Source organism: Glycine max, chromosome 20, assembly GCF_000004515.6.
Source record: "Glycine max cultivar Williams 82 chromosome 20, Glycine_max_v4.0, whole genome shotgun sequence".
NCBI lineage: Eukaryota > Viridiplantae > Streptophyta > Magnoliopsida > Fabales > Fabaceae > Glycine > Glycine max.
The window spans coordinates 7,127,087-7,199,175 of record NC_038256.2 but is presented as its reverse complement, the minus strand read 5'-3'; the positions used below and the strand labels follow the sequence as shown (position 1 = coordinate 7,199,175).

The window sequence follows — 72,089 nt, the reverse complement described above, 5'->3', positions numbered from 1 at the left end:
ACCTAAACAAGAACTTGGCAATGATTCCAAATTGCCCTTTCTTTCATTGTTTCCTTGGGTGAATCGTGCTGGAGACAAATTTCAAAGGCCATCTACTATCAACAAAGAGTTAAAAAGGCAAGCACGCCGCAGGAATGGTGTAGGAAAAGATGGTGAGGTTAACCCTTTGCGCTTCCGGCCGTATGTGTGTAAGGTTCCATGGCATACAGGGGTTAGAGCATTTCTTTCTCAGTTGTTCCCTCGATATGGACATTACTGTGGACCAAACTGGTCAAGCGGGAAAGACGGAGGATCTCTTGTTTGGGATAGGCGACCGATTGATTGGTTGGATTTCTGCTGTTACTGCCATGATATAGGGTATGATACTCACGATCAAGCGAAGCTGCTGAAGGCCGACTTAGCATTTCTCGAATGTTTGGAAAAGCACCATGGGAGTACTAAAGGAGACCCTCATGTTGCTCCTATTTATAAGACAATGTGTCTTAATGGTATGCTTCTCACTAAATACCGTTAGGAAAATACTTTGATGTGGTTTTGTAAGTGCTGTTGGTGTCATTATTCTGCAATCAAAATTGGAGTTTCACTTCAGTAACACGTGGAATAAAGGTTGACATTTAAGATCAGCATTGGTTACTGAGATGAAACTCTAGTTTTGATTGGAGAAAAGTGCCAAAGTCAGTTCAAGACTGTACCTATGTTTTATTCAGACTGTTATTCCTTTATGGGTTGGTGTGCTTAAGGAGAGGAGTAGCTTTTGAACATGTGTGCTGACTTATTTTTCCACTTTGAGTGACAGGTCTGAGGAATTTTCTGATACCATACAGAAGGAATATTGTGAATCTACAACAGTTTGGGCAACCTATGATTCAGTTTGGATGGCTAAGCAATTTGAGATGGGGAAGTTGGAACTTTCAGAAAACTCATAGATTGAGCTCAGTGGGAGGAAGTACTGTGTCATAGCTCATAAATTGTGAATTTCATCAAATTTTGAAAGTATGTGGTCCTGACCCCCCAATCTTCCGAGCTCCTTTAGTTTTAAGTTTTAACCTTCTGTTTGCTGGATCATGCTTCTTATTGACATCACTTCCACATTTTGTATAGACTTAGTGTTCATAGCTTGTTTTGTAAATTGCAACCTTTGGCGTTGTGTGACATCTTGGTGCCATAAGCAAACTTGTTATAATTTTTTTTATCAGCAAATGTTAATTGTCAGTTTATTAGTTTTTGTCAACAGGAGGGATCAAACCCTCGACCTTTCCCTCATTTTTTTTTTTTAATTTCATTATCACTCAACCAACCTTATATCTCCATGAACTTCTTATAATGAAAATCATTAGGTTGTGAATTGTGACTTGCTACTTTGCTTACTTATATTTGCAGCATATGCTTACGCCATGTGTAGTTTGGTGTCGATATTTAAAAATAGTTAGTTTTATAATAGAAAGTGTTGTTTATTGTGTGGAAAACCAATAATTTTTCAGATGAAATCGATGGTTATAAAGTTGAGCTGTGAACAATATTGCGCCGGTGTAATACGAGGAGGCTAACACACCAACGAGACTTTTGTCTAGGGGGCACAAGTGAACTATATAAGTGAATTTCAAAATTTAACATGACATCTAATTCAAAACCTTAACCATTAAATGCACGAGTTTTTCTTTATGCTATTCAATTTTGTTCAACTCTATCTAATGTGTGAGACCTTTTCATTCTTCATTTCAACACTTGTATTCTCTGAAGCATGGTACTCATGAGTATGTATACCAAAAATGTTTTTAAAAAAAGAAAAAGAAAAAAAATGGGTACTAGTTAGGTATGTATCAAGCCCAAATCTGAAGACTTCGTAAGAATTGTTGGTGGAGATGAATGAGATTCATTTAAAGGGTTGACATTCATGGAGTTGTTTTTTGTTCTTGATGAACTAGATTTAAATGGGATTCTTTTCGCTGACAATAAACTAGAAAATAATGAGATTGAAATTATATTATTGAAGTGTGATTCTTGCTTAGGTATTATATTGATGATTGAATATCATTGTAAGATTTTTGTCATATTGAATAATTTAATATTATTTTGTATAGAATAATTTAATCTTCGTATATGTTATAAATTATATTTATTTGCGTTTTTTTCATCGTTTATACAATACAATTTAGTCACGTTTATGTAAAATTTTATCACCAATGAGCGCGTGGATCAATTAGTATTATGCAACGTAGCTTGTATTAAATATCAGTATACTTTTTTATATAAAAAATGTCAGTATACTTTGCAACAGAATATGTGACATGGTGTAAGGATCAAGGTCGTAATTGCGTATCAATTTTTGTTTAGCTTATCTGTTAATCAGTTTCTGCAGACATAGCCTTCTTTGGTGTGTGGCTTACTTTTGCAGTTACTTTTTATGAGCTTTTGCCTATTTTGTGGAGGAAAATGAGCAATTTATGCCTAATGAAAAGGAATGAAGATCAAATCCTACTTCAGTTCCATTTTTTCCCTCTTAGATTGTGTTTGGATGGAGAGTTTTAGAATTTTTAAGAATTTTGAATTCTCAGAATTTCAATTCTTTCAATTGAAATTTCTTCATTTCCAATTTTTTTTGTTTGTGTATATAAAAAGAAAATTTCATTTTCAAAATCTTGTGATTGCGACATGATTTCCCCATCATTTGCAATAGCGAATCCTGCCCCTTTTGAATGGCTAAACTTGCTGATTCTTTTATCACCAACCTTGATGAACTCTTTGATAACAGTGTTAATTCTGCGACATGATAGAAGAGTATGTTGATGTAGAAAACCTCAACTACTATGATGAATTGGACAGTGTTTCCAAGTTGCAGAAACAACTTCGCGCGTCTGTTGGTCGAAGCAAACTTGCAGCAAAAGTTGCTAAAAGAATCAAGAATTATGGTAGAAGTGGTGCTGCATCTGGTTTGATATCTAGTCTTGCATTCACAGCAGTGCAGGGGATTGAGCTGACAAATCCTCAGGCTCGTCATGCACACCAACTTGGTAGCACCCACTTTCAAAGATCAAGAGGACATGAAACCATGTATAAATACAAATTTTTGTTCAGTCCCCTGATTATTCTTGGTGGATATGCCTAGAAATTGTTGATGCTGATGGATATTACTTGTTAGGTTTATAGTAGATTTTTGAGTTAATTAAGTTTTTAGTCCTTAAATTATGGGATTTTGAATTTTTGATCCCTAAATTATTTTTTAAGAAAAATTTGATCCTTAAAAAATCTGTTAATGTTATCTGTTAAATGATGAAGTGTCATCAAACAACGCAGATTAAATGTCGCGTGTATGCCACATACATGTCACATAAGTTTTATTATATTTAAATAAATAATTATAATATTATGTTATTAAAATGTAAAAGAAAAAAAAAAATCATTATTAAACCCTAACGCTCCAAGCATTCATGTACGTACAACAACCACCCATTAAGAGATCTACAACGATGAACAACAATTCATTCTCCTCATCTATAATTTATGATGATATTTGTGATCATTTAAGTAAACAACTTAACACTTAACATGAATTATTAACTGTAAGAATTATGAAAATTAAAAACTTAATTAACCCTAAATTCTTTTAACGCAGCCGTGTATGTTGTCAATACGTTCCCTTTAGTCCCTTGTATATATGACTTCCCCAGTGCCTAATATCAGGTTCCTTTTCGTAGTAACAAAGAGATGTTGATGATCAATAACCATTTGCATGGTCTAGCTTGAGAACAAAAAAACATTGTCAATGTAGAATTGTAGGCCAAGCTTTTTGTGTCAATTTAGATTTGAGACCAAGTTTATTTACGAGCTAAAAAAAAAAACTTTTATCAAGTACTTTTTTCATAAACGGAACCATTACGAATCGTATCATATAAGAAGTGACCACTGTTTCAGTTTGCATACATCAAATTGGCCAATGCCACACACAAAGGGAAAATAATGGTTTCACGGTTTCAATTTGCATTCATTTTGCATACATCAAATCGACTGCTCCAATCCCAACTCTCTCACTGTAAGAGTGTATTACAGATAAAGAAATAAAAATATCAAGTACCATATTGCTGCACTAACACCATTTGATATCACTTAAAATCATTATATTCCTATGACGAGTTGTAAACAAATGCCACCAAAACACCCCAAGTACAGAAACCTTTCCAATGATGTCGTATGAATTGGATAGTAATGTAGATGAAGTTAAAGAACTGACAACTCCGATGATCAATTGATTTTCCATAAAGCATGAGAATCAAAAAGGGACTAAAAAGGAGTTGTAAAATGAATACAAAAACCTTTTTCCTTTCCATTTTCCTTTGAATAAAATGATTATGACAATTCTATACCATCAGAATTCAGAGTTAGGTCTCCATATGAGAGTATTTTCTTTACACTGACTTACATATGCACTTGCTAGCAGCTACATGATGTTATCCACGTGTTACACAGGCACCCGTCTGCCTCTGTAGCGGTCCAATAACTGAAAAGGAAGAGTTTGATAATTTCAGCATATTATGCAAATGAATGCATAAAGACTTTCAACACCTAGCAGAGATGAAGAACTTCTATATCACATTTGAGATGTAGATCATAGATGGAACCAAAGCCCAGCAACTCATAAATGCAACAGTCTCTTGAAAGATAAATAGAACCAACTATTCTAAGACATTTATCAATGAAAACTAAGAAGCCCCAATCTACCACACCACAGCTAATAACATTTGTTTAAGACCTCCATGAACATCCTCTATTGATACGGTAACACACAAGCAGGAGTGTAAAATGACAAAATAAATAGCTTTAATAAATGGTGTGTATAAATGCTTAAGATTGTAGGGACAAGACATTTCAGCACAACTGCTTACTGATCGAACAAATGGTTGTTGAAACAACCAACCGAGAACAGGGATTTTCTGCAAGAAAACAGCCAGTGTAGGCCAGAAACCACTGCAAAATATAATTACATCATTAGCCTTAAGCACAAAACATACTTAATAGAACGGATTTTTTTTCAGTTTTTTTACTATACCTGAAGAGTACAATGAACCCATAAGACTCCACAATCATGCCCAGAATAGGCCACCCCAAGATAAGAATAAAGAATCCAATCCCAAATGAAATTGTTCCCTACAAAAACAGAAAATAGGCAGAAGGTAAAGGTCGAAAATTAACCATGAAGAGCACATGGAATGGCAAATGAAAGAGATGACAAATATATAACTAGTTTACCTTGAAATTACTACGTTTCATGAAGAACTGCATGGTGGATTTCAGTCCAATGGTCAGGGATACTCCAGACACAAAGAGGATCTGATTTGAGTGACAAAAAGCATGTTATAAAAGATCTTATTAAGTATAATCACACAGCAAGCAGAAAGATAAAAAAATCATAAGCATGAAATTTGTCATAACACTTACATTTCCCATTGCTAGCAATCCCTTGTCAAAGAAGAAGATAAGGCCAAGGAATGAGAAAAATATACCAAAGCCTGTTAATCCCAATCCAATCTCTGTTTAATGTGCCAATGAAAGCATTAATTTTCAGAAGATATTAGAATAGTTAAATAAAAAATTACACATAGGACCAGTATATGCCAGCAATATAATGTTTACATTTAATCTTCTCATCTGCTTTTGCTAGCCAAGATTACAGAACAAATATGCAAAAGCAAGGGCACTAATAAATGTTTTAAAAACAGTATGATATCAAGAAAGATTTCTTGTTCCAAGAAACTGAAGAAAATAAGTACAGGGCACTGGTATAGCTGCTATAGCATTGTGTATGACATATATTGTTACTTCTACATAATAAATTTCAAGAAAGTATTTCGATATAATATTTGTGTAAGTACTGATTATTTTAACTACATGATCAGTATATCAATATCTTATCAATAGAGTTTTCAAAATGGCCATGTCAAATATGTCTAATTTCTTGCTTAGGATGGAGATAACAGGCAAAAATTATGCTCTTTTCCTTTTCCTCTTATTTCTCCTTTTGCTTCTATGTGGGTTAAGGCCCACAATCTGCCCTGCACCATGCATAAACACAATTCACATGGCACACATTAAGGCAACATCCCCTTAAAGGAGCTTTGATAAAAATCAAGGCAATCAAGATAGGTCACAATCACGTGCACACAAACTTTAAAAACTCTAGGCATTATAAAATAGATGGAAGCATTAAGTGCATGCCAATTTGGACCTGCTAGAAGAACTTCACTAACTCAAAAAAAAAATGCACGACAAATAATCAGAAATTGGCCTTTCACAAACTGTGATTTAAATCCTCTAATCAACCATTAATAAAACCATGAAAATCAGAAATTCACAAGGTAGAAGAAAAGAAGAAACCAAGCAAATTAGCACAATCCTATATAAATCAGAATCATTTCAACCAGATAGCATATGCCCAAAATGAATGAATTCAATCAATAATTTATTTATGGAAACGGCCTCTTTACATATTCAAGGGTATGGTCTGGGTATGATGACCCTCCCCCATACCTTCGCAAAGCCAAGAGCCTTTTGGTACCGAAGTTAAAAAAAAATGGAACTATTGCAAACTCTAATGATATTGCCAGTAATAAAAAATGAAATTCCACTTACTCTTCCGATCATTCATTTCAAAGGAAACCATTTTATATATCAATGATTCAAACGTCCAAGTGTCTTGCCTTCACTGAAACAAATGATAGAAGAACATAAGTCAGTTAATAAAAATCAACGAAATGCATACAAATATTCTCCTGAACCAGTTTGACTCAAGAAGAGCACACAGCAACATCATAGCCACTATAAGTCTCGACACAGGGAAAAGTTCCAGAAGAACCAAATGTTAATATGAAAAATCATTAAATATAGATGAAAGTGCAATTTTGGTCCTCCGAAAATAGTATTGACATCAGTTTGGTCCTTAAACAAAAATTGACATCAATTTTCCATGTGGATGCCTTTCTCATCTCCCAAATCATGTTCTCTTTCTTCCTCCTTGAACCGAAGGTTATCAAATGGCAGGCACCCATAGAGAAGCCAGAAGCACACCCATTCTCCAATAGCACTTTTCATACGGAAACATATACTCCCATTTTTTCCATCCTTAGTCACTTTGAAGCACTCATACAACAGGAATAACACACACATGCATGGGTCTGAGAGAAAATTAAGAAAGCAACAAGTAATTCACTCTTTACAAGTTTCAACAGTTAGAGGTTGACAAGAACACAACCTAGAAAATCTCCCCACAGAGACCACCAAGCATTCCTCCATAATCCATAACAATGGTCAGAAAACCATAATACTTGGAACCTAAAAAAAATCACTTGACTACCCCAGTACAACAAATCATCATTCATACCAAAAATACACTGTGTAGTATACGTAGTTTAGTTTGTATTGTAATAGTTAAAAACTTAAAATAGCAGTCATCCCACTCTCCCGCTTTAACGTTTTCAGAGCTATCCATTACGCACCAGTTTCCAAGATTGGTAACTATGCTAATTTAGATCCCTATTAAGTCCTAACGACTTAAAATTAGCATTATCACTACCATTACATAAACTAAACTGCATCAATCAGCATATACTTATTTAAAGTCAATACAAATGAAATAGACGAAAAGTTGGAAAAAAAAAAAGAGCCTCTGTGCAATGGGGTACGAAGTTTTTTTTTACAAATGTAATAGACGAAAAGTTGGAAAAAAAAAAAAAAACCACAAAACTTGAGCACCAAAGATCACAATACACAATAGTCTAATCCTGATAGCAAATAATCTCATTAGCCTTCCAACTTCAATAATCAAAAACCAAAGCATCCTCAACTTACTGTAACAAACACCAGATCCATGAAACAACTTATTGTAACAAACACCAGATCCATGAAACTTTCTAATTACAGCATATAAAACATTATTCTCCAAGAACAGAATCAAATACAAAACAAACTATAGAAAACTAATGCTTCCGCGTGAATATTTACTCGCTACTGTCCCATTCTAACTAAACGAAATTCAGTAAAGAAAATAACGGTTGAGTACCAAAACAAGTAACCACATGCCACCGTTTCGCGATTCGCAGCATGAATTTCTCCGCGGAAGAAACGCAAAAACGCGAAGCACAGAAAACACGTTCACGCTAATAATAGAAGGCAAAGAAATTGATCTGAAACAATTAACGGAAAAGACCATTGACGCGTTTGGATCTCAAAACGCACCGTCGTTTCGGCGAAAGAAAGAAAGGGATCCAACAACAGGAACAGCAAGATATTAAGATTCACAGAAAAGTGTGTGTGTGTGTGTTTGTGTGAGAGAAAGAGTGTGTTACCGGTTGTCGTAGCGGCGGTGATCGGCGGCGGTGATGGTGGTGGAAGCTGTGATTCGGCGAAGATGGAAGTTATGGAGAGGTGCGTAAGGTACAGGGTGATGATGGTTTTCACTGTTTTTCAGTTTCTCATTGTTGATTTTGCTTTGTTCGTTGATTCGTTTTTTTATTACTATATTGCAAAATCAGAATTGGATCGATGTTGTTCAGCCAATAGAATGAGATGGATTTTTGGTCTTCTCACTTATGAAATGAGCTTAGTTTATTTGTGTAGAGACAAAGGAGACGCGGGTTGAATTAGATAAATTATGTTTGATTTTTCTTACTGGGGTTTAAGTCTTACGTGTAAAAGAGTTAATTTTATTGGTTTTTTTTAACCTTGCTAGAGAATAATGATTTTCTTTAAGGATCGAAGAAATTAAAAATTTTAATTTCGAGATATTAATCATTTATATACAATTACTCAATTAATTTGACTTTATTTTTTTTACCGAATTAACTGTATTTAGATATTCATAATTTAAACAAAATTTTCTATTACAAAATATAAATACAAAAATTGAATTAAAATAAAGATTTAAATATAATTTTAATCTTCTATTTTCTTTAATATCTAGCTTTGATCTTCTTAATTTAAAATAAAGAGAGACATTTGATTTTCCTATTTTAAAAATTTTATAATTTTGGTAAAAATTTTAAATTTATCTACATTCAATTTTTTTCTTTAATTTTTAGTTTGAAAGTAAACTTATTTTGAAAATTGTCTATCTTATTAAAACTAGTTTAATGTGTGTGGTGATAATGATGACAAACACCGACAACAACAAAAATGAGGTGTCAAACTCAATAATGGTGGTAGGTAACGACGATATCAACATTGACAATGGTGGTGACGATAGTCCATATAGACAATAATGGTAATAGTGGCACTAGTGTCGGTGGTGGTGGGGGAGGCGAGGTGATGGTAGCCATGTCCATTATGGTGACAAAAGCAAAAATAGTCATTGTCATATGTAAGAAGAATGTGTATTTTAAAACAAAATCAAATTCACATTATTTTTTCTTAATTTTGAAAATGAACGTAAATTTTTTTTGAAATTGAGTTAAAATAATTTATACTTCATTTTTGTCAAATGTGTTTTTTTTTTAATTATGTTTGAAAATAAAAGACTTGCAACAATCCCGAGCATACCTCTTTTATGAGCTATATGCAACAAATATCTATAATGAACAAGGTAAATATTTACATGATATGCAAGGCCGAACCTGACATTTTGTTGGCCCAAGGCAAAACAATTGATAAATACCCTTCATAAACAAGTATTATGAAAACTTAAATATGCTTTTTATCCCTTAAATTTAGGTTATTGTTGCTTTTGGTCCTTTAGACTTACTAAATTTGTTTTTTTTGTAGTCCCATACAAAATTTGAAGGATCAAATACATATTAAGCCTATTGCAAATTATAGGCTTACATACAAATTTGGTCCTCTTATTTTATCAAATATCCAATTTTGGTTATCTTATTTTAAAATAAAAACATTTGATCTTCCTATTTTAAAAATTTTACAATTTTGGTCATATCCTCAATTTTGCTATGTGTACTTTTTTTATTTATCAATTTTACTAAAATTCAAGCATATGTTCCATTAAAAAATAAGCAAACAGTTTTATTAAAATGATACATATTTTATTACATACAAAATATTTTCTCTCCCAAAAATGTCTATAAATACAAAATATTACATGAAAAAAATGTTTAATTCTTTTTTTGTATGGTGTCTAGATAATTATAAATTAATAGTTATTTTTTAAAAGGATGACAAGATTAAGCTATTGTCAAAAGAATTGAAAAGAAATTATTCCTCACATTAATTTATTTTGGGGTTCCTTTTAATCATGAGGCCCATTAAGATAGTCCCCTTGGACAACCCTCAGGGTTAAACCTAGTATAGGTGATTAACATGATTGAATCGTTTGATGAAAAAAAATCTATGATTTGACAAATTACAATTTATATTTTTATTGAAAAAGTACTCACATTTAATATCTGATCATGCTTCAAACAAAAATTAATCAATTTCATGTTTCATAAAAAACTTTATAGCAAAAAATATTATTTACATTAACTATATTTTTTGGAAAAACCTGGCTAATCATGTTCTAAAAATATATTAAATCATAATGAATTAGATTACATTGCCTATTCTCTTTTACAAAAATAATAGTTAAAAAAAAGTGTCAACCACATTTTTTCATCTGTAAACTTTTTTTAAACTAGTTTTTTAGTCCTTCAACAAAAATTTGACCATTAAGCTCCCTAAACATTTTGAAAATGTTGTCTTTAGTCCCTAAAACCCCAATAAATAAATAAATGAGATTCAAACTTTTGTCCAGTTCCAGTTGACATTAGTTGATGTTGTTTTTAGTCGACCCCAACCTGAATTCGGTAGACTTTGGCCTCGGACATTTTTTACTGGCTTCAGCAAAGGTTGCTTTTGGTTGACCTTAGCCTACACTTTTTTATCTGGCCTTGATAGGGACAATTCTCAATTAACATTAGTCAAGACTATTTTTGATTGGCCAAGGCCAAAGTTGTTTTTGTCTTACCTTGATTGAGGTTGTTTTCACCCGACTTCTCCTTCATTATTAGAAAAATAGGTCAAAATATTAAAACTTAAGGCCCATGAGTTGGCCCTAACCCACAAGGCTTTGTTGGAATTTCTGAAAGTGGTTTTTGGCCCTTGCACATGTGGGTCAAGCCAAATTGACAACTCTACTCTTCAAGAAGTGTTTTTTTGCTACAGGAGTGAAAAATAAAAAGATAGAAAAAAGAAACAAAAAGAGAACTAAGACATAATAGCTAGATCTCTAAGGAACAATGTTATCAAACTCGGCTTAGGTAGGTCAGTCCAACCAAATGATCTGGAAGTTGATCACCTGACGTGTATGATCTTGTTGTTCGATCAATTGTGTATTTAAAATTGTGAAAATCGGTTTAACTAGGTAAGTTTTTAGCAAAATAAGTGACTTGTTGATTTTTTTGAGAATCAATTTTTAAGCTTCCCAATTCCCATGCTCATGTTTGCTATTGTTTCATGCTTTCCTATGCCTCTAGGCACATTTTTCTCTTTCCTTATGTTGTTGTACCACGCTTCCCTATTCCCTCTTCTCTCCATTGTAGGTGTTAGTGTTCTCCATGTTTCCTTCAATATTTAAAATTCAAACTTGGTCCATTGCTAAACTTTAATCAACAACCAAGTGGGCTAAAGTCAAAAAAGCCTACAATAACAAAATGCTCACAAAGCCTTATGGGCTAGGGATGACCCATGGGCCTCATATTTTTTAGGCTAGGTTGGATGACTAAAAAAACAAGATGACCAAAGTCATAGATTATAAATTATAAGGGCCAAAATTATAATTTAGCCATTTTTTTAATACTTAGGGCGAGGTTGGGTGAAACAATCTCGATTGAGGTAGGCCTAAAATAGTCTTGATCGAGGTCAATAAAAAATAGCTTGGGCTTACATTCGTAAAAAATGACCTCAATCGAGGTCAGACAAAAATAGTGTGGGTCAAGGTTGACCAAACACAGCCTTGGTTGACATTAGTAAAAATCGATAGGGGTCGAGGTTAACCAAAAATAGTCCCAATTGAAAACAATTTCACTCAAAGAAAGTCTAAGCAAAGGATGATTGAAGACAACTCAAGCTAAGATCGATCAAAGTCAGCCCAAATGAGGTGAAAATAACATTGTTCAAGATCAACCAAAAACAACCCTGTTCAAGATTAGGCATCAACCATATTACTATCTAGTGTACTACTCATCCACAAACCCACTCGATGCGTAATATTGCCTTAAGGTGGATTTTTCAAATGCTTACACACCCATCTTAATATTTCTTGATGATAGAGTTGGAAAAATCCTTATACCATATCCTCTTGCCTTTTTCCTTTGCCGATAGTCCACATCATGTAGAGCATTTCATCATCCTACTTTTTTTTGCCTCATCATCTTTTCATCGTTATTTGTCATGGATTCTTTTGTAATGTTGGGTATAATTGGACTTTGTTTTGACTTGGTTCCTATTTCTTGGCCCTTACTAAGATTTTTAATAGTTAACTTCAATGACGGATCTAGAAATTGATTGAAGGGGGATTAAGCTTTTTTTTCTCTTTATTTATATTTATTTAAATATTTAACTTTTTATAAATAATGTTTTAAAATATGTATTATTTTATTAGTACTTAATGTCATAAATATTGTTTTTATATTTTATTTGAATTTTAAAAAATATTTAAATCTCAAATTCTAAAAAAGTTGCAATAATTGTTTTAATTAGTTAAAAAATTAAAACATTTAACTTTAAAATAATTATAATTATAATGAGATTTATAATTAATTCTTTTAAAACATAAAGTACATCAACAAATAAATTTACGTTCAATTATATTATAATTATCTACTTTTATTTAGCCAAATTTTCATTGGGTCGATGCTTTAGTTTAGGTATAATAAGAAAGGGCTTGGTGGACTTTTAGTTATAAAAAAACAAAGGTTGGAAGAATTGGGGTGATGCTTCAAAATGTAAGAAGCAATAAACACATTATCTTTTGATACTATCTGAACTGGCCTTTTAATTCAGACAAAGGAGTACCTGATTTCTGGCTAACTACAATGAAGACTAATGAAGCACTAGTTGAAGGTGAATAATCTTTGTATTCAAACCTTATAATGTATGAAGAAGTGTTGAGGGAGGGAGGGCTAAAGCCCTTGTTAGCCCCATCTAGATCTGTTGTTAGATAACTTTTCCTCCTAATAACATGATTATTTTCATGCGGTTTGAATGATTTGCCACACATAGCCACTGCCTTCTCTTTAACTTGATGCATATTACTCAAATTGGTAATAATTTCCTTGAATCCCATTGACTCCTCATTAATATATTGGTCTTATTTCTTCCTATCTTCATTTTTCGTTATAATCTCTATATTTATTCCACCTTCCAAACCTCCCCATGACTGTCATAAATCAAGACAGAGTAGCATGATCCTGTATATATTTTTCTTATTTTAGGAGCACTATTTATACGAGATTTGTCACTAATGACTTTAATTGCTCTCAAAATAACAATTTTATTTTTGTTATGATTTATTTTTTCAACTAGCATCCAAGGCCATATATCTCACACACATTACAATTCTTTTCTTAATTTTTTGTCTTGTTATTCCTTAAGGGCATCTACAATGCATAATTGCTTATCATAATTTTGTGGGTCTTACAATTTCATATAGATTCAAGCATTTTAAACAAAAATTCACACCAATGTTAAGATTGCTAAAGTGAGTGCTTAAGTTAATTTTGTAGATCCTACAATACTTGAAAAAATGTTATTTATGGTATAATGTTGTTAAGCAATGGTTGCTTATATAAGCAATGATGCTTATATAAGAAACTTCATGTTATATGTTCCTGTGGAAAAAATAACTCATAAGCAACGATGCTTACATAAGCAACTTCATGTCATATGCTCCCGTGAAAATAAAAACCCTTAAGCAACGCTGCTTAAAGTTAAACAACTTATGTAAGCACTCTCATTGAAGATGCTCTAAGTCAACAAACACAAATTCAGTCAGTGGGACCCTTTCCTTCTTAGGCTCCTCATGTGGTGGCTCTACCCTCATTGGATCACTATTATCTTTATCTCCTACTACTATGTTTGAACTACCCTAGAAGGTGAACGTGACCTATTTTTGTGATACATTTCTCATCAATGATCATATTTATTGCACGTAAAGTAGACAATATGTGGCCATAATAACATGATTATTTGCATGTGGTTTGAATGATATGTCATGCATAACCATCAATTTCTCCTTAGCCTGATGCACACTACTCAAATCGGTAACAATTACCTTGGGGCCTACAGTCTCATTAATATCTTACTCTTTTTGTTCCCATCATCATTTTTCGTTACAATCTCCATATTGATTCCACCTTCCAAAACCTCCCCATAATCTCCGTAAATCAAGGAAAAATAACTAGATACCGTATTTTCCTTATTTATAGGAACTATATTAAAGTTATATCTATCAGCAATTATTTAATCTGCTGTCAAAATAACAACTTGGTTCTTCTTATCATTTATTTTTTTAACTAGCATCTAAGGTTCTTATATCTCAGATACATTACAATTTTTTCTTAATTTTTTTCCTATTATCCCCTTAGTCAACAAACACAAATTTAGTGAATGGGACCCCTTCCTTCCTTAATTCCATAGGTTGCAGCTCTATGTTGTTCGCACTCCGAAATACTACTTATTTGTGTGGATGCGAAATCTACCGGCAAATGCACCGGGTCGTCAAGTAAATAATTAAAATGGTGTGAACCGAGTATCGAACTCAGGGAACTTGTTCATTTGGTAAAGGTTTGTTCAATAAGCAAGCATTTGCAAACAGAAATCATGATTGTGAATGAAAATAAAAGTATGTTCTAGTCTAATTACAAAGTAATAAACGTGAGCAAGTAAGTGTGAAAACAGATATCTAAAGGCGTTGGGTCCTCTTACTGAGCAAATTGATGCAATTAAGGATGTTTCTCTAATTAAAGATGTCTCTGTGTTCTATGCTGAAGGCTCAAGTACTAAACACCGATGTCTTGTGAGTTTAGCCTAATTCTAATTAAACTTCGTTCGCAGATGTCTCTTGTTGAACTTAGCTTAATTGAACAGCTTTATGATCACAACATAATAAAAACTAAATTACCGCACTCTGTGTCCATACATACGGTAACCTAATCCTGCTCTATCAAGTTCTAAGGAGAAAATACATCTTTCAATGCTAAAGCCCCTAACAGTACACACATATGGGTGATCAAGCCACAAGCATACAATAATAAAGTGTTGATAGAAACAATGAACACATAAAACAACCTTAATTAGATAGGAAAAGAGTTTACATCAATTACTCAGTAAGAATCCCCAACTGAGGATTTAGCCTTCCATAGCAAGGAAGCTCCTTTTACAATGAAGATAAGGAATTAAGAGAAATTGCTTGCTTACAAAGGAGTGAGGATGTCTTCTCCACCTCTAGGAATCTCACAATCACTCAAAAACTCACAAATCTTCCTAAAAGATCAAAACTTGGCTTCTTTGCTCTGTTCTTTGCCTCTGTGTATTTCAGTCTTCAAGCTTTTACGGCTATTCAGCGCTCTATCTCTCTCTTTTCTGTTATTCCAGGCTTAAAAAGGGCTCACTGACCTCGACATCACGCTTAGCGGAGTAAGTGAATTTTCGCTTAACACCAAACTCTCGCTAAACCTAGAAGGTGACAAACAACTCGCTGAGCGAGCTGATGACGCGCTGAGCGCGTGCCTGCGTGACAGATTCCCTTCCAGATTTCTCCTATCCGCTAAGCACGTTGATGCCTTGCTTAGTGGATGACACTCGCTAAGCGCATTGAACTCGCTTAGCGAGACATCAACTTTAACACTTCTTCAAAATAACTCATTTTTGCCTGAAATTGAAGAGAAATTGACATTAATTCCATACACAAGGCTTCTACTGAGCACAAATAAAAACAAAGCAAAATTTATTTACAATCCTACAAAAGGAACCATAAATTGGGAAAAATATATACATTTTGTAAAAATTTTCTATACAAAAGTTAGTCATATAATATGACTAACACTCTACCCTTATTTCCTCCTCCTACCTTCATCTCCTACCATGATGTTTGCATCGTCAAAAGGTAAATGTGGCATGTTTTTGTAACATATTTCTTATTAATGGTCACATTTACAACATCTATAGCAAAGAAGATATGACCCTTCATATTTGAGAGGCATAGTAATCCCATAAAATTTAATGGATGGTATCAACTTCTTTGTCAAATCCATCTCCATACAAAATCTTGCATAATGACCTCTAGAATGGATTGAAGTCAATATGTGAATTTTAAGTAGGATACTCAACTCTCTATAAAAATGTATCATTATATATTTCTAATGGAAGTTTAGGGATACAAACCTAAATTGTGACTATTCGCTCCTCCACAACATTTGCAAGAAAAAGTACATCTATAAACAAGAAGGTAATGATCTACAATCATCCATGATCTATCATACAATACATGCTTGCAGTCTTTAGGCGATGTGGATTGTACCACATAAGATGAATAATGCATATTTTATCATCTTCTTTATGCAACTTTCCTTCTAATGACTTGAAGTTCTATTTCCTAAAATGTTCACAATGAGTGCATTTTTTTCATAAGGAACTCTAGTTACCAAGTTCTTCATTTGACACACTTATCTCGGGATATGAATTGTACTCACTCCCTTGATTAACATCTTGCTTTGATAGGTTTTTGAACCATATGTTCTCAAGTAAATCTTCCTTGGCAAAAGCTTTTGTTTGGTTTCCTATTCTAGCATTGTATTCGTTGAATGTATAGGTAAGGAATTTTTATATGACGAACTACTAACAACTTCATCTGAATATCATCTCCTTCTCAAAAGATTATTGACCTTATTTGAACTTCACTTTTTGGTACAATGGTCCATTGCATTGTTATTAAAAACCCTAGCACCAGCGCCTTACACCTCCATCCTTACCCTAACAATTGTACAAAACAATTTATACTATGATATAAGGTTATAGTAGTTTATCTAAAAAAAAAAGATTATTGTAGCTATGTAAATTTTATTTTAAAAATTCAATTTAGAAATAAAAACAAAAATAATAGATTTCTTTCATCTTTATTTTTATATTTGATTTTCTTTACCACTTTATCTTTTTCAATCTATTATTTGTATATTTGTTTCTAAATTGAATTCCAATTTTTCTTAAAATATCCTTACATCACAATGTAAATTGTTTATTTAAAACTAAAATATAATTTATATGGTTAGATATACCAACAATAGTCATGTATCATGAACGAAATTAGTCTGAGATCGAGTGGATTGAAGACATGCACTAATAGTCTATGACCCAAGACAAAAAAAAATATATTTATTATAAAATTTAAATATTAAAAATAGAGTAAACTATGTTTTTGGTCCTCAAAGTTTTTCACTTTTATGATTTTGATCCTTTAACTTTTCAAAGGCTGGTTTTCATTCCCATACTTTATTTGGTCTAGTATTTTGGTCATTTCCGTCCAAATCTACCATTAACTGCCTATGTGTCACTATTTATATTAATATATTATTTTCTGACATTTTTAGTGGTAAAAAAACAGTTAAAAATTGGTACCCTCAACATAAAAAAATAAGCTCCATATCCTCCAAAATCATTCCCAATAACAAAATATATATAGTTAATAGATCCAAAATCAAAATTAATGGAGTCACATTTTCTTCAAATTTTGTTAATCATTTATAGAGTTCAAGACTGAAGAAACCCCCTTCTCTCTCCCTTATCTCCTTTGATTTTTTTTATCTTTACATCGACACAAATAAAAAATAATTCAGAGTTCAAACACATCCACACAAACTCCACCATTATGACGGAACTAACACCAGCCACAACGTCAACCACTACTACTGTTGTTGTCTCTGGTACCATCTAGATCTCCCATGGTGGCTAGATCTTTGGCTACAATTCCAGTCTCACCCACGCCACCACATCCCTTCAAACCCTTAGCCTCTTCCTCTCTCTACAAATGACCCTCGTAGCCCCCATCTCTCAATGCTTCCCTTGGCCATGTGACACCCTTTTCCCAGTCAAGACCTTGACGACCGCCATGTAAAAAAGGTCACCTTCATTACCACCGACACCATATGATGTAACACCCTTAATTCTATAAAGGACTTTTAGGTCTTTTTTTAAAAAAATTAACAAGAAAATTAAAAGCTTGAATCATAAAAAATATCCTTCAAAGTACATGATAATACATTTTACTTTTTAAAAGTTCCACATGTAGCCACATCGCATAAACTTTCTAAAAGACTCATCATCTTTAACTCATCTAAATTTCTTTTTAATAAAACATCCATATGATTAATCAAATACTTAGTTCAAAACTACTTGCTTAATCAAACCTTTGGTTCTCGTGAAAAGTATTACAACTTAATAAAACCTTAGATATGCATTTCCCAAATCCTTCATTAGACAAAGATATTCACAAATAAAGAAACATCTCATTTTATACAATGTTTGATTTTCATTAATACAAATAAACAACCAAAGGTTTTCTTTAAACCTCAATTTCCTTATTAAAACAATATGCTTTACAAGTACATATAAATGGTTAGATATTTGAAAAGAATACATAAACACACTCGAGTCACATCCAAAAGGATCATCATAAAGTAAAAGCCTAGTTTACCCTTTTTGTTCAAGGAAGACCAAAACTCAGAACAATGACTCGACAACAACACAACCCTCATATACCCACTCCAAGCTCTAAAGGCCTTGTTGGGAAACAATTCAAATTTGTAATTTCAAATCTCTAGGATATTGTTTAGATTTTAAAAAATGATATTGTCTTATTTCTGAGATACTCTTTAGAATTAAAGATATGTTCTATAAATTAGATATTTGTTTTCTTTTTTAAGATGATGATGCTAGGTCTATATATATAGATCCTTAATATGAGAAAAACTATCAAGCCTGGATAGGGGTCATCACTCTAGGTGAGAAAGGGGGGTTCATGTTGAAGGAATATTTATAAGTTTATCTAGTTTGTCCTAAAAACCTGTTGTGAAGAGATCGTGGATGTAGGGATAAGGGTCTAAACCATGTAAAACAAATTGCCACTGAAGTTGTGGATGTAAGAGTGAGGGCCCAAACAACGTTAAACAAAATTGTGATCCTTTTCTATTTCATTTATGATGGTATCTCTTGTTTTTGGTTGTGTGATTTTGAGTAACTAGTTTAGTACCTGTGCATATGCATGGGAAAGCTGTGAAAATTGAACATATACTTATATTCGTATGGCTATAACACTAGATAGTATTATGAAGTATTCAACTGAAAACTAAGTAAATGAGAACAAAAATGAATATGACTCAAAAAATTTATGATCAACATGTGTAAACTGAATTGAAGGTCTACCATAATAAAACAAATATTATATAAGAAACAGTCAATTAACAAAGTAATAATGTTAGAGACATTATTTGTAGGAAAAGCATGCCCACAAAATAAAGTATCAATTTACAAATATTTATAAAATTCAGAATAACATTGTACTTAACTTATAAACATGGGCAAAATAAAATATAGTTAACGGTTGGATTAGGGAATTTGAAGACAATTTCCAAGTCAGGTTCAAAAGATTATGTTTCACAAAAAGTTTTCCATCCAACTCTTATTTTAGTTATCTTTCTCCTATGATTGTAAACAATGCGACATTCCGCAATGTCTTCCAAATTCAAATGAATGAACCCTTTGTCTTTCATAAAACAATACATCTTGCTTGGAAGGTCTTGATACTAACAATAACTTTACGTGAGAAATAGAAGAAATAAAAAACTTGGTAGATAAAGATTGGCTGAATGATTAAGTAAATTACTAAGTAACTTACCAAGCTGTGGCAGGTAATTTTGTATTGATCCAAAAGCACGTTGAAAGTGATCGAATTTGGCACTTAATGGTGTAATGAGTGCCATTTTGGGAATGATTTTGGATGGTTACTGGTTTTGAATATGGTATGTAAGAATAGACTCTGACCATAATGGGTTAACGTCACTTGATGATCTCCGATCAGCTGATAGAAATCCCTTAACATTGTCTACCATGATATAATGGTTGGGTCGTCCAAATCTTTTTTATAGACAACGGTATGCATATTTTCATTTTTGTCAACCAAATGTCAGTAACATTTAAGCACGTCCTTCCACCTCATGGCAAATGACCTACTAACTTCACAGTAAGTCTACATTTGAAATAGGTGTAACATTAGAATGAGAATATTTGGTTGGTCAGTTGTACAAAATAATTGAAAAAATTATATGTTAAATAAAAATGAAAATGACAACAATATCATAATAAACGGTTGACTTGATCCTTCGCATGAACGGTGTTTAAAATCTCCTCTGATGTTCTTGTGATCTACAACATGATGTTGGCCATTTCATAACACTTTCTATGGTCTTCGTTCATCAATTCTGAACTTCATATAGAGTTAAAAAGTTGGCATGATTAAATGTTGACACATAAATAACCATTTAAGCTAATTATTATACAATGATATAACAAAATTGACATTAATCTTGTGTCATGATGAAAGCCAGTTCCTTCTTAGCCTCACATAAAGATGTACATCACACACCTATTTTCCATGTTCAATGTGCCTAAAGTTATGCATATTATGAATTGAAACAAAACAACCAATCAATAGATAAGTGTAATGAGATGGATAAAACTGCAACACTCATTATACAATGATATAACAAAATTGACATTAATCTTGTGTCATGATGAAAGCTAGTTCCTTTTTAGCCTCACATAAAGATGTACATCACACACCTATTTTCCATGTTCAATGTGCCCAAAGTTATGCATATTATGAATTGAAATAAAATAACCAATCAATAGATAAGTGTAATGAGATGGATAAAACTGCAACACTCATAATTTGTTGAAAAGACAATCTCAAAAGGTAACAGAACAATGTGTCCAGTTCTCTATTTTTTGTTCTATAGTGTTATGATTATCAAAAAAATGATATATTATGTTAACAAAGAAAGAGATGATGAAAGCTCCTTCATACAATGTACACAATGTTCATATAAATTAAATGGGTAAAATAGAAATCATTTTCTGACAAACATTTATTTTATAATAACAATTAGGCCATTCAATTAGCATGCTTAACATAATCTACGTTTGGCCACTCATAATGCTTTTTTCCTAAATTCAAACTAAATGTGCATGTTTGTGTGTCACTGTTCACAGTGTTTTGATAATCAAAATATAGTATCCTTCGATAACCAAACAAAACGCATGCATAGAACATTAAGGCTAACATGATGTTGGGTTTGGGAGTGACAATACAAAATCATTCAATGCGGCGTAGGAGTTTGAACATTCTTATCAGGCGCAATGACTTGACATGTGACTTGTGGCTGGTTGAGGGAGCCAAACAATGATGGTGGTGGAGCAAAGCATTATGGTTACGCATTAGACAGACCGACTTTGTCTTCCAACCCTGTGTCGATCTTCATCTTTGCTAGAAATGTGTGCATTCTTCACTGGTTAGTGTAGGAGATCTCTCTGGCTTTGGAAACGAAGAGAAGCAAATGAAATCGTGTATGGAGTTTGTGATTTTAAGAACAAAACATTCATCACAACACCAAATTTTCTTCTTGCACCCACCAATATATTTGGATGCCCATGCCATTTTAGATAATTATAAAATTGTCCTTTGCTGAATCTAATACATATTATGAATTTGTAAAGTCATTATGGATTTTCAATTCGTATGGGTCGATGGCAATTTTTGTATTGATTGCACATTATTTGAGTGTGTAAAAAATTAATTTGTGAAAATTAATTTGTACATAAGTTTGGGCCAATATAGGACATTAATATGACATTATTACATAACTTCTTATTTATTTGAAAAACTTCTTAATTAAAGACTTTTATATTTAAAAATAAAAGTTACAATTTATTTCAAGTGGTTATAGAAAAAACATGGCTCGAGGTAGCATGAAGGTATGAAAATTATAGTATATGTATTAGTTCTTTCTTTATAAATCAATCAATTTTGTACTTGAAAGTGTATTGATATCAGCACAAATGGTCATTATATACGTAACAGAGGTAAAAGCATGTTAATTTACTGGGTTACATGAAGTTTGCCATTTTTAAAATATCACAATTGCAAATTGATGATACCTTGCAAATAATAGCCTCAGAAGTTGATTATCATGACTCAAAATAAAAACCTACACCATTACAATGCCATAACATTTAACTATAAGAGAGGATTTAATACAAAGCCACACTAACTTTGACTTACACCGCACGTGCTTAAGACAATAAGTATAAACATTGCATGAAGTATACATGCATTCAGTGTAAAGCTGAAACCTCGTGGTTGAATGATCTTGCTGCATCAAAACATCAGTTGATTTTAATTAGTCATACAATAGTGATGTTATAATTCAATGAGTAGCAACAAACTGTTACACTGGCAATACAATATTGCACACAGTAATTAACAAGCACATGTAGTCTTAAACTAAAACCAAGTAAATAAATCATATCTAAAGAACTCATGTTGCAAGCTTAGGATAATGAAGTTGTTACAAATTTTATCTTGAATGAAACTGTGCCAAAAATAGATGTCATGAAGTTGTTACAATATATAATGCACTTAATAACCTTGCAAATAAACTTCAGATAATCTTAATCTTTGGAAATGTATTGATATTAGGACAAATGGTCATCACATATGCAACAAACATATAGCCATCCTAATTTACTCAGTTACATGAAGCTTGTTATGTTCAAAATATCACACATGCAAATTGATGACACCTTATAGATAATAGCCTTAGAAGTTGATTATCATGACTCAAAATTAAGGGTTTCACCATTACACTATCATATCATTTAACCACAACAGAGAATTTAATACAAAGTCACACTAAACTTGAGTTACATCACATCTACTTATGGCACTAAGTATAAACATTGCATGAAGTATACATGCATTCGATGTAAAATTGAAACCTCGAGGTTGATAAGCATTGATGCATCAAAATATCAGTTGAATTTACTTAGTCATATAATTTATTCAATGAGTAACATCAAACTCTTACACTGTTAATATAATTTTGCGCACAATAACTAACAAACACATGTAGTCTTAAACTGAAGTTGCAGTAAATAAACCATATCTAAACCACTCATGTTGCAAGCTTAGCAAGATAAAACTGAGGTGAATTTTTTTATGGATGAAATTATGCAAAAAGTAGATGTCGTGAAACTATTACAACTTGCAGATTTGTTAATAACGTTGCAGTTAACTACAAATGATCTTAATCTGATTGCTTTGGAAATGTATTAACATCAACACAATTGGTCATCATATACGCAGGAGAGGTATAGCCATGCTAATTTACTGGGTTACATGAAGCTTGTCATGTTCAAAATATCACATATGCAAATTGATGATGTGTTATAGATAATAGCCTCAGAAGTTGATTATCATGACTCAAAATTAAAAGTTGCACCATTACACTGTCATACCATTTAACCACAAGAAAGGATTTAATACAAAGTCACACTAAACTTGACTTACACCACATCTTCTTAAGACACTAAATATAAACATTGCATGAAGTATACATACATTCAACATAAAACTGAAACCTGATGGCTGATAAGCATTACTGCATCCAAATATCAGTTGAATTTACTTAGGAATACAACAATGACATTTTTATTAAATGAGTAACACCAAACTTTTACACTGTCAATACAATATTGCACACAGTAACTAACAAACACATGTAGTCTTAAATTAAAACCAAATAAATAAACCATATCTATAAAACTCATGTTACAAGCTTAGGAGGATTAAGCTAAGGTGAATGTTGTCTTGGTGAAATTGTGCAAAAAGTAGATGTCATGAAGTTGTTACAACTTATAATACATCATGCATTTAACTAAAGATTTTGTAGTACTTCCTTGAAAACCTCATTGATTGTTGTATTTAGTGGTTTTCCTTCTTTATCATGAATAAGAATTTTCAAACCATTTTTGCTCTGAACTCTTGAGAATGCCACATAAAGCCGGCCATGACTAAAAACTGGTTGAAGAAGATATAATCCAACACATTGAAGAGATTGGCCTTGAGATTTATTGATTGTCATGGCATATGATACAATAAATGGGAATTGTCTTCTAGTCAGCTTGAAAGGCCAAGGAGATTAAGATGGTGATAATAACATTCATGGAATATATACCAAAATTTCTACATTTTTTTCCAGAAATTATGCGTGCCTCAATAACATGGTTTGTCATTCTAGAGATAATTAGCCTTGTCTCGTTGCATAGGCCTTCAGCTTGATCTAAATTTCGAATCAACATAACAGGTGTGCTTATTTTCAGCCTAATTTTATGATTAGGTATTCCTAATGTCTTCAATGAATGCAGAAAATCTGGTGTAACTGCTTCAAAACATTCAGTTGCTGCAGCATATGTCATGTCAATTAAGTCAGAGTTGAATTATTTTTTCTCTTCACATGGGATGATGTTTAATATATAGTCGTTAATTTGGTCCACCACCTCATTTGTTGCAGCAAGTATAACTCTAGATTTGAGAAATTCCTCATCTTTATACTTCTCCATATCTGGGTAGGTATGACCGACAATTGCTTCAATAGGATTGGTGAAATTTGTTATTAAAAGATCTGGTGGAATTTCTATCTCATAACACCCATCATCACCTTTCTAACATATTTATATATTTTAATTATAGAAGAACTCAGGTACCTTAAATTAGTGAAATTAAAGAGATCTCCTATTATGTCATGAATGAAATATGATGAAACCAAAATAAAGTCAACATTGACAATGTATTTGTATACAATGTAGTGCTCAATGAAATACATGATAATGGTAATGAGGATCAAGAGTAAGTCAATAAAAGATTGTAGAAAAAAAAATGATTGACCAGAATAGAAAGACTCTATTGAGGTAAAATTAGACATGTTTCCCAAAGCAAATGATTTTTGGACCTGTGGTCTATACATCAGTAGATGTAAAACATAGGTAGGTTTTTGGACATGTAGTCCATACACCTGAAAATGAAAAACTAGTTAGATTTTTGGAGCTGCAGTCAGTATACTTGAAGATGTAAAATCAATCAAGTTTTTTGACTCATAGATTATACGCTTGAAGGTGTAAAAACAACTAAGTTTTTGGACTCATAGGTTATACACTTGAAGATGTAAAATTAGTTGGATGTAAATAGATTTTTGTGCAAAAAAAGAATGATTACATTGTGAGACGTAAAACATGACTTGTTGCTCAAGAATTTTCACAAAGACCTAACATTAACTTTGAATACACGCATATTCACTTGTAGTGGATATGAATCTTAATCAGTCTACTTACATATAATGAATGTTGTTACAACCTATTTGTATCGGTCTATTGATAATGACATTTGTATGGAACTTATAGAAGGATATAATTTTCCCAGTAGTGCAAATTACGGAGAAAATTATCCTATCAAATTGATCAAGTCTCTCTATGGACTAAAACAATCTAGACTATGAAAAACTCCTATAGGATTTAATCTTGTTAATGATATTTGATAAAAGGACATAAAATCATCTCATTTGTCCATGTATTTTTACTAAAAATAGAGAAATGAATTTGACGTAATTGTTATTTATAAAGATGACATAAATACTTTTTGGAACTCCCTAAGAACTTTCAAAACTAAAGATTGATTAAACAAAGAGTTTGAGATGAAGGACACAAGAAACACAATTGATTGAGAAATTGGATACTCGAAGAATAAATTTTTTGTGCATCAAGAAGCTTTTATAATAAAGGTGCTTAAAAGGTGTTATATGGAAAAATCTCATTCATTGTACACTTCAATGATTGCAATGTCTTTAGATATATCCTTTTAGATATTGAGAAAAGAATGAAGTACTTGGTCCTAAAGTACCATATCTTAGTGTTATCGAAACACTAATATGTCTTACTATGCATACATGACCTTATATATCATTTCTCACTTATTCACTAGTAAAATAATTTTTCATCAATATGAAAATAATTAAAGATATATTTCATTATTTTAGAGGTTATTTGTCAGATTCTCTTAACGATATGCCATAAGTTTAGGTGATACAACAATTTCATGTAATAAGTTTCTTAGTAAGATTTTAATGAGACACATTCTCAGATAATGGACATTCAAGGAGAGTGTTATGAATAATCTTGTGTGGATGTCATTATCTTCCTGTATCTTTGTTTATATTTATCTCTATTTGTATTTATTTTTTATAATGCTTTAGTTACATTTTATATCCATAAATAGGTTATTCCTCTCTTAGAATGAATATACACATTTATCATTATCTCTAAACTCTCTTCTTCTCTACTTTCTCTCTATTATTCTTCTCATAGTCATATTATATTTTATAATATTTAGATAAAATTTCTTAGAAAAATAAAATTTGTATTGATTTTATAATTAAAAAAATTAGGTGATAAAAATAGATTATATACTAACTAAATTTTGATAAAATATAATATTGAGATAAGATTTCTTAAAAAAAAGTAAAATTACTATTGATTTTATAATTTAGAAAAGTTGAGAGATAAAGACTAATTTTATGATAATTACAATTTAATAAAGCATAATATATAGTTTTAGATATGATTTTCTTCTAAAAAATATAGAATAAATTATTAATTTTTCAATTTGAAAAAAAAAATCAACAAGGCCTCCCTACAACGCGAGTTCTCCCCTAGGCATGAGTGTATATTTGCATAATAAAATTGATGATTATGATTATAAATGACGTTGATTATGATTTTGAATAATTGACGTATATAATATAAAAATATTATATATATATATATATATATATATATATATATTTATCTATTATATAATATAAAAATGTTATTTCATTTGTCAATCCTCAACTTTTGTTTGATCCATCTTTTAATTTGGGTCATAAGTATTGCGATGAGAGATGTTGAAAAATATGTACCAAAATTTATTATGGATTAAAAATAGATAGCTTAATCAGTATATGTATTTAATGACAAAATAAATTAATTTTTACTCTACTTGTATTGAAAGGACATGGATAGATAATAATAAAAACTTATGGGTACTGTAATTAAGAATTACTTAAATAACTTTAATTATATATAAGTTAAGTTGTTATAAATATATAAATTAGGAAATATTATATATATATATATATATTGTAAAACTATTCATTTTAGTATAACCATATGCTTCAGATTTATTTGTTTTTAATTTGATTTATTTTTTTGCTTAATTTTTTTAAATAAATACCTATAAGTATAGTTGAAAGCATGTGTATGTTCATCTAAGGATAAGGATATATATATATAATAAAAAGAAATTACAATATGATTATAATAATATAAGTATTCATAAATGATAAACGTATAACCATGTGCGTGTTATTACACTAGTAATACTAAAAGGAGAAGAGGAAGGATATTGAAAATGTGAGAAAATAAGTTTAATAGATAAAAGTAAATCATACTTGATACACACTTAGTAATAAAAAATAAAAAGAATTATACAAAATATTTATTACATTAAAAGTATAATTTTTTTTATATTTATTTTAAATAATAGTAAAATTTGTTTAATATTGTATACCATATTAAATAAATATGGAAATTGTGTAACACCCTAAAATATTACTAATTATAAATCGATGTTTAATTGTATTTATTGTGTTATTTGACTATATGGTTGACTTGAATGAGTTCAGGTATGGTTTGAATTAGTCATGTGTGAATTTCTTGATGTGCATGTTGAGTTATGTGGAGTTTTGTTGAGCTAAGTTGAAATTATGAGATTTCAAATTTTTGCCTAAACCTATTTTAGTAAAATTGCAATTTCGGATTCATTAACCGTTGGATCGTCTTAAGATTTTTTGGGGGATTCCTAAGACAATTATCCACATTCTGACCGTTGGGATTTACAATATAACATCTTGAGTATGAGATATGATATTTTTTTTATCGAAACAGAAAAATTGGAGCTGGATCTGCTCGCCCAGGCGAGCGAAACTCGCTTGGACGAGTGTTGCAGGCTTCAAAATACTTCCAACAGTGTAAAAAAATCATCTTCTTCCTCCTTCTCTTCCCCTAAACCCTCCCCCAACACCCCCAAGCTCCTCCTCCACTACCACTGACCACCACAAGCCATTTTTGCTTGTCGTCGGATCACCGCACGGAGAAGAACAGTTTGATCAAAGCAGAATCTTCAAAACTCAACTCGAGGATTCGGTAGAGAACGAAGCCTCCAATCCTTCCTTCGCGGTTTCTTCGAGGTAACCGTGATTCTAAGCCTTCTCATTATTAGTTTGAGTCTATCTTTGTATCTCTTCTGACTTGGGAACTATTATTGGATGTTTTTACATTTCCTTTGAAAAACCCTTTAAAATGAGACATGGTAAAAATTATCTTTTTATAACATTGATGTTATTTTTGTGACCTTCACTGAACCCTGGTCACATTGGCGTGATTGGAATTTTAAAATGATGTCTCCTTTTAGTAGAATCCGAAACACCCCTTAGCCCTTTATGTTTTGACAGGGGTATTTGACCCCGAATGTTGTCATTAACCTTGTTTCTGAAATCTATACTAAATTTCCTTCAATTTGGTATATAGAACCTTGCATTTGGACTGACGAACGTGAACGAGAGGGGTCTCTACGCGACGCAAAGAGAAACTGACGTAGAGTTCACGATAGGTGAGGAGAGTTTATTATTGTTTACCGTTTTTAATACCATAATTGGGGTCAGAGAACCTTACTATGGGGATGTATGCCTGAATGCTGGTTTTCAAGAAAAACTATGTTTTTAACTAATGAGATGTGATATATTTGTTATTGATGTGCATGCTGATTTTCAAGAAAAATTGTGTTTTTAACTAATGGGATGTGATAGGTTTGTTATTGATGATAGAAATTGTCAATGATGTTGTTGTTGTATTGATTGGAATTTTTGGGAAAAGTCTTAAATATAGAGGAGACTCTGCCCAAAATTTTATATTTGTTCTTCTATTTGCTTCTTTATTAAATTTTAAATGGGCATAAGAGTTTGTTTGAATACTATAGTTTTTCTCTTTAATTTATAATTTTCCTTAAAAAAATATAAGTCTCATGGTATTATAGATTGTTGTTGTATGAGGTTTATGTTGCTTGAAGACCTGAGGAATGTGAATCCTGGGCATGAATTTATGTGTATGTATATGGAATGTGATTGCTTGTGATGTTGATGATGACATTGAGATGAAATGTTGATGATGTTGAAAATGCACTATGATGATGTTATGTTGTGTATGTACATGAGGGTGTAGTGACCTTGTTGGATATCCCTGGTGGGGGAAATTGAGTGGTTAAAGAGTTTTAAGCATCTCTAGAGAGGGATGACTTTGAATCTTTAATTATCCATGGTCAGTACATTGATGGTGGCCATGTTTCATACGTTGTATGTTGTGTATGTACGTGGGGGGTGCATTGACCTTGTTGGATATCCTTGGTGGGAGAAATATAGTAGTTAAAAAGTTTTATGCATCTTTGGAGAGGGATGACTTAGAATATTTAATTATCCACAGTTAGTGCATTGATGGTGCCCATGTTTCATACTTCATATTGCATGGAAATAGTACAAAATCTGTTAGTAAGTACTCGTAGTTTTTCATGAGGAAAAATACTTGTACTTGGGGGCATGTCACTCCGTTTGGAACTCCCTTGAGACTCAGGCTGGTCACTGTGGGGGGTAGTTGCCTGTGCACGACAGGGTGACCTCGACACTCCTAGTTTTCCTAAGTGAGAGTGTCGTGTGGATACGCTTAGACTATTTCCTTGGGGATGATACCACATTGCATTTGAGAGTTGAGGTCAGGTGCATGCATCATACTGAACATGATTGATTGGAACTATGGATGGACGATGACTATTTGTTGAGTGTGTGTTGGACTAATGAATGTTTGTCTAAACTTATGATATTTGTTAATGTTTTCTTACTAATTGTGGTTATTTGATTTTTTTTTTGTATTAATTTCTTTTATAATAATCTCACCCCTCGCAATTTTGAACCGTGTGGTTGGTACCTGTGATGATCACAAACCTTTGTTGGTGGGAGCAGAATGACAGCAGTAGAGTACGATAAGTGAGATTCTTTTGTGGACCCGCTGAGTCGACGTGACGATGTTGGGATTATTTTGGGAGAGTTGTGTTTTGTTAATCAACTCTTCCATAGCTGGTTTCATAATTCTTTTTGCTGAATTGAAGATGTAAATCACAAATTTAATTATATGTATGAACAAATTTATTTTTCATTATGTGAATGATATGTACTGAGTTACTATTCCTATATATATATATATGTATTCACTTAAGTAATGACGTGTTGTTTGGTGAATGTATATCGAAAAAAAAAATTACTTTCATTTTTCATAAGTAAATTAACAGTTTTCATTTAAAAATTGATATTTCTTGCGATTTAAAGTTGTGATATTGAGACGGGTTGTTACAAATTGAAAATTGAAAACATATTTTTTTTATTATGGCATTAATACGAAATATTCATTATAAAAAGGAGTGACTAATTTTTGTAAGAAACTAGAAGTACACACAAAATTATTATTTTCCTCTAATATGATTTATTCTATAAACAATGCTAAAATTTAAAACTAAACAATTCAGTTAAAATGCTCATATTGTTACCATTTGTGTTGATCATTATTGGTGATTGAAAACTCTTTAAAACACATTACAAAAAAAGTCATATTGAAATTATTTAATTTTTTTTTACATGAGAAATCTAATTATTAAATATGTTCACAACATATATCCATAGAGGCACACGATAAAAATTAAAAACTCGTTAAATACATGCAAAAAAATGAAAGTAGTAAAATATGAAAGGTTTCCTTTATAGAAAATAAAAAAATATTTTCATTACAATAAAAGTATAATTTCTTTTTTACATTTTTATTTAAAGTAAACATTTTAAAATATTAATAAAGTTTATCTAATACATTCAGAACTTCTTAAAAAAATATCCTTATAAACATACGACGAAAGTTGGAAACTTTTTAAATACACACATACAAGGGGAAAAAAAAAGAAGAAAAAAGAAAAAAGGAAAATGGAAGGGAGGGTCAATTAAAAGTAGCAGTAGAAGAATAGGAAAGGGGTTCCTTTAAACGCCGTCGTTGGCATGCCGCCTGCAAAGAAAAAAAAAAAAACCACACCGCAACAAGATAGATAGAGAGAGAAATAAACTAAGAAAAGAGAGAGAAACAAAAGAAACAAACACGTTGAATTGAATTTTCTAATCTCATCTCTTTTTCGACCCCAACTACACAAACAAACCCTCTCTCTCTTTGTCTCCCATTCGTTCTTTCTCTCTCTAACGAAACCCTATCCCTGACCCTCTTTCTCCATTCTCCCTCCGATTTCAATCCCATGCTCCGATCCCTTCCCACATAGGTCAGTTTTATTTTTTTTTTCTATTTTTTTATTCTATTTAATCAATTTTTATTTTTTACCTTCGCGAAGCTTCGATTCTTGTTCTTCTTTTTCTTTTTTGCTATAAAATCTTTGACCTGATTGGTTCTAATATGATGTATCGGTGATGGATTTTGCAGATCTGGTATTGCCTTCGTTTTTCTCTGGCATTTTTTTTCGTTTTTTTATTTGTCGATTTTATTAAATTTCTCCGCGAGTGGGAGGTTTTGACATTTGAATTTGTACAAATCTTATTATTGGAGTTTGTGAAATTATTAGAGTTTATGAAATTTAGGTCTATGATTTGTTTTGTTGGGTCTGAATGCTATTGAGGGTTTTCCGATCATCGTTCTTGTTGTTGATATTGTTTCTGTTTTTCTTTTTGTTGCTTTTTTTCATTCTCTGATCGTGGATTGTGCTGATTCATATGAATATTTACGATTTGTGCTGTGTATCAGTTTGTTTGTGTGGGTTCAGTTTTTGATGCCTGAGATTTTTCATCTGAGACAACCTTCTTCGTTAAGAAGTCGAATTAGTCGGTGTGTTTTACTGGAATTTTGTTTGAGTTTGAGTTTGACTTTCATAGGGTTCTGTTATAGTCATGTTTGTATCGGAGTTTTGTGCTGTATCTTATTTAACATGGCTTTGTTTGTTTCAATCAAGTCAATTGTCGTTTTTAAAGTTGGATGGTTCTGTATGTTCTGCTAGAATTCAGTTTTCAGTTTTACTTTCAAAGGGTATGGATATAATGATATATTAATTTGATGGGAGGCCAGGGTAGTATGTGATCGGTTTACTTGCTAACTATTCAGTGAATCATTGAAGGGAGCAATTTGCAATTGTATAATTTATAGTTTGTTTTTGCAGGTTTTATGTGATTTGAGTTTGGTTAGTCAAGAAATAATTGATGGATCATGATAGTAGAAATGGATAAAATGTCTGCTCCTTCATCAAGGGAGCGTGCACAACGCCTCTATGATAAGGTATTCTTTTCCCCTTCTTTTTTTGGTCATTCACTGTGCTGGAAACCTTGAAAAATTTATGAACAAGCAACCGTTTTTTGGTGTAGTTTCTTATGATCTTTAAATGTGGCTGGAATCTGGTTAATTTTAGTTGATTATAATCTCTGTTGGTATTGTGGTGTGTCAAGATTTTCAATTTGATCCTTTAATTGCTATATTATTTAATGCTATTCCTTCTCTGATATTTTTTTAATGATTTTAGATTTTTATGAAGTTACTTACTGAATCAGTAAATCTCTTTTTTGCAAAAAATTCTCTAGATAAAAGTGACCATGACCATATGAAAGACACCATAATAAATTGGCACTAAGTTAGAAAATGACAATACTTTGTCACCAATCAGTGAATTGAACTGTCACTCTGGATACTTTTTATTCCAAAGCTCAAGTACTTCATTGTTAAACTCAAATGAATAAATATATTTATTGAGGATTCTTAATGTTCTTGGACTGTCACTTGCTAAACACAAAAAAAGAATGACTATACATTCAAATGAAAAATTTAAAAGAACTTTTAACTTGCTGTTGTTTTCCATGGTTTTCTTGTTTTTAGATTTTAATATTGATCTGCATGAGGTATTTTTGGTGATATGAATACTAGAGATCTGTTTGGTAACATTACAATTATTTGTTACTTAGAACCTTGAATTGGAGAGTAAGCGTCGGAGGTCGGCTAAGGCGCGTGTCCCATCAGATCCTAATGCTTGGCAACAGATACGTGAGAATTATGAAGCAATAATTCTTGAGGATCATGCTTTCTCTGAGCAGCACAATATTGAATATGCTCTTTGGCAGTTGCATTATAAGCGGATTGAGGAGTTTAGGGCATACTTCAGTGCTGCTCTTTCTTCTACAAATGCAAACTCATCTCAGGGAGGGAAAGGTCCCGCGCGACCTGATCGGATTACTAAAATAAGGCTACAATTTAAGACTTTCCTTTCAGAAGCAACTGGATTTTACCATGATCTTATTACGAAAATCAGAGCTAAGTATGGTCTTCCTCTTGGTTACTTTGAGGATTCAGAGAAAGATGGAAAGAAATCTGCTGAGATGAAGAAAGGTTTAGTAGCTTGTCATCGTTGTCTGATATACTTGGGTGATCTTGCTCGTTATAAAGGAATGTATGGTGAAGGTGACTCAATTAACCGGGAGTTCACCGCAGCTTCTAGTTATTACTTGCAAGCTGCATCACTTTGGCCTTCTAGTGGGAACCCCCATCATCAGGTTTTGGCAATCCTGCATCCATTTTTATTTTTTATGGTTGCTTTATATTTTTTTTACTTATCTTTCATAGATTTTTATATTCCATTTTATTGAGTCTGTTTTTTTCAGCTTGCTTTGTTGGCTTCATATTCTGGGGATGAACTGGTGGCTATTTATCGATATTTTCGTAGTCTGGCAGTAGATAGTCCATTTACAACTGCCAGAGAAAACTTGATAGTTGCATTTGAGAAGGTAATGTGACCATGGCCCCATGGATTTGCTCTTGTCATTGTTTAAGTAGTTTCTGTTTTATTCTTTGATTTGACTTGTTATTCAGCCGTTATCTTCTTTATATCTTGATTGTTGCTTGCATACTTATAGTATTATTATGAGGATGAGATTCAGTCATTCTTACTTAGTGTTTGATGCTGAAAATTAAGTGCTTTAAAAAAAAAAGAGAGGTTATAAATTTAAGATCTGTTGTGAGTTAGTAAAGCCATGTTTTCTGTACACATCTTAGGTGAGTTCATGCATGTATTTTGAGTACTTAATTACATTAATTTGGTGGGTAAAATAGCTTTAAAGAAACATGCTGTGAAAGCTAGTCTGTCTATTTGACCTGGACACTTTGGGCTTTAAAGAATATGCCGCTGAAATCGATTCTGTTTATTTTCATATTGTAGTCTGTGGTGTGTTAAATTTTACCACCTGTTTTCACCCTTCTGTGTCATTTATTGTCTGTGATCCTTTTGAGGCATTATATTATAATTATTCTAACTAGCTATTGTTTTAATCCATGATAGAATCGTCAAAGTTTTTCTCAGCTTTCTGGTGATGTTAAAGCTCTTGCAGTCAAGGAATCTTCTGTGCGATCAACTGGCAAAGGAAGAGGAAAAGGGGAAGCAAAACTTGCAACAAGGGGTACTGGTGTTGATGCCAGTCCTAGAACAGGAGCATCCAGTATACAGGAAACATATAAATACTTCTGCACGCGCTTTGTCCGTCTAAATGGAATCTTGTTTACACGCACAAGGTGTATTTTCTTAACATTTTCTTTGTACTCGCACTGATGATTCATGTGTTTTTCTGACATTTCCCCATTGTTTCTCAAATAACTTGATAGCATTGAGACTTTTGCTGAAGTTCTTGCTGTTGTAAGCACTGGCCTGCGTGAGCTTCTGTCTTCCGGTCAAGATGAAGAGCTGAATTTTGGGACAGACACTCCTGAGAATGCACTTGTCATCGTCAGAATTGTCTGCATTCTAGTATTCACAGTTTATAATGTGAACAAGGAATCTGAAGGTCAAACTTATTCAGAAATTGTACAGCGTGCTGTTCTGCTTCAGAATGCATTTACAGCAGCTTTTGAATTGATGGGTTACCTAATAGAGAGATGTGCACAGCTGCGTGATCCTTCTTCTAGTTATCTTTTGCCAGGCATTTTGGTTTTTGTTGAGTGGTTGGCTTTTTATCCAGATCTTGCTGCAGGCAATGATGTGGATGAAAATCAGGCAAATTTGAGATCAGAATTTTGGAATCGTTGTGTATCCTTCTTGAATAAGCTGCTTTCAGTTGGGCCTATGTCTATTGATGATGACGAAGAGGAGACTTGCTTTAATAACATGAGCAGGTATGAGGAAGGGGAAACTGAAAACCGACATGCTTTGTGGGAGGACTCCGAGTTAAGGGGATTTATTCCACTTCTTCCTGCACAAACCATCCTGGATTTTTCAAGGAAGCATTCCATTGTAAGTGATGGTGATAAGGAAAGAAAAGCTCGGATCAAAAGGATTTTAGCTGCTGGGAAGGCTTTAGCAAATGTTGTTAAGGTTGATAAACAAATGATCTATTTTGATTCAAAGGTGAAGAAATTTGTAATTGGTGTTGAGCCTCAAACTGCAGATGATTTTGGTTTTTCCACCTATTCAGGCATGTCGAATGCAAAAGAGTTAGTGCAAGAAAATCCTGCACAGAAATCGAAGATGGAAATTGTTCAGTCAAACCAACACCAGCATATGGAAGGAGATGATGACGATGAGGTTATTGTTTTCAAACCTGTAGTGGCTGAGACACGAGCTGATGTGATTGCCTCATCATGGGCACCCCATGTGGGTTTGGAACCTTTTCCAAAAGCATCTGGAGGGGATTTAATATTTCATGTTAATTCTACTTCTAATCCTCTAAGTAACCTAAGTCATCAAACTTTATCTGTTCCTGGTGGTGGTATGGTGCCTCAACACCTGCAACCAGTTCAGCCACATACATCAAGGTGGTTAGAGGAGGAAATTTCTCTTGCTAACAATTTAAAAGGTCTTGGGTTATTTGAGAATGGACATGTGATGAAACCTGGTCTACAAGAAGCGGTTGGCTTCTCCAACCATGTTTCACTTCCTTTTCCTATCCAACAATCTATAGGTGCTGATACTAATGGCATGTTTTATGGTTTCTCAAAAGCTTTGGAGTCTGCAGTACCATCCAAAGTTGATACCATTGCATCTTCTGGAGTAGTTACTGATAATTTAGCTGTAAAAACGTCAGCTTTGCCAGTTGGTTCAAGAAAAGCCCCAGTCAGTCGACCTACTAGGCACCTTGGACCTCCTCCTGGTTTCAGTCATGTTCCTCCCAAACAAGGTATTGAATCCACCGTTTCAGATTCAATTAGTGGGAACCCAATTATGGATGATTATAGTTGGTTGGATGGCTATCATTTGCATTCATCAACAAAAGGATTAGGCTCCAATGGTCCTCTTAACTACTCTCAGTCAAATTCTCAGCAAGTCAGTAACAACGGCTTGAGTCCTACTGCCAGCTTTCCCTTTCCTGGAAAACAAGTTCCTCCTGTGCCTCTTCAAGTGGAGAAACAGAATGGTTGGCAAGATTATCAAACTTATGATCTTTTAAAATCACATCATGGTCAGCAGCTTCAGCCACAACAGCTCACAACTGGAAACCAGCAGTTTTCTCCTCTGCCCGAGCAATTTCAAGGACAGTCAATGTGGACAGGTCGTTACTTTGTGTGATGTCAGTATGAGAGTATAGATGGTATGCTTCTGGGACGGATTTATTTATTGCCACTGCTTGTTTGTTGTTTTTTTTTTGGTTATGGATTGCTAACACAACTATGTGTTTGAGGTCCTTGTAGGCATATTGCGAATGTGCTGCATCCTTTTGCTACTCAATCAAACTCCAGCTTAGCTGCCTCGTCATTGAATGTTGTTGGAGTTTCTTTGGCCTTGGCTTGTTGCAGGCACTTGCTACTACAAAAGGTGAGTGTACCAATTTCTTCAATTTGTTGATATTTGCCACTTTGTACAAATGAGGATGTAAGTCCCACCTATATTTTCACTAAATTTAGTGTTTATTTCTTAATATTTCTGTTTTGGTCTGGTCTCCATTACTAGCTTTCAAAAATTGTTGCGAAGTCTTGAGGAACTATGTCTGCTTCCACTTATTTGTATAACTTCTTTTTTTTTTGACAAATCATTACAGATTTATGGTGAGCTTGTCAGCTCGGACAAAGGAAGATAAACATGCATCTTTACCGTTCAAAGTTCGTATGAAGTAAATGCCTTGTCTGGTTGGTTGGGGTGGATAGGTGGTGATAAATAAAATGACTATTCAGTTGTCTTGGAGCTTATATCTTCTGGGATTGGTGGTGTCACAATGGTTTGTTCACACTTCTCTAGTGGAAATGTCATAATGATGCACCTGTAAAAATTGTTGTTACTATCATTTGGTTGCAAGTGATACATAGTGCTAGCCCTTTTTTATGCTGCAATGCTTCAGACTATATATAGTTGGGAAAGGTTGGTAAAGATAAGAAGTGGGTGTCAAAGTTGGATAATGGGGTATGAAATTATTGACGTTATGGGGCTCACTTGTTGAGCACATGTGTTTAGTTGTTGCGTCTTCGTTAAGGTTCTTATCTTATTATATGTTGTGTATGACGAGTGGTATATGTGGTTTATTTTCTAATTTTTCTAAGTCGAGGGGTTGACTCGAACTTCAAAATAAATTGGTGGATTGTTGAATGCAAATCCATCTTGGTCTGTATGAGTACAATGATTTATCTACCCATAATCGGATTTACCATATTTTTTGCTTGTTTGTTAGAGTTTTATTGCTTTCAGTAGTGTTTAGAGGGTAATTAAATTGTGAATGATTTTCATATTCTTTTGAGGATAAGAATTCTACTTTAAGCAAGCGTTTCCCGTGTTTGATAGTTTGTCAAAATGAAGTAATTACTAAGGTTTACGCAATGTTCGCTTCAAAGGAAGTGAACGAAGAGGAAAATGAAGAAAGACAAAATGTCTTTATTTTTTTTTTTTTTGGTTTGGTTTGATGCAAAGGCTGTCTTAGGTGAATTCTTTATTTATTCATTTTCATTAATTTATTATTTCATTAGAAGTCGTTTATCATTGTGATTTTGATTATTACAAGAATTTGGTTATCTTTTATTCTTTTGCTATTTTTTTATGAAGGTAAATTTGTCCTTTTAAGCTTTCCAGTTTAGTTTTTTTTTTCCTTTTAATTAAACTTGGCCTTTTTATGTTTTTCTTGTGTTGTTTTTTTTTCTTTTTATTAATATCTTTTTTTCTCTCTTCATGTTAATGATTTTTCTTCTGTTATAATGTCTCAATGAAATTTCCTCGTATGATGTTTGACGTAGTTACATAAATACGAAACGACTGAAGGAGAGGTTTTTTTTTCATCTTTTTCAATGCCGGTGGCATTCCCTTCTCTTATTGATAACTTTTTTTCTTTCTTTTTTCACGACCTTCGTACATGACCAAGCTATGAGATGGGAAGGAAAGCTGGCATGGCTTGGTATTCGACGCTTTGAATGGATGAAAGGGGAATGTGATGAACTGATGTTGGAGGTTGGGATGGGGACTGATCATGCCTTGGTTATGATCATTTATTGCCAGTAGGGTCCTATCGTATTGTTGGTTTAGGAGGATTAGCTTTTGCTAATTCAAATTTCAAAGAAAGTTTAGGGGCTTAATGTGGATTTGGATTCATGATGATGATGATTAACAAAGATATGAAAATAGGTCAAGGTTTTACAATGATTGTAACTGTAGAATAAAGGAAGGGGGGCTAAATAAGGAGAATTTGTAGGTGCTTACTAAGGTTTTTGTTATGGTTTTAGAGTTTTGATGGTAGTGTGAGAATGAAGTGAATAGGAAGAGAAAACTTAGTCACAAACACCATCCTTTTGGAAACAATAAAAAAAAGCTAACTGTTCTGTGTGATTGTGAGTTTCTAATTTACATGTTTTAAATATAATTAAAAAAAAACGTGTTTGATAAAAATAGAGTTGAATTGATTTTTAATTCAACTCAAAATAATTTTACTCACTTTGTCCCTAATTATAATGCTTCTTAAGAAAAATAGTTAGTTTATTTAATTATATTAAAATTATCAATTGTTTATACTACATTTTAAAATTATTCTTTTCTTATCTCTTCATTCACTTAATTTTTTTTTTTTAATGTTTGGGGATAGAATAATTAGGTAACATTGCGAAGTGCGTGAGATGGTGGTGGGGTGATTTGGGAGTGACCAATTTCAGGGCTAATGAATTATTATCGGTTGTCTCATTTCTGTTGATAAAATTTAGAACAACTATTTTTAGCTTGTGGACTGTCTTATTTCCGTTTGATTTGATGAAGAAGATGAAAGGGGTTGTGCAAGAGTTTTCAATTTCTTGCTTTTTTTTTTTGTTCAGAGTGTGCTTTGAGTGTTTGTATGTGCTTGGAATAGTTGTTGTTGGAACAGTTTTGTATCCATTGTCAAATCTGAAAAATGACCAAGGAGGCTTAAAAGAGGTTTTGCTTTTGGTTCTTTGATTGTGAGTGTGATCCGACTTCGACGTTCAGGGTCGGAAGATTGAAGCTTTTGCTTCTTGATGATGTGAAAGTTTCAAAGAAGAAAATTCTAAAATTATGAAAAATGTCTTATAATTAGGGACAAATAAAATCAAGAAAAAATATTTTGTGAATTTGATTTTAAGTTCTAAAAAACACATTCTAATCACCATCACCATTACTATAATCATACCATCACCACCATTGGTCCTGTTATTGCCCCCACCACACCGATGCTGCTGCCACCACCATTATCGCCTCCACCATTCCACTACAAGTCTGCAACTATCACCACCATCACCACACCTTGCCTTTGGTGCCTCCACCACTACCACACTATTGCACCACTACCACCATTCCACCACTATTGCCTCCACTATTTCGCCTCGCCATAGTTGTTTTCTTTATTACTACCATTTCGCTGTTGCCATTGCCACCATTCTTCTGTCACCACCACTGCTACTACTGTCACTATGCCACCTATCATCACCTATAATTTTAAAAACTGAATTGATGATTGACCTGATTAAGGCATTGGATCACTTGCTCAATGGTCGAACAAGTGGGTTACTAATTGACCCTCATGACCCACCTTTATTAAAAATAGAAATATATCAATCGTCATTGACTCGCATGACTCAACACATTCCTTCCTTTGAGTGTGATCCAACCTAGGCTAGTGGATCACCGGTTTAACCACAAACCTGATCGGGTTGCATCAGGTTTAATGCATCGTCAATCTGATAGACAATTTGACCCAACCAGACCTATAGGTTGCGGTCGAATGGTTCGACCAACTGGGTTGGTCTAGGTTTTAAAACACACTCATCATTGTTTCACCACTACTATCGTTACCATCACCACTTCCACCATCGTCGCCACCACTATTCCAACCACACCACCACTATCACCACCATCGTCAGTGTCACTACTCCCACCCGCTATCTTTGCCAAAATTAACATTTCATAGTAGAGTAGGATAACATAAAATAATTGAATCATTTTATTTATCTTCAATTTGTAATATTTTTTTAAAAACTAAAAATTAAGAATAAACCAAAACTCAAAAATCAAAACTAAAATTGATTTTGATTTTTAAAATTTTCAAAACAAAAAAATGAGAAATCACCCCAAATAGGACTGATGCTTGTTTAGATCATTTTCTGTTTTAATTTTAACTAAAAATAGAAAATAAGTGAGGAAATATGTTTAGTTTGACATTTTTATTTTCAAATTTAGAAAAGAGACTCAATGTTTTTCAAAAATATTGAAAACAATAAATTATCATTTTCTGTGTTTATAGTAAAATGAAAATGAAGAGTAAAAACACGGTGACACTCATATAATTTTAAACACATCATTTTTTTGGGCTCCTCTTCTCATGCATTTTTCCCAATCATGCAACCACTGCGAGAATTGTACCCACCTCCTCTATTGTGCATCATCTACCCCGCCCCCATGCCATGGTTATTTGGCAATGATGAATACTACCACCTCTTCCGGGGTCGGCTCAAGGATAAAACAAATAAAGTTTATGCTTTAGGCCCATTAGCAAAAAAAATTTGCTATTAGTATTTATAAAGTAAAAAAAATCCTATATTGATAAAAATGCTACATATGTTAATAAAAAGATTCAATATATTAAAGAAAAAATTTCTTGTAAAATTTAGTTTAGGTCTTGTTTATCATTGGGTTGGTCTTGACCTTCCTAATTTCGAAGTTCATTACAAATGTTTTTAATTTTAAAATTTTAAATTGGATTAATGTTTTATCTTTTTATGCAAAATTGGATTAAGGTGTTTTTGTTAGGAAAAAACTGGATTAAGGTTATTACAATATATTAATTATTTTAACATCAATTTATATTTGTTTTTTTTATGTTGATAATAATTAACTTACTAACGTAAATTAATCTTTATAGCTTTGTATTAGAAATAATTTATAAACTTATTTTTTATATTAAAAATGGTTAAACCAAACGTATTGTTAATGTTTTTATTCTTAAAAAATATAAAATAAAAACTCAAAACAACATTTTCATGTAGAAAAGTTTCACGAGAGACACGGTAAAGTTAGAGGAAAATGTTAATACGAAAAAGTAAAATTAAAAAAATTAAATTAAATAGAATAAATTAGAGAGAAAAATTAGTCCAAAAGAAAATTTTAGAAAATTCAATTGAATAAAAAATTAGAAGACTATACCAAAAATTAAATTGAACTGAAATTAAAATTACAATTTTGCGTAGTTTGCATAATGAGAGTTATAAATTATATATTTTCTTTTTATAAGAGAATATTCATTTTAAGATTTTTGTGTTTATTATGACTAACATAATAGAATGTTTAAATTTATTATATTCAATTACAAAATTTATAATTTATTATTAAATTTAGGTTTAATTAAGTTTTTAGTCCTCAATGGAGTTTTGAATTTTTGGTTCTTAAATTATTTTTTTATTTTAAAAATTGGTCCCTAAAGAATTTTTTATTATTATAAATAGTCCTTACGGTTAAGTGATGAAATGTCATAAAACAAGGCTGATTAAATGTCACGTGTATACCACATATATGACAGTTTTATTATATTTAGATAAATAATTATAATATTATGTTATTAAAATCCAAAAGAGAGAGAATAACCATTGTTGAATCCTAACTCTTTCAATACCCATGAATATACAACAACCATTCATTACGAGATTTACCAACATTAATTCATCTTTCTCTTCTATAATTTATGGTGATATTTGTAACCACTTAAGTAAACAATTTAATGCTTAACATAGATTATTAACTATATAAATTATTTATAATAATAAAATATCCTTTAGGGACTATTTTTTTTAAAAATAGTTAGGGACCAAAAATTCTAAATTCCCATAGTTTAAAGACTAAAAAATTAATTAATCCTTAAATTTACATATTAAGATCAAATTTAGCATCAGGATCAAAATAAAATATTTCTAAAATGTAGAGATTCAAATGCCATGAAATAACTTTCAAATTTTAAGGGACCAAATTTAATACGAATATATTTTTGGAAAACTAAAAATATATTTAATCTTCATTTTATTTTATAGGTCGTCATAATTAATGAGAGAATAATAAAAAATATCATTCCCACAAATACAATGGAGTCTATGGACATTACTCATATATGTCCAATTTATAAAACGTAGAGACTCATCCATCATTATTTGTATTTTGTACAGTACATAATGATATAAACTTTTCATTTTAGTTATTAGAAAATACAATATGTAATATTTTTATACTATTATCCAATTACAATTTTTTAAGCAATCTAATTACAAATTTTTATTTATTTGCTGAGTTTACTTTAATAATAACTACTTAAAAAGTTATACTAAATATGATTTAGCATAAAAAATATTAAATATGATTTGTAATTAGTTAATAATGTAAATTTTTTATATTGACAATGTATACCATTTAAACTAGTTTTTCATTTTAAGTGATCACAATCTAGATAAAATCATTATAAATGATAAAATTTTACTTTCAAGTATTTAATACAGTTATGGATGAAAATAAGGTAGGTCAAGTTAAACTTTGCTTTAAAAAACCTAACCTGTTTAAAAATTCAAGGCCTAAAGCCTGACTTGTTACTGGTCATAGACCTTATTTTTGGACCCGACCTATTTGAAATCCTAACTTAACGTATTACCATATTTAAAAGTCTATTTCATATGACAACTGTTGTATATGTCTAACTTTTCTTTGCATGATTCAATAGACTAATAAATTATTGAGAAAAAAACTATATAAAACAAATATAACTTCAAAAAAGAAAAAAATGTTTAAATAAATATGATCTAACTTTTATAACAGTCAAATTTAACATGTTTATATGATATAAGTTTATTATATTTATCACAACTTAATTAAAAAAGTCTATTTTCTTATAAATCATGTGCACAAAGTATAAATTTATCATTTAATAAACTTGTATGGTTGACTCTTTTATGTAAGTCAACATACTTGATATTTTCATAAGGTAAATAAATATATAATTTTGATACATTATAATAATTTTAATATAATAATACTAAAAAAACTTATATTTTATATTTTCTCAAATAGACTAACCCATTAAATCTAAAAGGTTTTTTTAAATAATCTAAGTCTAATCTTTTTAATTAAATAAGCTTTTATAAAACTTCAAATCTAACTTATCTTTAAAAGGACCTGAGTTGGACTTAAGCCTAAAATAGGTTCGTTTCCATGTTCTTTTTAATCGATTTAATCTGTTTTCACCCCTAAATGTGATTTGACCTATTTACTTTAATTAAAAAAATAAACCCTTTTTTCGGTAAGAAAAAATAAATAAACTAAAATCACATGCTTAATTTAAAAGTATATAAAAATCAAAATAGAACAATCCAAATTGTAAGTTTTTTTTACATACCAAAATTATAAAAGATTAAAATTATATAAATGCAATAGTATGAAGATAAAAACGTAATTAAACTACGAAGATATACAAAAATAACAGACTACAATGACAGCACTGAAGAAAGGCATTACAGCACAACCACTCAATATGAAATAATCAAAGCTTTGGGCAAAAGCATAATTGTTAAGCAAACAGAAATTTCTAATGTGACAATAATATACATTTCCAACGAATTGAACTAACAACACTGCAAACAAAACACCAGCGATCCCATTTATTGCTCGGCAATCAAACAACTCCAAACTACATTGCTACGGTACGTTACGTAACATACGTAGTTTCCTTAATCCAAAACGCAACCAAATAATGCTCGCAAGTAATTTAAACTTTGGTTATTTCGCCAATTTGATTACTGAAATTTTATTTTCATAAATTTTATCATCTAAATATTTAATTTTTGCAAATTTTACCATTTTGCTAATTTTCTGTTTAATGTCTAACGAAATAATGATGAACCATGCATGAGTTGGAGTCTGGGTGCCACGTCGGAATACTGTAAATTATAAATTATAATTGTTTTATTTTATAAAAAAACAATGAAAATATAATTTAAAAAACTGAAAATTATAAATTATAATTATTTTTGTTTTATAAACCTGGAAATGCGCGTCTGAATTTGGAACAAAAGCATTTGCAGGAAAAAACTTGAAAAACATAGAAGTTGGATTAATTCATTGACAAAATACTTGGGCGCTAACTCATTCACAAGGTATCATTATTCCGTTAAACATTAAACAAAAGATTAGCCAAATGGTAAAATTTGTGAAAATTAAATAGTTGAATGGTACAATTTGTAAAAAAAAAATTTGGGGGTAAAATTCACGAAATAATTAGAACATAGTGGTAAAATGCATAATTAAGTCTTTAGCTTTTACTTTAAAGTATATTTGATAAAATTAGTTGAAATTTAAAAAATAATTTGAAAGCTAAAAAAATAACTTATTAGATTGAAAGTGTTCGATAGAATGAATAATTGAAATAGCTGAAAGATTTAAAGAGATATAAAAAATAATATAATCATGATTTATTTAAAGATATAATAAGAAGATCTGATAAATACATTAAGAATAAAAATAAAAGAAAATATAAAAAAAATAAAAACTAAAAATTAATGTGTTAAAATATGCTATTTCAAGTAACATTTAAAATTGTTAAAAAAATTAAAAATAAATAAATTTTTCAATTATAAAAAGTTAAAAGCTAATTAAAATGCATTGTAAAACACAACTTTAAAGTTTTTTCTTATTCCCAAATGATAATTTTTGTTAACAAGAAAATTCAAGCATATTACTTCTTTCCTTTTCCCTTTACCATCACTAGACAAATTTTTATCTCCAATTTAAACTTTAAAGTATTCACGCATAACTGTTCGATCTTATATATTTTTTAATAAATAAAATCTAAAAATTGAAATAACCATTTAAAATTGAGTTTAATTTCTATGTAAACTTTACACTCCTTACGAATTGAAAATTATGATTGGTATTTTGATTACATTATGAGTAGTATAATTTTTTTCATATTATTAACTAATAAAAAAATATGTTAGATATCACTTAAGATAAGAGTAATTATTTAAAAATTAATAAACTTAAAAATATGATATTTTTTTTAGTGAAACTTAAAAAATATGACATGAGTGAATGCTTTTAGTTACAATGGTAAATAGTTAAGCAAACCATAACTTTGGTAAAAAATGTAACACATAATTGCATTAGTTATTAAAATTAAGAAAATTTTCATTAGGTTTATGAAATCTTTAAGTTGGTTCATCTAAGTTTTGTCTCAAAACACATATTAATATTATCATTTAAGTCATACTTTTTCTTAATTGGTTTTTGTGCCAGTGTAATACACTTTTTAATTTCAAATACTAAGGTTATAATATTATCAGCTAATTTATAATATTTTTTATTAGTTAAAAAATTTATTTTACTGTTTGGTAAAAAAAAAAACCTTTTTAATAACTTTTATTATTTGTTTAAAATGTTACCTGAATTAACATCTTTTTTAAATGATAATTTTTAATTTTTTATATTTTTTTCCACTTATATCACGATATATTTATTTATTTCCTTGTTACTTTTTATATTTTAAAATTATAAGTATATACAGAAATTAATCTCTTTAGATGAAAATCATTGAATTATCCCGTGAAATGAGCAAGATTGTTGAACCTCACTCCCCCACCTCTCCCTTTCAGTAATTTCATTCTGTCTATATATATATACACTGATGATCTTCCTCTTTCCCAAAAAAATAAATAAATAAGAAACCCAAATCCCAAAACTAAAAACCTCACCCTCATCTTTCTCTCAACTCCCTTAACCAAAACCAAAACAATGGCCACCCAAAGAAGCCATCATTCCCCTATCTTATTTTCGTCCCTCATCTTAACCCTTTTCGTTCTCTACTTCCCAAGATGCCACCACGCCATTCCCAACAACCCCATCAAAACCGTCGTCGTTTTGGTAATGGAAAATCGCTCCTTCGACCACATGCTGGGCTGGATGAAGAGACTAAACCCGGCCATCGATGGCGTGACCGGGTCGGAGTCCAATCCGCTGTCCGTGTCCGACCCAGACTCGAAGCGGTTCTTCTTCAGGGACCGGGCCCATTTCGTGGACCCGGACCCTGGTCACTCGTTCCAGGCCATCCGGGAACAGATTTTCGGATCGAACGATTCCTCGCTCGACCCGCCTCCCATGAATGGGTTCGTCCAGCAGGCCTATTCTATGGACAATACCTCCCACATGTCCGAGAATGTGATGAACGGGTTCGACCCTGACTTGGTGGCTGTGTACAAGACACTCGTTTCTGAGTTTGCCGTGTTTGATAGGTGAGAAATTAAACCATGTTCCTCTCTAAACATTGTCTCAATTTTGTCATCTTCCATGCTCTATGTTTTGGTTTGATTAATTTAATTAATGACTACGTGTTTTTCTTAATAATTGTTGGTTGGTTTTATGTACAAAATGTTTCTTTCTATAAATTTCGTTAGTGCTTAGTATGTTTTAAATCGTGTCTATCCATTGCTACGCCATTCCAATAAGAGTTTAATGGTTTAATCATGATTTGTTATTTCACAAAGAGTGTAAAATTGCTTTGCTTTATACTGGTAAGTGGTAACCAATTTAAAGGCTGTGAATATTTTCAATTATGATTAATTTTAGTTGAACTGAACTGACTATGATAGGCACTTGGCCACGTAAGAGAGTCTCTTTAATGTTTCATCTTAGATGTAGTCACATAAATTTGGGTCTAAAAGTAGAGAGAGAGAAACCTTAGATTTCTCTATCAACTGTTTTTTCCTTTATAAAATATCTAGAGACAGCTACTTTAGGTGTCATATTCACGCGTATGATCCTGTTGATCAGCATGCTGTTTTGTTTTAAAAAAACCATTGGACTGCTTTCCCTTTCAAATATTCCATTTAAAAACGAGATAACGGATGTCGTGCTATTTTTTTTTTCCGGAATAAGGATGTAGTGTTATTTGTTAATTGTAATTTACGCCGTAAAGTTATTTTACTTTGCCATTGTGCATGAAAATATCATCATTTGCCTCATAAACTTTTGGATAATAGCTTTTAGGTTTAGTAGAAAAATATATTTGCATTTAGCCATATTATCTCATAACAGTTCAATATTACTGAAACGAAGTGGAGAAAAAAGACTATTAGTTTTATGCTAAAATAGTAATTCTACTCCTCCTAATTTTTTTAAATTGATGAGGATTCTTCTAATTCTTAATTGTAATATTTCATCATCTAATTTTATAAATTGATAATTTTAATTCATCTGTTAGGTTATTAATTAATAATTATGATTAGTAAAATTAACGAGTTAATTATAAATAAATAAAAAAAATTAATTATTAAAAACTTAATTTATAATTACTTAATAATTAACCTTAGACAATATAATTTGCAAAAATGTTTAACTGACACCCACAGTTATGAGACGCTGGGAAGAGAAGAAAAAGAAAAAGAAAATATAAATATAATAAAATTGATGATATGATACAAAAATAGATAAAAAGAAATAGAAGGTATTAATAGGTGTTTAAGGTGTTTGTGTCCTCATATAATTTTTATATTACTAGTGAGTTTATCTAAATTGATCGAGGAAGATAGTGTGAGTGTTGTAAACTTTTTGATGTAGCTCCAACTCTTAGGATAAAAAAAAAATTTTCATGTTCTTATCAGGTGGTTTGCCTCCGTGCCGGCCTCCACCCAGCCCAACCGCCTATTCGTGCACTCTGCCACCTCCGGTGGCGCCACGAGCAACGTGGCGGCCAAGCTCACGGCGGGCTACCCGCAACAAACCATCTTCGACAGCCTCCACGACGCCGGCCACGACTTCGGCATCTACTACCAGAACATCCCGGCCACCCTCTTCTACCGCAACCTCAGAAAACTAAAGTACGTGCTCAAGTTCCACATCTACGACGTGTCGTTCAAGCAACACGCCAAAGAAGGGAAGCTCCCAAGCTACACTGTGGTGGAGCAGCGGTACATGGACACTAAGCTGCTCCCCGCGAACGACGACCACCCATCGCATGATGTTTACGAGGGGCAGGTGTTCGTGAAGGAGGTGTACGAGACGCTGAGGGCGAGCCCGCAGTGGAACGAAACCCTGTTTTTGATCACGTACGATGAGCATGGAGGGTTTTATGACCACGTGCCCACGCCCGCGCGTGGGGTTCCGAGCCCTGATGGGATTGTGGGCCCCGAGCCTTTTAACTTCACGTTTAATAGGTTGGGAGTGAGGGTTCCCACTATTGCTATCTCTCCTTGGATTGAAAAGGGTACAGGTAAGTAAAAGTACTACTACTATCTCTTTTCACATTGTTTCTGTTATTTGTTTTAGACTTGTTGATTAGTAGTGTGTGGATTACATTTTATATAATTAGAAATCATAACGAATTAATGGGTCGGTTTGTTTAAGTTTTTTTTTTTTTTTTTTTTTTTTTTTTTTTTTTTTAAATAAATGCTTTGTAAGCCAGAATAGTTAATATGATTTGCTTCTTAAAATAAATAAAAAATATTTTTTAAAATAGAAATAGTTTAAACAAACATATTAAAAAATAAAAATGATTTATTTTAACAAATAAATTTAAATAAACTGATCCAAATTTAAACAAACTAGTCCAATGTTGTGTTGAATATTGATGTGTCCAGATCAATTTGAGCTCATATGGTCAAATTGTAAAGATAAATACCACGAGTATTGATCACGGGGATCCCGGTCGATATATAATGAGTTAATGTTTTTAAATATATAAAATGTTTTATAATTAAAACTTGTGATAAATAAATATATTTAAATAAAAATTTAAGTTGAGGTATAACATTATTTTTAATATTTTAAAAAATTATTGAAATTTAATTTAAAAATAAAAATAAAATTATATATTAAAAGAACTAGACAATTAAGAAGATCTAGTATAAAAAAGATTGTTTGATCTGCTATTTTTTTTCTTGTCTTTTTGGGTAACCATGTTAATATGGTGCGGAGTATTAATTGTTTTACCGATAATTAGTGTCTGTCGAGATATCTGATCGACTGTTATGTTATTTCCTATTTTTTTTAACTATTAATATAAAGTCTTTATTTTCTTATGATTTTAGAATTGTGAAAGAAAGGATAAAATATTTTGTTTGATTTTTTTTCACCTAATAAACAAGACAATATTTTTTTAACATGAGAACAATCACTTTAACTAAAAAGAAAATAATCTGATATTAAATGATTAAATAAGTAGCATGCATATAAAATTTGTATTAAAATCCATTAATAACTGATAAATTTTGTGGTATATATATATATTGTTTTTGATGAGTTGTGGTGTATATATATATATATATATAATATACTAGAATAATATTTTATTTTAATATAATATAAATATTATATGCATTATTATTTTTAGATTTGCACATGAATTATGTTTTGTTGGTTTATTCATTTCATTAATAAGAAATTGAATGACATATGTAGTACTTATCAATGTCATATCTTGTTTACATGTTGAGTTCTTTTTTGACATGTTTGGATTCTACTTTTTCTGTGTTGTGTTATCTTGTGCACAAAATTGACGAGGGTCATTTTTATGCAAGATATAATAATTGCATTTCAGCATGAACAATTTATGGGCTTTTCCCTATAATACACCTAATACCTTATCATCTAGGGCATTCCCCCACCTCACTAAATGTTTACAGTTACACAGCACTATTAATATGATGATTTATTGCTCAACCAAATTGTGGTGAGAGAAGAATACTAAAATACTCAGAGTCTCTTATCACACTTTCCATGCACAACAACACCTCATCGGACTTCACATATTTGTGCCTTCATGATCTTAATAAAATACTAACTTGCTTTAAGTTAGGCACGACTCACCAATCACAGGCTCACACGTAAAATAATCATTTTCACACAAACTCTGGAAACAGACAATGCACATAAAGTGTGATGCGGTGCTGTGTGGGACCCTATGCTTTTTTTTCGTCTCTATCTTCAGTTGTCAAAGAGCACAGTGTGAAACTTCATTGCTATGGATATTTCCTAACAATGACAAATCACACACCCACAAGAAAAGAAACTGACCTTTGATTTTTTGCTAGTTCAAAGTGTGCAAGCAAACTAGTTGCTACATGTCTTAAAGCAAAACAACTAAGGGAGCAATAATGCAGGGAAATTATGGATTCGTTGGCTTATTGATTAAGGCTCAGAAATGGGCGATCTAAGGTGTTTTGGGTGGATTAATATACGACTGGTGACGCACTCATAGTATAAATCAATTTTATATTATCATTTGATTATAATTTATCATTGATTATTAAAATAATTATTATAAAAATCAATAAATTTATCATACATGATGATTTGTGATTGAATGATAAAAAATTATTTTTCGGTGCATAATCTTTTTTCTCTTAATATATCACTCATGAAAATATATATTTTCATAGATCACCATGTGCGGTATGTCATAATTGAAAAAATAAATTAAACAAAAGCTTCAAGTGGGTAATTTGTTTCCTAGTGTTGAAAAGATAGCATAAGGGGGTGATCAATTGATAAAAAGGTACTATGGCTAGTGCAGGGGAAACAAAATTAATATTTTAGGTAGAATATATAATGAAGCTGAAAGCCAAAATGTGATGGAAAGGCTTTTGATTTTTGGTGTCTGGCTGGAAATGAATTATCTATAGTTGGTTATGGACTTGTTGTGAGGAAGGAAACTTCTGGGCTCTATCACGAGTCCAGGACAAATAGGACTAGAAAAGTTGAATGAAAAGATTCTCTCTCCCAGTTAATTATATGATGGATTAATGAGTTAGATTGTAATTGCTTAAATTATCTTGAAGTAAATTTTTTGTTCAAGCCAAATTTAATTTATATTTTATTTATTTATTTATTTATTTATTCATACATAATAGAGGAAAAGTCAAGAAATTAAAATTAAAGAATTAATGAAACAAGTGAGTAAACAATTAACAGTGTATGTAGCATTTTACTTTAAATTAACATTATATTGAACACATTTTAAAAAAAAGAACAACATTATACTGAACAATTTTTGTGTCCACTTGATTGGAACCAATGAATTCCATTTCTGTCCTATTATGCAAAGCTATAGCTTATTTATAACGATACAAGGTTTTCTGATTTGTTATGGTGAATTGGTGATACAGTTGTTCATGGGCCAAATGGGTCACCATCTCCTACATCAGAATATGAACACTCATCCATTCCAGCTACAGTGAAAAAGCTCTTCAATTTGCCTTCATTTCTGACCAATAGAGATGCTTGGGCAGGAACCTTCGAGGGCATTGTTCAGACCAGGACAGAACCCAGGACTGATTGCCCGGGTTAGTATCCTTCATCGACTAATTGGACTATGATCTCATTTATATAAGCAACAAAATCCCCATTGTAGGTTATTGAACAAATACTAATCACATATCATGCATACATCCATATGTATGCAATCAAAAAGTTTTATACCTACATGGTCACATGACAATGTTAGGAAGTCTCACATCTTTTGTCTCAATTCTTGGGGTATAACTTATATATCTGTTAGATAACTTTACTTAGTATTAATTGATTTTAAACTGAAATCTAATATGATATACAAATGTGTATTTTAACAAGGATTTGAATAAATTTGCATTAGGTTGAACAGTGGATCTAATGAGCTTGGACATTTACCTTTTTTAACCTTTATGATCTATGTATATAAGTATATGAATTATGATAAGAGTTGCTAATGTTGAACTATTTGGTCCTCTTACTTCTAGTAAACACTAGTTACCAATGTTGAACTTCTAGTTCTGACTAATTGATTACAATTCACATGGCTCTTGCACTTTGTTCTTTTATTCTATAACCTTTGAATGCTCACAAGTTATATTAAGTAGATGCAAACAACATTCGTCAGTACATATTTTTTACACTTTGTTGATTCCTGCCGGTGTTATTTCGGTGCAGAGAAACTTCCAACTCCTGAAAAGATTAGGAAGGGAGAGCCTAATGAAGATGCCAAGCTCAGTGAATTTCAGCAGGAGTTGATCCAACTCGCAGCGGTGATTAAAGGAGATAATATCCTCACTAGTTTCCCAGGTACAATAGGGAAGGACATGACTGTTAAGCAAGGGAAATATTACATGGATGATGCAGTTAGAAGTTTCTTTGAAGCAGGTCGTTATGCAAGGAAAATGGGAGTGAATGAAGAACATATAGTTCAGATGAAGCCTTCTTTGACTACGAGATCATCCAAATCTCCAAACACAAACCCTTAGAAAAATAATAAACCATGTAGCATGAAATAGAGAATGTAATGGAAACAATAATTCTAATGCAAATACAAACATCTATACATAGCTGGAAAAGAGCTACATATGTTTTCTATAGAAATGTTGGCAACTTATATGGTATCCTAGGGATTTCATTTATTTCCCAGATTCTCTCTCTCTCTCTCTTCTTTTCTGAGGTATGGTAGAGATCTCCACTGATTTATATCTAAATCATCTGAAGTTGGAGTATATTAGTTGAGAATAATTATAACTTTTAAAGAGTCCATGTATAAATGGTTTAGTGACTTGTACTTTTACCACAGAACTTTTGAAGTCTTATTTTTTTTCACTTCTATCAAAGGATCACATTTGACTTTCTCAAGTTCCCTCCATTAAATTTTAATCAACAACTGATTTATTAAATTTTCTTAAAACATGCTCAAAGGAAATAACTACCACTTTGAAATGATTTGTATAATGCACAAATATACTATCAATCAATTCAAAACTTTGGGTGGTTACTTTCATTTTCCCTTTTCACTGGATATTTGATACGTTGAACTGTAGACATAACAATCTGACAAGATGTTTCCATTGATTTCCCTCTGACAAAAATCTTTTGGAAAATGTTGTCTGATCAACTGTCATTGTTTTTATATGTTTCAATACCAACAATTTACTTGCTAAAAAAAAAACTATTTTCAGAGCTAGCACAAAAACATATTTCTGTGTTCATCATAGTTCTTCTCTGGGTTAAACTGGTCTATTTTCATGTAATCAGAATTGTTGTTTCTCATCTAGTAGCCACTAGCATGAGGGGCCTTAGACCTTGCACTTTATTTTCTTTTCCTTAGCTTCTATTTAAAGAATCCCATTTAGGTATGTTAGCAGTAGCCTCATTGATCATCTTTACAAGCTGCACCTGCAAATAGCCATCACAGTATCTATTAGCTTTCAAAACTAGAAACCACAGAATGACCAAAGTATAAATGAAGCTTCAGTTAAAACAATTGCAATTTTATAGTTTAAAGAAAAACTTTACAGTATCTGCTCAAAACTCTATCAAAAACTTATTAAATCTGACAAACACAGCCAGAGTTTGTCATTCAATTGATTTTCCAATGCCTTAGATACTTAGACAAGAAAATATTATTTCTTTTATATAAGTTAAATGCACACAATTTGAGGCAATATCAAATTGCCAGGATGCAAATTCAACCACTTAGATATTGAGTTTTTATTTTGCAAACAAAACGGATATTCTAAAAGCTAATTTTAGTTATATTAAGTATATGTATTTATTTGATCATGGAAAGTTGATTCCCTCTTCCTATTATGAGTTTAATGTTCAACATGTTTGAACTGCAAAAGGCTTTATCAAAACAGAACAACCTTTGTTACCTCAATGATGTGGCTCTTCATGTTAGCTAATTAATGTCTAAAAGTATATTACAATGAAGAAAACCAAATGTAAGATAAATATTTAATGAGTCTTTGAACTAATTCCTCTTTCCTATTGTCTAGTTTTAGGAATTAACGACTTGTATTAGACCAAATATTTATTGATAAATAAAATTTGAAGACACAGCTCACTTCATTCTTAAAGAATTCAAAAGTTCTGGACAAGTTTACATGTATATTTTAAAAGTTATATTAAAAAGCAACAAGTTTAAATCAGAGGTTGAAATAAATGGTTAGAAGAATACAAGTACAGATAACTCCAAAACCCCTTCTATATTGTGAAGGTTAGGAAATGCAAATGACAAGAAAAATGAGACTTCTGTTACAGACAAGGAAGACCTTTTCTAAAGATTACACAAATTTGGGGCCAAGTTTAGCTAATAACATGGTTGATCCATCAAAATTTGTGATCATGGCTAAACATCCTATAGTTTGATTTTATTATTATATATGTTGATAACTTTTTTTTCACAAAAATGAAGATCAAAGGTGAAAAGCAATTAAAACTGTTTGGGAAAGGAACTAGCAACTTTCCAATTCACCAACTCTTTCTCTAGCTGGGTTTGATTAGTAATTTCCAAAGCAGAAAATTGGAAGACAAGAACTTACCACACTTTCAGGAACTCCAGGAGGGGGTAAGGAAAGGTTTTTGGGTGGAGGACCTGATAGATAAAATCTCTTGTTAAAACGCCATTCTCCAATCTTCCCATATGTTAGTTCCCCCTGAATATATAAGTAGTAGGAGTAGTTGACTTATGCAACAAGCAAAGATAGACATGCAAGACCCTAATTTTGCACAAGGGCAGACATAAAAGCAAAGGGAATATTAATCAAGGAACCACACTCTTGTTACCTTACTTTAATATACAATTTAAAGTAAGAAGAAATAAACTAACCTTTAAATTGTAGTCACATGCATAAGTATAATGGATTATAAAATTGTTCTCAACATCAAAGTCCCAAGGTGGCTGCAACATTCCAATGATGCTTATCATTAACTTAAATATTACCTCCTCAAGTAAAGATGCAATTCCCATTCACATATAAACAAACCTGGAGCATGAAGTTATCATGAAGAATATGCCGTACACCGTGCAAAGCTGATGCCACAGCGTACGCATACCTTAATTCAACAAAAGAATTACAGAAGAAAGTTAGAACTTTCAGTATTGACAAGTGTCAGGAACAGTTATAAACAAAATGAACATCACATAATTAGTAATTATCGATTTGATTAGAAATAGGATTTAGAAAATTCACGTAGTACTACTCACATTTCAAGTACCCATCCAAAAGTTTCGTCAGTTGCCGGATCATCTTTCATTTGCAAGGAAATATTCACCCATGTGGGAGCTATTTCCTCTAGCAAGGACTGATGATAAAGAAAAACCAAAGTCTCAATGGAAGGCTATTATGCTTTATAATATAACAGTTAGAATATTAGTAAAAAAATCAATCTGGCAACATGTGTATGTTGAAAATTGACCTTCTGAATGATTACAGGAGAATTGCCAATGGGATCAATAGCAGTAATAGGACCATTCGCCTTAGGGTAGAATTTCCTAAGTATTTTTTCATGTTTAACTGGTTTTATATAGAAAAATGGATACCCTGCTGGTTGGTTTCCATTAGTCAAATTTGGCAAAGGATTTACAAATATGTGGTCAGGTTCTGCCATCAAAATATATCTGCATCAATCAGAAAATGCACTGCCTCTTAGGTTTTGTTACTGGAGAGCATAACATCCAAGAAAACCAGAATAAAGAAATTTACTCTTCCTCAATGTCTGCTTTCTCCAGCCACTGAACAAAAGCCCATGGTCTATTCATGACAACATAACCCTGACCAAAAATAAAAAAAGAAATTTTTTTAAGACGTCAATTCATCAGCAAGGAATAATAAAGAAATATAACAAATAATGAAATTGATGATAAACTTTTCAGTGGAGTTAAATGATCCATGTATCTGAGTATTTGGTTGTTACTATAATTTGCAAAAGAATTTATAAAATAATTCAGTGCATAGAAACATGAGTCAAGACTGCTACTAGAGAGTAATTGAGCTAAATGAAGTTCTTTTATTTTGAAATGAGATCATTTAACTAAGCAAATGTCCCAGTCTATCTGTGCGTCAAATATGAATTCAAATGAAGATTGGCCAAACTCGGTTGCACAAAGCATCATATTTAGTGTTGAGGCTTTTAATCTGGTGTTTTAATGTGTCACCTTGGGGTGAAAAACTTCAATATCTGCTAGGGATTGACACTTTGGAAAAATTCATGGTAAATATGCATAAAATGGGAAGATGCTTTGTTCGTCCAACTTTAGCTAAAAATATATCAGTAACCAGGTAAAAGAGATAGATTAAACTTGCAAACTTTTTAATGAAGGATAAAACAGAATTACTGCGTACGTGGGACACATCTCTTTAGATTATTTCAGTGAACAAAGCAACATAGCTAGCTAGAGTAGTTCTTATCTACTTCATCTCCACTTTCTTTCATTCCCCATATTTGCACGAATCACCGTTGTACTCAATACCATATATAAGGCAAATGATATGTGGATTCTACCATGGTAAAATGTAAATACAATGTTATAAGGTGACATAAATCATACAGCAGTCTTAGGTAGATATGCTTGAAACCAAGATTATGTGACTTGTGCTGAAACAAAAGTGTTAGAGAAATTGGAGTGTTTTTTTGGCAGCACATTGATCTGGCTGGTACTTGGTGATACTGATCTATCTTTACCTGTCAGAATATTTAATTTCCTCTTTTCTATGAATCCTTCCAGACAGCTGAAATTTCTATATACATGTATATTACTTAACACAAACATAGTAAGAGATTGAAATTCACTATTTTAACCAAACAAAGAACTATCCTATAAAATGGCGATTAACAAATAACAACAATAATAAAAAAGTTAGGTTTATGTGAATTGATCCATATGGTTGTTTCTATGTTAAGTTTTAGTCCCTGTATGAGAAAACCGAAGTTTTAGTCCCTACACAAGTTTTTATAGCGATTTGCTACAGCCAAAAAGTTTTCATAGCGGTTTTATGCCACCAAAAAGTCTTCTCTGGTATTAGCCAGAGGTTCCAAAACTTAACAAACATGCATATGTAGAGACCAAAACTTACAATTCTCTCGTATAGGGACTAAAACCAAAAATAGGAATAACTATAAGGATCAAGTGAATAGTATAACTTAGTTAAAAGTTACATAGGTTAAAAAGATATGAATTCTGTCAGAAGAAGCAGAAAATTTTGTACCCTATCCAAGCCTTCAGGAAGTGGATCAACCACAAAAGTAGGAATCTCATCCATCAACTGATCTTGCCTTCCTGAGTGCACTATTCTGGTGAACTTTCCCATGTCTGATCCAGGCATATCTTTAACCTTCTTATACCAATAGTACATAATCCGGCATTGCCATTGGCTGTAAGCCGCATCGGTTGCGGTCACTGCAACATGAAATTTTGAATTGGAATTTGCTAATGCCATCACCTTTCCAGGCATGCTGATCACAGGATCAAGAAACCTCAACTCTTCTGCTACCCAAGTTCCACCCATATGGTGTTTGATTATAAACACCAAATTATAAGTGACAAAGAGAAAAGCAAGAACCATAACAAAAAGCATAAGTAGTGACCTTGCACTTGGCTTGTTTTTCCTCACAATCATATTCTTTACTTATTTTGTTATTCTAATATGGATTCTCTAAATCTCCAAAACTCAAACCAACTAAATTCTACCTATAACAGCTGTTAAATAAACCCCATTCAGCCCTACTAAAGCTAACCACAATCATAGGTTCTGTTCATAAAAATGTACTCAATTGAGATCACTCCTTGCTTCAAATGTTGCCATTAGTGATTTGTGCAGAAAAAAATCCTAGAAACTGAAATCCATGTAAAAATAAGAACACCAGCCCATACTTGAACTAGAATAAAATTTCACATAAAAAACTGATGTTCTACACAATTCAAGGTACCCCCATAGGAAAAGTTCAAACTTTGAGTCAGAAAAAAAGACAGAAGGAAAATTTAGACAAAAAAAGAAGAATAGTTTGAAGCATAGAAATGCAGGGAAAATGAATAAGATGCAAACTAGAACCAAAAAGGGAAGTTTTGAACTTTGAAGAGGTGGCTATATCTAGCTTTGTGGACTCCAAAAACTGAATACTATATTACATGCATGCACTGAGAGAAAGTGGAGTTGGCAGTGAATGAAGAAGATGGTACATTAAGTGGGTGGTCACTGTTGAATGTGGAGCATGAAAGGTAATGACACCCCAAAAGTAAGAAAAAAAAGATCATAGGTTTTTGATTGGAACTGACTGGACTCAAATCTTGGTCATAAACATTCCATTTTGTCTGCATCAGAATCAAAGTAAATTATTGTGAATATATACAAAATTCCACTTCAGGTGCAAGTGGATTGCAATTGCCATTCATAGGTGTAACTGTGTACCAACGCAAAGTCCTGTAGTTGTTGTCTTTTGGCTCAACTTGCAACTTTTTTGCCAGGTTGTTACTTGTCATCATTAAGTTTAAAATAATCTTGTTTACTTTCTTAATTAGAAAAGAGGACATTATATTAATATATTTTCTAATATATTTTTTTAATATTTTTTGTTATTAGTTAAAATTTATTGAAAATTATAAGATTGAGTGTGAGGTTCACTAAACAAAATTGAAAGATTAGTAGTGTGTAAGCTTTCTATGACAATAACAGTTATTAAAAATTGGAAGTGGTGAGCTGATTCACGACTTTTATTTGATATTAGAAAAAACAATATAGAGTCAATAAGGAAAGTTAACAAGTGAAAATTAGAGTGAATGTGTATTTCTCATGCTGAATTTGAGGTATATATTAGTTTAGTTTGGCAACCTATTATTAGGTTGGAAACCTATTAGGTGATTAGAAACTGCACCTAGCTGGATTGACTTTTGGGTCAAGTTCTATGGGCTGAGCCTAGTTCAGAACAAGAACATTTTAGGATGAATTGATAATTTTGTAAAAAAAATAAAAAGAATTGAATTATTATACTTGTATCAATCTAAAAAGTTGCAAAATCATAATAATTTATTGATAAATAAAATGAATTTTATGTTTGAGATTCCATCATGTGGAAAACAAACTAATTATTAACTTTGGTGACTTTGGTTGGAAAATATCAGCAGAATTCTAAGCTAAATAACAATGAAAAAAAGGGTAGGCGAGGGGCATCTCAATATAATGAGAAGGTAGGTTTATGGGATGTAAATTGCATTAAACTTGGTTATATAGTTCAATATTTGGTTGGTCTTCCCTGGAATTAATGTACCCAAAACTTTTCCAAATGACTTCATCTAATATTCTCATGTTCTCTCTAGTAGGGTTGTTTTCCAATCAATCAAGTTATTCTAGTTAGGTTTAACATATTTACTAGTTTTTACAAATATAATATTAATTTACTTTCGACAAAAAATTCATAGTTTTAATTTTTATATATTTTGAAAGTTTCAATTATCATTTATTGGTCACAAGATATATATCTAGACTTGTCACATCACATGTTATCTCCACATAATTGTTACATAATATGTTTAGATTTATATCATATATTATTAGTAAATGAATAATTGTTACATAAGTCTAGATTTATATCATATTATTAGTAAATATGTTAAAAACCATTTAGAAAATAAATAAGTCTATGAAGACCAAAACTAAGAAATTATTTATGAAAAATTAAAACCAAAATTTACTTGGAAATGTAAGGATGGTAAACATATTAAAACCTTTTAGTTATTTTCATCCTTTACATTTCAAGAGACAGAGGAAAGAGGACAACTATAATGAGATTATGAGAGATGACAAGACTTATATTTGTATATTAATTCCTTGAATAAATTTGTAGCATAGCATTTCATCATATATATCATAAAACTAATAGCCCTTGAAACTTGAAAGAGATTGGTTTGATTTGAAGCCTATGAACTCTTGTTATAGTGTTGTCTTGGAGGCCTTTCGTGCAAGTATTATCCAACAAAGAACACGATACAACACAAAGAATCCCAACATTATTCCCACATTCATCCACCTGTTATCCCTTTCAAGTCCTCTACTCTTCAACACATCAAACCCAGTGATCAAGCACTGTGATCCCTCTATTTGATGTGAGAAACACTCACTTCTAACATTCCAATACTCATTTGTGAGGAGCGCATCCAAAGGGTACCTATAGAGAGACACATAGTACATGAAAATCCAATACTTTGGAATGCTCTCCTTTGGGATGAAGTATCCAGAGAAGAGGAAGAAGGCTCCAAGAACTGTGCAGATGAGAGAGTTCCCTGAAATGAAATCAGGAGAGACAGCACTCAAGAAGAGTACCAAAGAACTTGCCATGAGCACAATGAGCCACACCACAAAAGTGAAGAAGGTGAAGGCAGAAAGGGAAGGGTTTAGTCCTACAAGCCAATACACAGGAACAGCAAAAAGTATAGACACTACAAACAAGAATGGAAGAAAGACAAAAGTGTTGGCTATCATGTAAGAGGAAATCCTATAGGCTCCCCTTGAGGCTTCTTTCATCAGAACACTCCTCTCTTGAAGGTATATTGGAAGTGCTTCAACTGTAGAAGAGAGGAGAAAACTAAGACTAAATGCAAATAGACCTAATCTTTCAGCAACTCCTCCTTCATCCCTTCTTATCTTTATGTAAACACTTCCTAGCCCAAAGCCACCAACTATTGCTTGCATTGTTCTGGCCAAGAAAAGCTGCTTTGTTCTATAAATGATTTTCCAAAATCTTGAGCAGAGAAACAATATCTCAATCAAGTTTGCATAGAAAAGACTGCCAAAACTTCCCTTGTTACATTGCGATTGGACAATTTGGACTTCACAGTTTTCTTCCTCTGGCCACATGAGGTTTGGAATTGGCTCCATTTCCTCAATGCTGCAAGTGTCATATTTGGAACTGGAATCTTCCAACCCGCGTATAATTTCCATGGAGAATTCTAAAGCATTCAGTTGTGTTGGAATTTGAAATCCCAATTTACTTATGGTTTCCTCTAGCTGTTCTAGGCTACCATTGTGAACAACTGAACCATGAGAAAGGATCAAGAACTTGGAAATATACTGCAATATTCTATAGCTGGGTTGGTGTATTGAAAGAACCACTGTCCTTTGCTTTGCTTTAACAATTGATGAGAGAAGCTCTATGACTTGCAAAGCTGAAGTGCTGTCTAGACCTGATGTTGGTTCATCTAGAAGCAAAATTGGTGGATTGTGAATCATGTCAACTCCAATTGACACCCTTTTCCTCTCCCCACCTGATATCCCTCTATTCTCTTCATCTCCAACAAAACTATCAGCAACATGAAAAAGGCCAAGCTCTTGCAACAAGCTTTCTACTCTCAATTCCCTATCCTTTGGTGTCATTTCTTTTAGCCTAAACTTGGCACTAAACAACAAAGTTTCTTTCACAGTTAGCATGGGAAGCAAATTGTCCTCTTGTGCCACAAAGCCACATATCTTCCTCAACTGAACTGGAGTAGTCATAGGCTGATCATTGATTGAGACACTTTTAGGATTAAAACCTTCATCTTTTACCCTTCCGGCGATGATTCGCAGAAGGGTGGACTTTCCTGTGCCACTAGGACCAACAACAGCAACAATCTCAGAACTTCTGGCAATAAAAGAGACTGACTTGAGTATGTTTACTGGCTTTGGTTTTTGAGTCAGGTGACAAAATGAAAAGGGAGTGGTCTTATGAGGGTGCAAAGTGTAGCAGAGATTTCTCACAGAAAGTTTGTTTTCAGTTCTGAATTGATATAGTGATGGTGGTGGTGAATGGTAGAAAGAGGAAGAAGAAGGACTGTTGGACTCTTCAGGAGAATTAGAAGTTGAATAGAGTATCACAGAGTCATCTTCGGTGCTAGATAGCCTAGGTGGATTCAAGCATGCTGCCATTGTGTTGATTTGGTTATTCCGTGGGAGAAAAGTGAAACTAAGAAGGCTACATTTTATGGGAGAATGTTCAAGTTGAAAAGAAATGGAAGTTGCAACAACCAAGTTGACACTTATGTAGTTGTGGTTGCTGACATGTTTGGTAGAGGTAGGTTATCTGAGACATTTAACTCATCAAGTGAAGCATTTGGACAATTTTTAGTTACATTCCTATGACATATTTCATTAACTAATTAACCAATTTCCTTGCTAGGTTGGAATTTCTATCAAATCTGAACTTTGAACAGAGAAAACAAAAGAACTTATGTAAACTTGAAGTGTAATAATCAGTTATTGATTTATTGATATATATCATATTGGTTGTTTGATTAGGACATCTAGTTGGTTTTGTTAGGTGAAGCCATTGTAGAAGATCATTACTATAGGGACAAGTTTTTGGACTAAGTTAAATAAGCAGAATTATGATGCAAATGCAAAGTTCTAGAACTTCTAACAGCAATAAAGTAATATCATTAATTATATTTTTCAACATTTAGAAGACATAATTTATCTGTTAAAAAACAAAAGGCAAAAATCATGAACTAGGAATCATAGTCATCCTTTTTTAAAGGCAGTAATATTATTGTTATCACTTACGACTAATTAAAATCACAGAATCCTATCGCTCTATCGTTGTACCTGACTGAAAATGAGCCTCGGTATTTGAATTATTTAAAATATCTTTTAACAGCGTTTTGAAAGAATATTTTTTTAAAAAATAATTATTTCTTATAATTTATTTTTTTTCCAACACGTTAGCCTGGTGCTTTACTTAGGTCAATTTTAGGTATCAATTTGATCTCAATTTTGGCTTCAATTTGGGATTTTGCTTACATCTTGTGACCCATTTGATTGACAGTTAAAACCAAAAAATTGTTTTCTGCATCATTTTCTCCGGATTGGCAAATCCAAAAAGTAAAAATAAAATATGAAGAGGTGTGACATTGGAGAAGGTTTTTTAGGGTGTACAAATGATGATGTAGTGAAACATGAAAGGAAAAGGAAAACGAGGGTTCAACGCCTCGTTAATTCTTAAGAATTCCGAGTGTTGAGAATTAAGAAAATCTCAAATTTTATTGAATTAGAATCTTTAATCATAAGGAGGGTTAGGTACATATAAATAGAAAAACATTAATGTGCCGGAAACACTAATGCAAGAAACAATAAAATGATAAATAATCACTTTTGTTCTTAAATGTGTAATTCATTGATAAATGTGTCCTTGAAAGATGTAAATATAAAATTTAATCTTCGAAAGTATAAAAAGTATGAAAAATATATCCGGCTGTCAGCTTCTGTCTATCACCGTTAAAAAAGTTGTCTGAGGCACAAATAAACAAATCTGTCACTGAAAAGATTGTCAACGTGACACCGAGGGACATATTTGTCATATAACATTTTACTGACTTTTGATATTCCTACACTCTGGAATAGGAATATTTGTGACATTAATAATTTCAAATAAAAATTCATTGTTCATGCTTGCTTATGCCTCTTTTTCTTCTGGCTTTCTTTCCCAAACGTTTTTTTTTTCTTTTGGCTTCCCCAAGGTGCTTCCTTTTTTTAACGATGGCTCTTGTTCTTCTTCTCATGCTTCCTTTTTTTAGTAAATAAATAAATAAATATAGAGCTGAGTACCCAAGGTATAAATAGTTATGTTAAGTCAGGTGTCTCCTTTTCCCCTTATTTTCGTTTTTCTCTTTTCTCCACTCAAAACCCTTTCTTTTTCCCGTAGTCCACCAAACCTGTCTTAGAAAAACAACGATCTCGGACTCATTTACCGTTGGATCGTCGTGAAACTTTAGAATCACGTTAGCAATCTAATTCCAAACATTCTCACCGTTGGGAATTTCAAAATCATGTCTGAGATTAGAGGAAAACCCTTCGAATTGTAACCTTTTATTTTCCCGCAGAAACCCAAAACTGTCTCGGTAAAACTACGATCCCGGTTTTGTTAACCGTTGGATTTTCATGACATTTGGATATGTTGTTTGAAATGCAATTGTGAACAGTTTCACCGTTGGGATTTGCTAGTTAATATTTTTGGAGGGAGAAAAAGGAATCTCATGAAGACAGTACAAGTGGAGGCTTCAATCTCTTCTCCGTGTCTCTGACGTTTGAGAATTCTATCGAAGCAGTCGGAGGAAAAACTGGAGGAATCTCAGGGAACTGCTAGAGATATCGCTATCATTGTCGGAAGACACGTGAGTCCGCTTAGAGGTAAGAGATGAGTTATTCACAATTGAGGATTAGTGAGAACATGTGTAGGGATCCTTAGAGATATCAATTGAAATGAGTTTTGAGGTATTTTTGCAATTTTCATTTTATCCTTTTAATTATTACAGTAAATTATATATGTTTGATGAATCAGTTGATGTCCCAATGAGAAATTGCTATGAAATTGATGTGTTTTTGTGTTGAGTGTGAACCCCTTAGAAAAATTAAGCTCTTTTTATTAACAGTGTGAACCCCTTAGAAAAATTAAGCTCTTTCTATTAACGTAAATTATATTTTAAATAATATTATTCAATGACTTATTTAATATAAATTATTATCTTGTTCTAATTTTTCTACGACGATGATCAACATGTTATGTGTATATAATTATTGTAATACTAGAATAATAAATTAAAGAAAATTGTAAGGTTAATATCTAGTAGTAATTTCTTTTGATGTAATATTAAACTAATTGTTATAAAAATCCTTTGATTAAAAACAATGCAGTTTAATTTACTATATACATATACATATATATGTTTTGTATCATGCAAATATCATTATTGTGTGATGTGTATGAGTTATAAGGTGTAATAAGTTATTATAATGGTATTATAATATTATAGTGAAGATTGAGTAGTACAAAGTTGAATGTGTCAATTTGCGAGATACATGTAAAAATGAGATGATTGATGTGATATTATGAGATGTTAAATTGTGGGCATGATATTTGATTGTGAATAAGTGTGTGTGTTTGATACTTGATGTGACAATAATTATATTGTGAGCTATGAATTATACAATAACCCGACCAGTGTTATTTTGAGAAAAGCGTTGATGCGCAGTGTTTTAGAGAAAATGTAGGTGTCCTATTCAGGAACTAGTGTTAAATTGTAGCGCAATGTGTTAAACGTGTTTGAAACACGAGTGTGAGGTTGGGGGTATTGTATAATTCATGAGCAGTGCTTATAAATGAAATATGTGATGAATTGTGGAATAATATGTTGCCTTGAGATTATAATATTGTTATTGAGATTGAGTAAAAGTGTAAAGTAGAACATGTGTTGAATTGTGAGATACGTGAAAACATGAGATGGTGGATTGTGACATTATGAGATGTGAAATTGTGAATGAGTTTTGGTTGTAAATAAGTGTGTGATTAACTCTTGATGTGACATTATTTGTGTTGTAAGCTGTGAATTGTACAATAACCCGACCAGTGTTATCTTGAGAAAAGTGTAAATGCGCAGTGTTAAAGAGAAAGTGTAGGTTTCCTATTTAGGAACCAGTGTTAAAGACAAAGTGTAGGTTTCCTATTTAGGAACCAGTGTTAAATTATAGCGCAATATGTTGTACGTGTTTAAAACACGAGTGTGAAGTCATTGGTATTGTGTAATTCACAAGCAGTGTCTGTGTGCTAAAATGATTTTAGGGGTTGGACTTGAATCAGGAGGGAGAGGCCCTGACGGAATCTTCGGAGTGTAGGCCTTGGGGGTCACCGGGTTTGAGTGCTCCTTTAAGCCTATGCTGATCCCATATGGTTGGAGCATTCTCGTAAAACATCGTGACCCTGACTGGTCTCCCTATGATTTTACTTAGTGAGAGTGACCTGACAAACCCAATGTGTAGTGTGTCTTGTTATGTACTCCTAAGCGCCCCAGGGTGGTTTTTCACTGACATGGTACCACATTGCATATAGGCTTGAGTCTTAGCATAAGTGTCTCATGCGCTTGCTAATTGTTTATTATGAAATTGAGGTGTTATTATGTCTTGATCAGAGTGTGTGATTCTTGTGTAATGTGATTGATGATTGAAAAGTGTAATTGATGAATGAAAAATGAACTTTGCATGACAGTGGTGGAATTACGTGAATTACGTGTAAGTAAGTTTTATTTGGTTTATATGATATGTATATCTAGTTGTCTTGTTTCTCTATTAGTTAGGAATGTGATAACTCACTTCCGGTTTGTTGTTTGTGTTTGGATCCTGTGATGATCTTGAACTCTGTGTTCGGGGGAGCAGATGACTAGGTGAACTGCTTTAAGGAATATTGTGCTGAAGGACGTCGAGACACAACGCTCTGATAGGATGTGACATTGGGGTATAGGGTTTTATATTAATTGTATGAAGTCTCAAACGGCCTTGTTTGAGCCGATGACTTTATTACTTATTTGGACAAGTTTGAATATAATGTAGAAGAAAGTGATTGTGAACCTTTGATCCCTTTGAAAGACTTGTATTTAAAAATATTTTAAAAAAATACTTTTAATTAATATTTGAATTTTTATTCTTTTGTTAGTATATATGTGAGGGGTAGAGGGTGTCACAGTTCTTCTTCTTCACACTTACCCAGGTTTGCATTCTTCACATTAACTATTCCATTTTCCCGTTGTTCTCATTCGTGCTTTTCTTCAATTTTTTCTTGTACGCGTATGTCATTTTGGTTGGCCGTAACAGCACCGTCACTGTTGTCGGCGTTCGTCGTTGGCGTAATGGTGCTGTTGCCATTGCGTTTTGGCTGTGTGAGTTTGCTTGCACTGTATATATTTGGAACCCCTTTGACTCTTTGGTTTGGAACCTTCTGCTTCCATTGTCGGGAAGAGAAGGACAAAACTTGTGTAGATAAAATTTATTTTTTCCTTCCCTTCACAACTGTCTTTGCTTTTTGAAATTTACACATGATAATGAGCGTTTTGTTTCATTGCTTTGATAACCTCATTTAATCTCTAATTACATTTTGGAGTTAATAGAGAAAATATGTTGTCCACTATTATATAAATTTGAAGTTTTTTTTTCCTTTTTTTGGTTAATGACCTTCTTGTTCAACTGATTTGACACCATGTAATTAACTGGCAGAAGCCTTTTGATTTTTTTTTTGCTAAGGAAGCCTTTTGGTTTGAGTCTTGCTTGTAACTTCTTTGCTGTTGCTCAATTCTGAAAATTATTTCTATGTTGAATGCTGAATTCTTTGTGCTAAACACATATCAACACTGTTGTTTGTCCCCTTTTTTGTGGACATATCGAAGCTTCAACACTCACATGTTTAAATTAATTTTGGAGAGTTCATTACTTGCCGCTCTTGTTAATTTTTATGTTACGTATTTGTAGGATGAGATTAATTGTTCTCAATCTACTCCACTAGTTGAACAACCTTCAACTAATTTGGAAATTACTCAAACACCTAATACTGAAAGTGCTCCAGCTCAAAGTGTTCCAACTCCAAGTCATCAGAGTGATTTTTACATTTAATTGATTAGTTAATGTTAAATTATGTTATACATAACTAATCATTATTTATTATTGCTGTAGGAAACAATCTTCATACCTCCACCAATGTCAATTGTGTTTAGACCACCTTTAGTTAGGTCTCCTGCACCAATTCGAATTATAATCCCAGATGGAGTATCTCATAACAAGAACCAATCGAATTACATGAGCTTCATACCCAACCAGGACTACCTAGCCACCAAGATTCGAAGAAGTGAAATATGAGATAGACTTATCTTTTATTTATACTAGATTCTGACTAATTATTATAATTTGGATAAATTTGTAATGGTTGATACACTGTTACAATGTTTATTATATCTTGGTATTTCAGTACAATATTTATTTTGGATAATTTGTATTGTGATAGACAAATTATGGTTCATAATCAATATTATTGATATTATTATGTTTGTTCTTAATTATGTTTGCCAAAATATTTTTTTAAGTGATTATTGTGACGTTATGCTTGTAACGATAAAAAATGATGAAAAATTACCATAAAATTATATTTTACCCTTAAAAAAAACAAAATTTTTGGTATTTTCATCAAAAATTTGTAACTTATTGATATTTTGGTCCGACGGAATGTATTGACATTTAGGTCCAAAAAAAATTACTAACAATTTCCTCTAAGAAAAAAATATCGACATTTTCGTCCAATAAAATATTACTGACATTTATGTCCAAAAATGATATCTTATTAACATTTTCGTCCAATCTAGTTAGCATGACCACGGTGACAATCAATTGTGTGACAAATTTGCCCATATGTGCCATGTAGGCAACTATTTTAACGATAACGAACAGAAGTTGTCAGTTGGATATATTTGTCACACTTTTAACACTTTCGAGGACTAAATTTTACATTTCACTACTAGGACAAATAGGCTTCTACGACGGTCCTATGAAGCCTTCCACGATGATCATCAATCGTCTTTGAAAGCAATGTCGTGGAAAGTTCCACGACAGTCCCCTTATAACCGACTTCGAATATCAACAATTCTAAGACGGTCGTTATGTGAAAACCATCTTAAAATGGTCGCATTCAAAGATGGTTTTTAACTGAAGACTGTCTTTGAATGAGACCATTCTAAGACGATTTTTCTTTAAGGACCGTCTTAGAATGATTGCATTTGAAGACGGTGCTTAACTGAAAACCGTCTTTGAATGTGACCATTCTAAGACGATCCTTAAGTGAAAACTGTCTTAGAATGGTGCTATTCTAAGTCAATTTTTAATTAAAAACCGACTTAGATGATGCACCTAGGATGTCTTTTGATCTTTCAGACTGGACCTAAATCAGAGTTATTTAGATATTTTTACTATAATAACATACAACATCAAACTACATAGTAGTCTCATTAGTCATTTTAGAAATCTTTGTATGTTTTTATATAAAGTATACAAAGTATTTTGAAAAGCTCAAGTTTGTGTATATCTAAGACCAAACATTCCCAATTCCCACGGTCTATGCTATATAAAATCTCCTGAAGGTAAACTTCAATAAGGATAGAAACTATTAGCAGCTAGCTAGCACTATGCATCCTAATCAACTTCTCATTCATTCAAGGATAAACATTGTTGAAACATTCTCAATTATAATTACCCAGTCAATGAATATGCAATTCAACATGAAAAAGTCTTACTTTTAGGGCAAGTTGCAGGTTTTTTAACAATATTTTATTATAATATATGTAATGAGTGCTAAAAGAAAAAAAAAATGATCAACAAATGGCATGGGATTAAATGGAAAGGAAAAGATATGAAGGCAACCAATACCAGTTAGTGAGGGAAGTCATAAAAAATCTTGGAAATACAGTTTCCTCAAGGAGTCGAGCAATAACACCTGTGATGCCCACCAAGTAGGCTGTGCTACAATGAAATTAAACACAATCAATCACTTACTTGAGAATCAGGAATACAACACATACATGGAAACTTTTGACAATTTTTTTCATTCACAAATAGCCAGTGATTTAAAATTGTAGTCCACAACCACAATTGCCACCATAATGTTGTGGTTTTAGATACCTCTGCAATTGCAATTTGGCCGCATAAGCCATATTTTATTGCAATTTATATAATAAAAGCATCTGAAGTCACAACTACCATTCTAAAAAAAAGGGAACACAATATATATCTTAAATTACCTGAGATTTGATGATCCAAGTAACGGAAGCAAGCGAACAACAACATCAGTCTGAAAAGTAGTTTATAGAAGCATATAAGAGATATCCACAAGGTTATATATCCGTAAAAATTAAACCCCGTTATATAAGGCAATCTTTGACTGAACAAAGTAATTACTCTTATCAACTAATAATTTGTTCTGCTAAGGTACACAAGGATAGTTTATTCATACTCATCATTAGATAAAGCTAATCTGATATGCTAGATAGGCTTGATCAGATACTATAAATATAGATGAATGAAAATTTAGAGTTACATATTTGCGTAAATTTATTATTCTACCCTTATTATATTGTATAGAAATCATAAATTTGGGGGAGGGGGTAGGGGGTATGAAACAAAGATAAGAAAAAACAGAACACATGTCCTTCCTATATAAATTTGGGGGAGGGAATTTGAGAACTCATGATAGTTGAACAATGGTATTAATAAGCATAACTTGTTCTTGAATTATGCAAGATTCACCTTGGATGTTTCCTAATGTCGTAAAACATGTTTATGATAGAATAAGGAACTTGTGTGTTATTACTCATTACTGGCTTAATATTATTGTTGATTAAGCACCAAATGACTATTATCAGTTTATCAAAAGTAGGGAAATATCAATTCACTAATCACTATGTGAGGCTTAGTTGGCTAACTTGGCACCATAGGATTTGAAACCCACCAGAATTACCTTGTTCAAAGTGACATTTAAGTGTGGATTAGTATGACACCCAAAGGGTCTCCGGACATTGCATGATCTTACCAACAAAAATGGGGAAAATATCTAAGAAACCTTGAGTGTGTACTTGTCAAGATAACATAGACATGTGCACACAAACTATTTTAAAAAATGTGCACATAAACTATTTTGTTCATGTGCATACATATATGTATATGTGGTTAATTTTAGTCATAGAAGTAACAATAACAATGAAAATTTGTAGACTCTATCAACACTAACTATTATTTTCGAAGTCCATTGTGGAAGGAAAGTGCTTATGTATCATAATCTAAATGGTTTGTCTTACAGATTGGCAGATCAAAGTGGAATGGAAATATGGGGAACTCAGATCTTGTTCTAAGAGTTGATCCTTCGTCGGGCACCCTTCCTTCTCCATTCAGATAAGTACCGGCATTGAGTTTTGATAGCATTCTAGAGTTTGGTATAATTAGTTCTATAATTTGCATGAAAGTGTACATATAGGTTTGGTTCCTTGACAATACTTGCAAGAAATCCAAAAAAAGAAGAAAAAACCCTCATATTTTTCCAGTGTATTAGTTTTGTCATATTGGATCCTGATATACTTTATAGAATTTCTAATTATTTTGCAGGTATAACTTCTAAAAGTGAGATTCAAATTGACTTGTGAGAGTGTGTCTAGTTATTTTTTCTTGAGTTATGGGAGTACTTCTAGTTGTTATTTTTCTTACATTAGTATTAATATTAATATTCATATTCTAATGGTAATTAATTGGGGAGGATCTTTCCTTTGTAAGTGAACTGGAACTTCTCAAGTAATTTTTCCTTCAAATGGGAAAATTAGATATAGATTTTGGTGTAAGATCCCTTGATCTGAGTCAGTCTTGCCGTGATCATAGCTTCTAAATTAGACATTAAAAAGAACGACTCAATTCAATCATGATTTAGAAAGACATACTAGAATCCAGCAATGTAAGAAACAACTAAAATCCGTTTTGCAGAAACTAAGATAGTAACTATTAAGGAAGTGAAAATGCAACTTTTCTGCTACCTAGGCTGAAGTTGCTTGCTATACAATTAAATTATGAATAAGGGATTGTTGATTCAAAGAACTTCCCAATCAGCTGCCTTGGCAACAATGGGTAATCAAAGACGGATTTGACCCATCAAGCAAGAAGAATAACCATAAATCAAGCACACCAGCAGGAACAAGAACGCATTGCTATCCAAACTCATAATCTTACCTATCTAGGGAACAGAGCGAGCTCCAGCTAGCTGAATAATCCACCACAACACCAATTGCACGTTTTGCAGACCTAGGGCTGAGATA

The 72,089-nt window shown here is 32.1% G+C and overlaps 6 protein-coding genes across 9 annotated transcripts in view; 3 read left to right on the top strand and 3 right to left on the bottom strand.

Annotated features, from left to right (window-relative positions):
* LOC100778686 (uncharacterized) overlaps positions 1-1,345 on the top strand; it is a 5,021-nt gene extending 3,676 nt beyond the window's left edge. For all 3 annotated transcript variants that reach the window (XM_003556736.5, XM_041013160.1, XM_041013159.1), the window contains 2 exons: positions 1-488; positions 797-1,345. The exon at positions 1-488 is cut by the window's left edge. In XM_003556736.5, coding sequence (XP_003556784.1) covers positions 1-488; positions 797-960 — 652 coding nt within the window. In that variant the 3' untranslated portion in view covers positions 961-1,345. The remainder of the gene's footprint in view (positions 489-796) is intronic.
* Positions 1,346-4,324: 2,979 nt separating this feature from the next.
* Positions 4,325-8,607, bottom strand: LOC100500127 (putative Got1/Sft2-like vescicle transport protein). The gene is made up of 7 exons (NM_001250273.3): positions 8,337-8,607; positions 6,625-6,697; positions 5,434-5,525; positions 5,245-5,325; positions 5,045-5,142; positions 4,881-4,962; positions 4,325-4,495 (listed from the first exon to the last, which is right to left on the bottom strand). The coding sequence occupies exons 2-7, from the start codon at positions 6,653-6,655 to the stop codon at positions 4,457-4,459; spliced, it is 423 nt and encodes a 140-aa protein (NP_001237202.2). The 5' UTR covers positions 6,656-6,697; positions 8,337-8,607; the 3' UTR covers positions 4,325-4,456.
* A 22,636-nt stretch (positions 8,608-31,243) lies between these two features.
* LOC100787602 (protein SMG7) lies at positions 31,244-37,870 on the top strand. Its single transcript, XM_003556874.5, has 8 exons — positions 31,244-31,534; positions 32,420-32,535; positions 33,213-33,797; positions 33,906-34,028; positions 34,580-34,809; positions 34,900-36,818; positions 36,919-37,042; positions 37,266-37,870. Exons 2-6 carry the CDS (start codon positions 32,467-32,469, stop codon positions 36,794-36,796), a joined length of 2,904 nt encoding a protein of 967 aa, XP_003556922.1. The 5' UTR covers positions 31,244-31,534; positions 32,420-32,466; the 3' UTR covers positions 36,797-36,818; positions 36,919-37,042; positions 37,266-37,870.
* An 8,491-nt stretch (positions 37,871-46,361) lies between these two features.
* Positions 46,362-53,101, top strand: LOC100778146 (non-specific phospholipase C2). The gene is made up of 4 exons (XM_003556735.5): positions 46,362-46,962; positions 48,331-48,938; positions 51,832-52,008; positions 52,631-53,101. The coding sequence occupies exons 1-4, from the start codon at positions 46,466-46,468 to the stop codon at positions 52,939-52,941; spliced, it is 1,593 nt and encodes a 530-aa protein (XP_003556783.1). The 5' UTR covers positions 46,362-46,465; the 3' UTR covers positions 52,942-53,101.
* Positions 53,102-53,505: 404 nt separating this feature from the next.
* Positions 53,506-58,773, bottom strand: LOC100786003 (hydroxyproline O-arabinosyltransferase PLENTY). 2 transcript variants are annotated; one of them, XM_014772853.3, is made up of 8 exons: positions 57,673-58,772; positions 56,170-56,237; positions 55,883-56,084; positions 55,671-55,768; positions 55,450-55,519; positions 55,293-55,364; positions 55,006-55,119; positions 53,506-53,857 (listed from the first exon to the last, which is right to left on the bottom strand). In XM_014772853.3, the coding sequence occupies exons 1-8, from the start codon at positions 58,081-58,083 to the stop codon at positions 53,786-53,788; spliced, it is 1,107 nt and encodes a 368-aa protein (XP_014628339.1). In that variant the 5' UTR covers positions 58,084-58,772; the 3' UTR covers positions 53,506-53,785. The 2 variants fall into 2 exon arrangements, with proteins under 2 accessions (XP_014628339.1, XP_014628341.1); XM_014772855.3 differs by lacking the exon at positions 53,506-53,857 and having other exon boundaries at positions 55,041-55,182; positions 57,673-58,773.
* Positions 58,774-60,210: 1,437 nt separating this feature from the next.
* On the bottom strand, positions 60,211-62,421 carry LOC100783883 (ABC transporter G family member 23). Its single transcript, XM_003556870.5, has one exon. It carries the CDS (start codon positions 62,359-62,361, stop codon positions 60,391-60,393), a length of 1,971 nt encoding a protein of 656 aa, XP_003556918.1. The 5' UTR covers positions 62,362-62,421; the 3' UTR covers positions 60,211-60,390.
* Between the last annotated feature and the right edge of the window lie 9,668 nt (positions 62,422-72,089).

Bases quoted from the DNA above. Each gene is read 5' to 3' on its own strand.
- LOC100500127 (NM_001250273.3), bottom strand. From the start codon at position 6,655: ATGGTTTCCTTTGAAATGAATGATCGGAAGA. The intron at 5,326-5,433 runs GTAAGTGTTATG...CACTCAAATCAG, and splicing joins GATTGCTAGCAATGGGAAAT to ATCCTCTTTGTGTCTGGAGT. The intron at 4,496-4,880 runs GTAAGCAGTTGT...CTTCCTTTTCAG, and splicing joins AACAACCATTTGTTCGATCA to TTATTGGACCGCTACAGAGG.
- LOC100787602 (XM_003556874.5), top strand. From the start codon at position 32,467: ATGATAGTAGAAATGGATAAAATGTCTGCTCCTTCATCAAGGGAGCGT. The intron at 33,798-33,905 runs GTTTTGGCAATC...TGTTTTTTTCAG, and splicing joins GTGGGAACCCCCATCATCAG to CTTGCTTTGTTGGCTTCATA. The intron at 34,810-34,899 runs GTGTATTTTCTT...ATAACTTGATAG, and splicing joins ATCTTGTTTACACGCACAAG to CATTGAGACTTTTGCTGAAG.
- LOC100778146 (XM_003556735.5), top strand. From the start codon at position 46,466: ATGGCCACCCAAAGAAGCCATCATTCCCCTATCTTATTTTCGTCCCTC. The intron at 46,963-48,330 runs GTGAGAAATTAA...TGTTCTTATCAG, and splicing joins GAGTTTGCCGTGTTTGATAG to GTGGTTTGCCTCCGTGCCGG. The intron at 48,939-51,831 runs GTAAGTAAAAGT...TTGGTGATACAG, and splicing joins TTGGATTGAAAAGGGTACAG to TTGTTCATGGGCCAAATGGG.
- LOC100786003 (XM_014772853.3), bottom strand. From the start codon at position 58,083: ATGATTGTGAGGAAAAACAAGCCAAGTGCAAGGTCACTACTTATGCTT. The intron at 56,238-57,672 runs GTACAAAATTTT...ATTTTTGGTCAG, and splicing joins TTCCTGAAGGCTTGGATAGG to GGTTATGTTGTCATGAATAG. The intron at 55,769-55,882 runs GTCAATTTTCAA...CTTTATCATCAG, and splicing joins CTCCTGTAATCATTCAGAAG to TCCTTGCTAGAGGAAATAGC.
- LOC100783883 (XM_003556870.5), bottom strand. From the start codon at position 62,361: ATGGCAGCATGCTTGAATCCACCTAGGCTATCTAGCACCGAAGATGAC.